Consider the following 72,089-nt stretch of genomic DNA (forward strand, 5'->3'; position numbering starts at 1 on the left):
TTAAGGGCCACAAAGTCAAGGTATTGGAGTGGCCATCACAAAGCCCTGACCTCAATCCTATAGAGAATTTGTGGGCAGAACTGAAAAAGCGTTTGCGAGCAAGGAAGCCTACAAACCTGACTCAGTTATACCAGCTCTGTCAGGAGGAATGGGCCAGAATTCACCCAATTTATTGTGGAAGGCTACCTGAAACATTTGACCCAAGTTAAAAAATGTAAAGGCAATGCTACCAAATACTAATTGAGTGTATGTAAACTTCTGACCCACTGGGAATGTGATGAAAGAAATAAAAGCTGAAATAAATAATTCTCTATACTATTATTCTGACATTTCACATTCTTAAAATAAAGTGGTGAGTCCTAACTGACCTAAAACAGGGAATTTTTACGAGGATTAAATGTCAGGAATTGTGAACAACTGAGTTTAAATGTATTTGGCTAAGGTGTATGTAAACTTCCGACTTCAACTGTATCTCCGATCCTGGCCATTGATACCTAGCCTGTGTTTGATGCTTTGCATGTCTCTCTGCTTCCCGCCCTCATCCCTCACAGTAAATGTGAATGTCAGCCAGGTACAGAGTAGGAGGCTACTACTCTGTCTCCCCACTATATGCTTGGTAATCTGTGCCAAGGATGCCTTCTCTCCCCATTGGAGAATAGAGACACTGTGAGACAATGTATTCTGCAGCTTCAGATGGTCAGTACAAACACAGCCCATATGCAGCGTCTCACTCCCCTTCCCTCAGCAGATGAATTGGATTGATACATATGCTCCAGTCGGGTGCATGTTAGTATCAATGTAATAACCAATTGATGGTTTGTTTCCTAAAATTCATAAAAGTACATAAATGAAAGCAATTTGATTAATTTGAGTGATTCAAAACATCAAATTTAATGACACTTACATACAACTAAAGCCATGAACAGTGTACACTGACACAAATGGACCCATTGGACAAAATCTATAAGCTATGTGGCAGACATTGTCTCTGATTGGGTTAATACAAAAAACATCACATTGGCCCTGCCCACCGCTCATTATTAACTACATAGTTTGGTTGCTTCGTACTCCACAGAGTTTGGTTGTCTGGCACTGAAAGCCTGTAAGGAAGCCAGTATTCTGGTCACTTCAGAGCTGGACAGTTTCAGTCTGTGACGGAGCAGACATGAGAACAGGTCCATCGGTTGAGCCCCTGGAGGAGAGAGTCGGTTGACCCTGTAGCGGATCTCCACCAGCTGCAGCAGGGCCGAGTCCTGGGATCCCTGAGTGTACGGGTAGTCCAGCTGCAAGATCAGGTCCTGGATGGTGTCCGGGTCAAAGTGCATGCTGTATCCAAACAGCTGCATGCTGTTGATTTTCATGTAGCCCATGTTCTGGGATGAAGATGCTACCACTGGGTCCACGGTGCCCTCTGGGGATTCCAGGTACACTGTACTAGCGTTCCTGTGTCCCCTAACCTCTGGCCCTGGAGCCAATCCTGGCACCGAATCCCTAATGCGGCTCCTCAGGTAGAAATGCACTGTCTCGAAAAAGCTCTTCCACCGGTTGCCCAGCGTCAAGGTCCAGTTGTAGCAGTCCAGGGGGATATCCAGCTTGGTCCGCTCCCAGTCGGGGTAGCCGTGCTGGCCGATGGGCATGGTCCAGCTCTCCGAGTGGCTGCCCCCGAATGGGTTGACAAACACGGACAGCGCAGGCTCCAGCGTGCTGTTCTTGGTCAGGCACACCTGGAGCGCCACCCCCAGGAGCATGTGCACACGGTTGGACTTGTAGCGGTTGCTCTTCAAGGTCAGCAGCATCCTCTTCCGCCACGACGGGTCAAACCAGGAGTTGAGGCGAACGTCGTTGCTGACGAAGATGCCGTGCAAGGTGATGCGCGGGTCCCGGTGCTGGAGCAGGTAGTACAGCTCCAGGTCCTGGAGGTCGCGGTCGCTCTCCAAGCCCAGGTAGGGGTCCGTGGGGTCAGGCACGGCGGGTCGGCACAGCCCCTGGCCCAGGGTAAAGCCCGGGTTGCAGCTGGAGCAGCGGGTGCGGTTCTCAGTGGAACAGGAGGTGCAGCGGGGGCCCTCTCCTACTGAGCAGGGGACGGGGCCCTGGCAGGGGGGGTGGAGGTAGGGGCAGGAGCAGCTGCGGGTCTCCACAGAGTACAGGCCGATGTGGTCATTCTCACTGCAGTACAGAAGGGACAGGATGTAGCTCAGCCAGTAGCGAAGGGGTCTGAGGACAGAGGATAGAACATACTGTAGATGAGGGTAACTTCTTAGTCACTTTACATTTTGATTGCTTAGTAAATTTATGTTTTCTTTTGTTTTGGTCACTTTTGTTAGTCCATTTTCTTGTTTTCTGTCCATGAGATCCAGTCAGGTCCAAAATGAAAATAAAGATGAGCAAAAAACCCCAGTATGAAATAAATATTTGTATGCAACAAAAGAAAAAGAGAACTTTACCCAGCACCAGGACAGAGGCTGAAACCTGGTTACAACTGGATCTTCCAGTGAAACAATAATCCCAAACACGCATCAATATCCACAAAGAAATGGTTAATTGGCCACAAAATCACAATCTCAGGACTTAAAACCTGTAGTTTGAATGGGAGGGGCAGTCCATAAGCGCAGACAAAGGATATCAAAGAACTGGAAAGATTCTGTTTGGGGGAATGGTCTAAGATCCCTCCCGATGTGTTTAGAAAAAGGCTCAGTGACATTATCCTCGCAAGGTGAGGTTTTGAAAAGTATTGAAAACAAGGGTGCCAATCATTTTAACCCTTATCGTTTTGCGGGCAAAAATATATTACTTGTTAAACTAAATCTTTCTCTGAGCAATTGGATTAGCATAAACACTTTCAAATTGGAGCATACAATATAGCTCAGTATTTATTTTATACAGTCTTATTTGCTCATCTTAATCAAGGGTGCCAATCATTTTTGACCTGATTGTATGTGAAAAACATCACCTTAGACACAGCAGGATTCATACTGCACATTAAACAGCAACAATATCGTAAATTGAGAGGGATAGGCAGATCAGAAGCCCCATTTCTGCTCTCATAGGCTCAGCTGTTGCAATGCAAGCCAAATCAGACCAAAATGAACATGCTCATCTAGTCGTGAATTCCCCCTGAGTAGGCAGGTGGGTGGCGATGGAGGGAGCCACACACACACACACACACACACACACACACACACACATTTTTGTTCAATGTATGAATACGGAATATACTAACAACTCAGTACAATTCCAGAGCTTTTAAAGAATAAAAGGTTTCATGGGAACACATGCAATAAAATGTACAAGCTTAATAATTCTGCACCTCCATCAAATCCCCCTTTTACTACCAGCGAGGTGTGATAAAGCAGTGTAATTGGATTGAGGAAGCACAGCTTGCCTATGGCAGGAGAACCGATGTAATTGTGCCGTTTAGTTCATTTCCTATACAAAGAATGGCTATCGAAACAGAGCGGTCAGGAGAGAGGAATCCATCACAGTGAAGTTACGATAAAAGGAGAGCTGCTCTGGAAAGCTGGAGTAACTAATAACGGGTGGGCCAGGTAGCAGGGCATAGGGCTGAACCAGGAAACCACAGTAGTCACAGGGCGAAAACCATTCATCGTTTACTCAGAAACAGTATTTTTAGAGGTACAGAAGCATGGTCCCAGATCTATTTTGCCAGCCCCAGTAAAGCACAAAGAGTTCTGGGACCAGGCTATCCAAATTCTAAATTGAATGTACTTCCGACTGTAGTTTTTGGCGGTTAACATCAATGAAAGAGATTAAAAGGGATTGCATGTAATTAGTTACTGTAGAAGAGGCGGGATCTCAAGCACAAACGTTTGAATGTCAAAACGTTTGTTCTTCATACTCCTTTCTGAGTGTGGACATCCCACATTATCCAAAGACTTATTGTGACCTAGTATGTAGGCCTACCACAACTCCTGAGCACTGTGGTCTAAGATACTTTGGATAAGAAAGTAGAAACGGTTCTAATTGTACTGCAATAAGCCAGGAAACCACAGTCGTCCAACTATCCTTAATTCGGGTTTTCCCAGGTGAGACTCAATTTCTACCGTCAGCACTTCTTGTCTCCTTTCAAAACCTCTCAGCTTTTGTTTCCCGAAAAGTGCATTTCTTTCTCGTACAGTGCATAAATCAGTTGCATAAATACGAGACAAGGTATTTTAGGGGGGACCTCGGGGTTAACGAGCCCCCTAAAAATACTCTGTACCTCTCCCTCTGCAGCACTATCCTGGGCCGATGGCGGCATCTCTTGCTAAGACTGAAGAGCTTGTTAGCGGCGCGACGTGCTTTGTCAAGGAGCAGGCCACTCGTGGTCTCCAGCTGCCTATAGCGTTGGAGCAGACCCCCATCCATCCTCCACAAGTGCTCCACGACAGATGTGTTCACGGCGTAATGGGTTGGCAACCTTCCAACAAAACTTTGGAACTCCTCTGGAATAAAAAAAAAACATGGATAAGTAAAGTTTTATTTTCTGGCGGGGAGGAGCATGAGCCATTGGGTAATGATAAGAATGTGGCAAAAAAGTGTCTGTTCTCACTGTCTGAGAAAAGCAAAAAAAAAACAAGTATGAATAAACAACAGGTTGTTCTTATTGTTTATGACTTGCTAGAGAACAGAACTGACATGATTTAATTGGAGCAAAAATGTATCACATTCTATTTACCACCTGTCTGTAATTTGGAGTCGTGAGGGATGGTAATCCAACCTCAGTCATTAAAGTGGTAATTTATCAGATGGTGAGTAACTTGGAGTGGGTGCAAAAATACACGTCCAGCTGTCTACGGTATCGAAGCAAGACCATTTAAATCGCCGTGTTAACCTATTATATCGAGGTTTTTGTTGAAACAAGGGTATGTCAGAGGTCTTTCAAAGGAGTGAGAAATACATACGCTTTTGTTATGTGAAGGTTTAAAACTACGATGCACCCTACTCCACCACCATATCACAATGACAAATTGGACAATGGTGATTTTTATTATCTCCATACATATGAAACCTTATTGAATGTGAGCCTGAAGACCTGACTCCCTACACTCAACACTACATTGTTGCAAGTCATCAACCAGCTGGCTAAAGCAGAAACATACTGGCACCCAGCCTACTCAATTGTCCGCTCATCACCAAGTACATTGGACTGTTGCATATTCAACTAACTCCAGTAAACACCTGATTCCACAAACTCCTGGTTGGCCAGTGTCCAAGCCTCCCTGAGGCGCAGTAGGTTGTTCTCCAGGGCATGGAGGTCCGTCTGTGGACAGTTGCACTGTGGGAAGTCCGGGCCGCACTGGCACCAGCAGTCACTGGCCCTGCAAACAAATTGGCCCTCCGAGTTACAGCCGATGTAGCTGAGGGCTGCCTGGACGAAGCGGCTCCGCAGGTAGGCTGGTAGAATTACCTGGAGTCCTGGGGAGGCAAGTGAGATGTAGGTAAGTATTTCGGGGTGTAAGAAGACACAACAATCAGGCACTGCAGCTACATTTCTTTTGAGGATGTACCAATTACAGTCATCCAGGGGTATGAATACGTTCCTTGTGGGTTAGCCTCGAGAGCCAATTCGATTGCAGAAAAGAACTACTATCCCCTGTATTTGCTGCATTGGACCTTCTTAAGAATGCACCCCATATAGAGGCAGCTGTAATAAGTTACTGTACAGTAGTCCCTTTAACTTGTTGGGTATACATGAGTAAACCATGAAAGCCACACCTGATTCATTCATGTTCTTCCAGAGTGATACACCTGTTGACATTTTGTCTGTAGACTATGCCTGCTGACATTTTATCTGTAGATCTAGTTTCAGAAGTACCTTGTAACTGGATCTTGTTTTCTGGACTGTGGACCAGTACTGAGCTGATAGAGTCAAGGTTGTCATAGTTACTGCATCCAAGCGGGCCCGTCCTGGTTTCAGTCACCTGGGGAGGAACGGTAACAAATGAACTGTCAAGGTTGAATGTTCATTAATTTACCCATGTTTTGTTTCCTGCATCAAACATCTGAACACATTCTGTGGATCTGAACGAGTTCTGAGCAATTAGTGCTTTTTGAGGTCGGTTCAATGATTAAAAAAGAATCATGGTTTTCGATATTGGTTTTGATTATTTTGTTTGAATGCTGTAACAACAATTTAATAATAATAAAAATAAAAGAATAATAATAAAAGCCCTATGATGGTAGTGGTAGTATTATTTTCATTCCAAGGCATCATATCATCTCTATAGAACTGCTGTCTGACAAAATCACTATTTTTTTAGTTCTTCAAAGTAAATAAGGCATATTTTTAGGACTTGTAGTTTATTACCGCTCCCTAGTACATCGCACAGTTTCCTGATTTATCTCTAGAGAAGCTGTGTAATGTGCGCCTTGAGCTCACAGAAAACCCCCCGAAAAAGAACTGACATTTCTGTTAATTGCTCAGCACTAATCTGAATGAATAGTATACTACATAACCAAAAGTATGTGGACACCTGCCCGTCGAACATCTCATTCTAAAATCATTGGCATTAATATGGAGTTGGTCCCCCCTTTGCTGCTATAACAGCCTTCACTCTTCTGGGAAGGCTTTCCACTAGATGTTGTAACATTGCTAAGGGGACTTGCTTCCATTCAGCCACGTGAGCAGTAGTGAGGTCGGGCCCTTGTGTTGGCCGATTAGGCCTGGCTAACAGTCAGTGTTCCAATTCATCCCAAAGGTGTTCAAAGGGGTTGAGGTCAGGGCTCTGTGCAGGCCAGTCAAGTTCTTCCACACCGATCGCGGCAAACCATTTCTGTATGGACCTTACTTTGTGCACGGTGGCATTGTCATGCTGAAACAGGAAAGGGTCTTCCCGAAACTGTTGCCACGAAGTTGGAAGCACAGAATCATCGAGAATGTCATTGTATGCTGTAGAGTAAAGCTTTTCCTTCACTGAAACTAAGGGGCTTAGCCTGAACCATGAAAAACAGCCCCAGACCATTACTCCTCCACCAAACTTTACAGTTGGCACTATGCATTGAAGCAGGTAGCTTTCTCCTGGCTTCCACCAAACCCAGATTCATCCGTCGGACTGCCAGATGGTGAAGCATGATTCATCACTTCAGAGAACGTGCTTCCACTGCTCCAGAGTCCAATGGCGGCGAGCTTAACACCACTCCAGCCGACACTTGGCATTGCGCATGATGATATTAGGCTTGTGTGTGGCTGCTTGGCCTTGGAAACCCATTTCATGAAGCTCCTGACAAACAGTTATTGTGCTGACGTTGCTTCCATAGGCAGTTTGGAACTTGGTTGTGAGTGTTGCAACTGTAGTCAGACGACTACGCACTTCAGCACTCAGTCCCGTTCTGTGAGCTTGTGTGGCCTACCACTTCGAGGCGGAGCTGTTGTTACTCCTAGACGTTTCCCCTTCACAATAACAGCACTTACAGTTAACCGGCACAGCTCTAGCAGGACAGAAATTTGACGAACTGACTTGTTGGACATGTGGCATCCTATGATGGTGTCACGTTGAAAGTCAATGAACTCTTCAGTAAGGCCATTCTACTGCCAATGTTCGTCTATGGAGATTGCATGGCTGTGTGCTCGATTTTATACACCTGTCAGTAACGAGTGTGGCTGAAATAGCCAAATCTACTAATTTGAAGAGGTGTCCACATACTTTTGTTTATATAGTGTATGTGTGTTCCAGTAGTGTACTCATTAAAGGAGAACATCAATCCTTGGCCAACCCAAAATGTTGATTTTGTGGACAATTAACCATTTCTTTATGGATTTTGTTGTGTGCTTGGAAGATCCACATGGGGCCAAGTTTTAGGCTCCTAGCAGAGGCAACCAGGTTTATGGATAAAATGTCCTGATATTGGGTAAAGTTCATGATGCCGTTGACCTTAACAAAGGCCCCAGGACCAGTACAAGCAAAACTGCCCCATAACATCAAAGCTCCACCACCATATTTTACAGTAGGGATGGGGTTCCTTTCTGCTTATACATCCTTATTTCGACGCCAAACCCACCAACGAGTGGCCAAAGAGCTTTATTTTCACGTCATCCAACAAATGTAAACGTCTGGAGTTTGCTAAACACCACTGGCACATGGATTGGAACTGGTGCTTTGGTCAGATGACATGAAAATGAAGTTATTTGGCCATGCACACCAGTGGCGGGTTTGGTGTCGAAATAAGGATGCATAAAGCAGAACAGAATATCATACCTACTGTAAAATATGGTGGTGGATATTTTATGTGATGTGGATATTTTGTTGTTATGGGTACACATTCTTTATCGACAGAATCCTGTCCATCTGTCCATCCCTTGAATATATCATTGGAACACGTGGGTACAGCCTGATGGAAATCACATGCAATTCTTATGACTTGAAACATGTTAATTCTCAGCAGTTTCATCTTGAGATAGACTATGCTGCAACTCTTACATACCAAATCCGCACAGCGGGAGTCCGACAATAAGGAAAATCAACACGCTACACTTAGACTATTTCACATAAATAAATGATCAACAATAAAATGTTGGCAGCAGCCTATCCACTTGCCCCCCCCCCCCCCAGAAACATAGAAACAAAACAAAGTCCCCACAGCAGCAGCACACGTTTAACAGTTTGACCTCCTATTCTGTATATAGTAACCTATTCTGTAGTAACCTATATTGCATATAGTAACCTATTCGCATCTAACTTCAACTCTGTATGCTCAGAGGCAGAGGGCAGTCGAGGGCCTCTTACCCTGATGGCAGTGGAGGCAATCTGGAGGTGGTGGAGCCGGCGCAGAGTGCTCTCCCTGTCGGTGAAGTAGGAGGCAGCCAGCTGGTGAAGGGCCTCCAGGGTCACCGCCCCTGCCATGGCCCCCGTACCATTGTGTCTGCTGCCCTCAGCTCCAGCCCATTGTTCCGGGTCGCGGCTTAGCTTCCTCTTATCCACAAATATCGTCAAGGACTCCTCCCCTGATTACAAAGCAACAGGAAATGAGGAAATGGGAGACTGAGCGGCTGGGCCAGAGACGTTAATCAATGGTAATTATCTCCCATCTCTCCTTCAGGGAGGTTCCAATTATTCAATGACTGTGTTGAAGAATGGTAATGGGCAGAACATGTGATCAATGTTTAATCTCATGCCAGTTCAACAACCATACTGAACTGAGCCCTCTGCTTTAGTGTATAAAGCTCTTTATGCACATAACATATATATAAATATAACATATAACATACATCACATCCAAACTGTATCATTTCCAAGTTACATTTGGAATCAACCGCTTCTGCAGAAGAATCTGTTGTAGCTAAGTTACTGAATGTATCTCAGACACTGAGAAGAGTAGGTTTTGACATGAGAGTTAACAAAAATTCTCTCGACAAAAACACACTTATTTTTAGTCTAAGATATCTCCCAGGGAACAATACTGCTGTAATGCGGGTCAAGTAGGAACCAACGTTCGGAGCCTCCCTTTACTGTACCTCCCAGCGTGGCGGACAGTAGGAGGTGAGTCCCGTACTTCTTGATGATTTTCTCAGTGATCCTGCGGAGTGTGGGCCGCCTCCCAAGCTGCCTGACCGTGTGCATGAAGTCAGGGTCGAGGGGCGGAGCCAGGCCGCCACTGTTGTCACGCCATTCCACCGCCAGGCTGTTGACCTTCCATCTGCCAAACTCCCTGTAAAACAACGTCACGATAACATGTTTCATACAATAGTTGATTTGAGTTCTTGATTTGTGGGAAGAGTTTTAAACTTTGTGAAAATATCACATTAAACTAAATAGGCTGTTGAGAACATTCAGTCGAATGTAATTGTGGAATTCATTCACAGATAAACCCCAATGCAAAACAGACACAACATTTGCAGAGAGATACATGCAGTATCTCTCTTACTCAGACTCTGCCACATTTGCTCTGACAGACTGCCACTGGCTAATAGACAGTAGGTCACTCTCAAGCCACATATGTTCACAGGTCTGTAGGGGTGTTTGTGATGGTAGGACCTTATCTTGCAATTGTGTTTGTTATTGCGCAATCGCCATATTTCTTTGTAGCTTCAAGCTAGCTGTTGCGATGGAAAGACACCTCAGTTGGGCAATGTCTTTGCTTAGGTGATCTCCACAGTACCATATTGCCACTGTACCACAAGTCCTTATGGGAGTCCAATGCAGCACTATGAATGCATAACAAGTGCTATAAATTGTCAATGTGACCATGAACTACTATATGCCAGAGGGCCCATAAACCAGTGCAGCGTCCCTATAAGCATGGGTAACCATGTACCACAGCTTATCCTGAACCAGACCTGAGTGACCGTGAAACATCTTAAGACCTTGAGCCATTTAGAACGCAATTAGAAACCTTTCAGGAAACCATAGAAATGCTTTGAGTTATGAGCACTTGGGGCATCCATAGCAAAGCAAATACAGTGCATTCAGAAAGTATTCAGACCCCTTTACTTTTTCCACCTTTTGTTACATTACATCCTTATTCTAAAATTGATTACATCGTTTCCCCCCCTCAATCTACACACAAAACCCCACAAGGATAAAGCAAAAACTGTTTTTTAGAAATGTTTGCAAACATAAAACTGAAATATCACATTTACATAAGTATTCAGACCCTTTAATCTTTGGCAGCGATTACAGCCTTGAGTCTTCTTGGGTATAACGATACAAGCTTGCCACAACTGTATTTGGAGAGTTTATCCCATTCTTCTCTGCAGATCCTCACAAGCTCTGTCAGGTTGGATGGGGAGCGTCGCTGCACAGCTATTTTCAGGTCTCTCCAGAGTTGTTCGATCAGGTTCAAGTCCGGGCTCTGGCTGGGCCACTCAAGGAAATTCAGAGACTCCTGAGTTGTCTTGGTTGTGTGCTTAGTGTCGTTGTCCTGTTGGAAGGTGAACCTTTGCCGCAGTCTGAAGTCTGAACGCTCTGGAGCAGGTTTTCCTCAAGGATCTCTCTGTACTTTGCTCCGTTCATCTTTTCCTCAATCCTGACTAGTCTCCCAGTCCCTACTGCTGAAAAGCATCCCCACAGCATGATGCTGCCACCACCATGCTTCACCGTAGGGATGGTGCCAGATTTCCTCCAGACGTGACACTTGGCATTCAGGCCAAAGAGTTCAATCTTGCTGTCATCAGAAGAGAGAATCTGGTTTCTCATGGTCGGAGAGTCTTTAGGTGCATTTTGGCAAACTCAAAGTGGGCTGTTATGTGCCTTTTACTGAGGAGGGGCTACCGCCACTCTAGCATAAAGGCCTGATTGGTGGAGTGCTGTAGAGATGGTTGTCCTTCTGGAAGGTTCTCCCATCTCCACAAAGGAACTCTGGAGCTCTGTCAGAGTGACCATCAGGTTCTTGGTCACCTCCCTGACTAAGGCCCTTCTCCCTCGATTGCTAAGTTTGGCCGGAAGGCCAGCTCTAGGAAGAGTCTTGGTGGTTCCACACCTCTTCCATTTAAGAATGATGGAGGCCACTATGTTCTTGGGGGCCTTCAATGCTGCAGAACATTTTTGGTACCCTTCCCCAGATCTGTGCCTCGACACAATCCTGTCTCGGAGCGCTACGGACAATTACTTTGGCCTCATGGCTTGGTTTTCGCTCTGACATGCAATGTCAACTGTGAGACCATACTTAGACAGGTGTTTGTCTTTCCAAATCATTTCCAAATGAATTTACCACAGGTGGACTCCAATCAAGTTGTAGAAACATCTCAAGGATGATCACTGGAAACAGGATGCACCTGAGCTCAATTTCGAGTCTCATAGCAAAGGGTCTGAATACGTATGTATATAAGGTATTCCTGTTTTTATTTTTAATACATTTGCAAATACAATTTCTAACCTGTTTTCACTTTATCATTATGGGGTATAGTATGTAGATTTAATGAGGAAAATTTTTTATTAATCAATTTTAGAATAAGAGTGTAACGCAACAAAATGTGGAAAAGGGAAAGGCTCTGAACACTTTCCGAATGCACTGCATGTTCACCATTTTATATCACAAAGCCCTTGTGATTCACCATTAGCTGTTTGTGATGACCATTACCCGCTACATACAGAGTGTACTGACACGTGTCACATCGACCTCAAGTGTTAATTACACAGTCACATCCCATTGGGGACATGCAAACTCTAGCATTCTTAAGACGCAATTCTCTCTCCAGTCGCTACAGTCAAGACTCCTACTGCTCCGTCCTCATGGGAGGCAATCAAATCACTGCCACGAGTTACGATCGGCAGAGAAATAATTGAGGAATAAGGCCAGTGTGGAGAATGTCATTACATCCAATCATCGTAACGAGAGGCAGACTGCAGTGCCTCTCCGGTTGTCACTTGATGGGCACTATAGATCGCACCCCGGCGTTAGCCTGCGGTCTTATTCACCGGTGAGCACTTATGGATTGGAAGCAGGGATACTACGGTAACGCTACACTGGTGGATAATAGTCTGACAGCTTCCTGTTCAAGACCCGGAGCCATGTGTAATCAAATGCGGAGAAACGGGAAGGCTCCCCGGGGAAAATGGAGAGCCGGTCGAGAGGAAAAACGGACACCAGCGTTCTGTCGGTTTAATCACTTGTAACTGAATTCGAAGTTAATCCACATGGTTACGTCGCTATGATTATATTCCAATCCAAACAGAGGACGTTTCAAAGCGGGTTCTTCATCTCAATTGAATGGATACCATGTTGCTTTTTCTCCGTCCTCTAGAGAGAATTAAAATCAGTAGGAGCTGTTCAGGGAGATGGGTGATGGGACTCTGTGTGCTCTCAGAGAAGACTATATCATTCTCAGAGCCAGTAGAAAGTCTCCTTTATCTAGCTTACCAAAAGATGGTGAACAAGTATTGAGCCATAGTGGACCAGCAGGGCCATATTTACAATGGACAGAAATATAAACGCAACATTCAACAATTTTACTGAGTTATCGTTCATGTAATGAAATCAGTCAATTTAAGTAAATCAATTGGGGGGGGGGGGGGGGTGGCATGTGAAATGATCATGTTGTTTAATCGGCTTCTTGATATGCCACACCTGTCCAGTGGATACAAATACTCACTAACAAGGATGTAAACAAATGTGTGCACAACACTTGAGAGAAATAAGTTTTTTGTGCATATGGAAAAGTATGGGGATTCAGCTCATGAAACATGGGACCAACACTTTACATGTTGCGTTTATATTTTTGTTAATTATAGTAATGTCATTATATTGTGAATTGCAGTGGCACAAGGCCAGCATCATCCTATACTTTCCAATGATCATATATGGTTCCTTGGAAGTGTGAGCAGTACAAACACTTCACCTTCAAAATACAAAAATGCAAAATGTAAAAGAACACCCACTTCACCTTCCATTTATTCCAGACCACTTAAGAATGTTTCAGACGATACTGCTTTTCTAAAGCAGTCTGTATCCTTTCTGATACAGAGCATGAACCAGAGTGGAGAGTGTATTCAACCAAGTACCACCAATCCAAAAGTTAATGTAATGTTAAGAGCACAGTGTAACACACGACCTCAATTTCAATTTGTACTAGTTCTACAGACACCATACCCCTCAATGCGAAGTTTGGTGGACATCCAGTGTATGTTTACTTATGTTCGTGTTGACGTCTGTGTTGACACCGCATGGATTTGAATGTCCGTGGGGAATGTATGCAGTTGAGACACTAATATACAGCGCATTCAATGTGAGGACTGAATTATAGCATACAGTTCATTCAGAAAGTATTCAGACCCCTTATATGCCATCTGAGAGTTGAGAATCACAAACTATAGGAGTGAAGGGTTGTTCAGAGAGGGAGAATAGAATAGCCTCACTTGTGTAGAGCTATGGTAGAGGGCAAAAGAGGGGTGGGGGCAGGGGGAGAGATGAAGGTGGAGGGAGAGAGAAGAGAAAGCAAAGATAGATGTGCAGAGAGAGATCACCTGTAGATCTTGTATCTGGTGGTGTAGCCTTGCTGGTGTCTCTCCACAGACTCCGTGAACTCCAGGGAATTGTGGAAGGGCCCTTTGTCCGACAGCAGCCAGCCCATGGGCCCAGCACCACCGCCATCACTGGGTCCGGCCGCGGCGGCAGCAACCCCAGCCCAAGTCCAGCAGCAGAACAGGCCCAGAGCGACCCCCTCCCATAAGAGCAGCACAGGCACCTGTCTAAGACCGATACCCTGGCAGCTCATGCTTCACCCAGCGACTCCTCATCCTCTCCGGACTTTGCCCTTGTCCTGGGGGGACAACCCATTTGGGGGAATTTGCCAATTCAGGAATGTTAGCCTACATTATTTGTGATATTTTATAAGCTTTAGTATTGTACTGTATATGATATTGCATGAAATTGTACTACACTGATATACTTGATATATTAAAGAAAGATTGAAAAGGAGAGCTGTGATAAATTCAATGTAAAAAAACGTTAAAAAAAACAAGTATATAAATCAACATTAACATTCCTATGCAATTTTCCGTGCATTTCCACGTCATACTTACAGTTGCATACAACTTGTGAATAGATAGTCCTTGTATTGTAAAATAATATGCTTCGGTCCTTACCTGATTTTTGAAAGTGTGGAGACCAATTATGTTTATTTTTAATGAATCAAAGAGATCTCGAGGTTGCACGAGCCCTGATAAAAGATATTTTCATTTTCCGTGTGGTCAAAATATGAAATAAATTCGCTCAACTGCCCGTGTAAGAATTGATGCGAGGCTGAATTACCAATCAAGGGGGAAAAACGTTTATTTTTCCTGCCTTCTGAAAATAAACCACTTTATATTCCAGAGCACATACATCCAAATATTGGAAGGCTCCTCCGTAGATTGCAGACTCCTCTGTAGATTGCAGGTGGATCTCACATTTGCCTTGCGCAACAACTTAAGCCTCAAAACAGAAGGGGAAGAACTCTGGGCGTCCGCCTCAAACAAGTGAGTAAAAAAATTGCGGTCAAAAACAATAATTCACAATCAGTGAATTGAATACGCGTTCTTTCAACTTCCTTATTTTTAATTTAACACTTACTAATTTAATTTGTAACCCCTAAAATTCCTACATCGGGTGCACAAATAGCCTGATCATTCGTTATCGGGGTTCAATTCCTAAGCTCAGGCAGTTGCTGCCTCCCTCTTGCAGTATCAGTTGTGTGAATGATGGAGGGGGGAGCAGATAGGAGAGAGCTCCGTTCTAGACAAAACGAAACATTGTTCACAATGCACATTAATGTATTTCATCTGGAATTTGGTGACTGTGAGCTCGAACTGCTTTAGCAGCCACAGCAATTTCAATGTTGATGAAGATGGCAATGATGATGATGATGATGATGATTGAAACGACAACAAGGCTACACAGCTGCTGGTACTGCATCTACTAATCACAATGATGCACAGCCTGACCTTAGGCTATAAATGTGTTATGTGCATGTTGAAAGATTGGTAATTTCTACATAGCAATGTCTTGATCTTTTTCAACAGATATTAGTGTAGTATAAATGCATATAGCTAGGTATTTATTGATATCTTACAACCGGTATGGTAGCCTACCAAAAACAAAACAACATCAAACTTGGTTGTAGGTCCTGATTGGCACCATGCTATAGTTCAAATGAGTTTTGGCTCAGAATGTATTTCCTTAAAGATGCAATCGATACGTCATTTCAGTGATGGTGGAGACAGGTGTGGAGCAGATGTATCATTTTGATATTTTCTCATCATGGCAACATCACAGCTAGCTGATACGCCGGTCGGTCGACACCTCTCACAAGATATGGACGCTGGAGTGACAGTAGTTGAAAGTGGATCCTCTGGGACTGAGGATTAAGGAGGGGTGAGTGAGTGGCAGGTGCAGGCGATGGATCGCTAATTAGACTGTTTCAACTATGAGGGAGCAAAAGAATGAAAAGCTAAATGCCTGAACATGAGCACTTTGATGTCAGGTTGGTAATCCCCCTTTTTGTCGGTTGCTGTAGGAGCCCGCCCTTTGTTCAGGAACTTGCAAGTCATCATTATGTTTTGTCATTCAAAGTGCCACGAGTGACTGGCGAGAAGTGAAACTATTAAATGGTATGGACTGACAGAGCATATTAGGGTAGTCTCTATTTCTCTATGCTTCCCGAATCCGTAGTCTGCAGCCATCGATTTCCCTGTTTTATTGTCATTTGGCAAGGGCCACGGGACTGTCAAGGGACTTCGTATTCTCGTTCAAACTCAAATTGAACGAGAACTCAATATGGAGGGGTCATGTCCATGCGCCCTAAATGACTTCAGTCAACGCCGATGCTGGACGTGAGGATCAAATCAAATGTAATGTTATCGGTCACATGCTTCGTACATAACAGGTTTAGACTAACCATGAAATGCTTACTTCCAACAATGGAGAAATAACTTTTTTGGGGAGAAATAATAGAAAAGTATTTACACGGAAGAATTTAAGTCATGTAAAAAGTAATGATAACTTGGCTGTATACACGGGGTACCATTACCGAGTTGATGTGCAGGGGTACGAGGTAATTGAGGTAGATATGTGCATATAACTAGGAATAAAGTGACTAGTCAACAGGACAGATAAACAGTAGCAGCAGTGTATGTGATGACTTGGTACATCAGTACCACTTGCCGTGCGGTAGCAGAGAGAGCAGTCTATAGGTGGCTGGAGTCTTTGATAATTTTTAGGGCCTTCCTCTGACACCGCCTGGTATAGAGGTCCTGGATGGCAGGGAACTCGGTCCCAGTGATGTACTGAGTTGCACCCATTACGTTCTGTAGCGCCTTGCGGTCGGATGCCAAGTAGTTGCCATACCAAGCGGTGATGAAGCCAGTCAAGATGTTCTCAATTGTGCAGCTGTAAAACTTTTTGAGGATCTGAGGGCCCATGCCAAATATTTTCAGCATCCTGAGGATGCCCTCTTTTGATTGAGGTTGTGGCAGAATTACTTGTAAGTGTCCGTATTAGTATCCCGCTCCTTAAAAGTGGCAGCTTTAGCCTTTAGCTCAGTGCGAATGTTGCATGTAATCCATGGCTTCTAGTTGGGATATGTACATATGGTCACTGTGGGGACAACGTCATCGATGCACTAATATTAATGAAGCCGGTGACTGATGTGGTAAGCTCCTCAATGCCATCGGATGGTCCCAGTCTACATGAAATGGCTACATTTGAGCAATAACGTATCCCACAATTAATTATGTAGTTTCTGTCTGGAGAATTTACTCCTTCAGCAACTGATGGTGATTTCCAACGATATGGAAGTCTACAATTGCTTTTGCTGCAAAAGGAATGCATTAAATATTCTGTCGGCAGAAATTAGCTTCCCCCTGGGCTGAAGACTGTTATAGTCTCCTGAAATCTGGGCCTTGGCTGTCTGGGTATACGGTTATTGAAAAGTTCCTAAACCTATCTGTTCTCTTCCTTTTTCCCCACTCTCCCCAGTTATCTGTCTCTCTTTCCTTCTTTCCTACTCTCTCTCCACCTCTTTTCTGTTTCTCTCAAGTCTATCTTCCTCGTCTTCCTCGTCTTCCTCCCTTTTTCTTGTTCCGCCTCCTCCTCTCTGTCTCCTCTTTATCTCTCTAGCTCTAGTTCTCCTGCTCTTCTTTTCCTCTCCCCTGTTAACCTTTGAGCTCCAGGATGCAGCTAGGTGATGTGGATTATTTGTGCAGTAATCATCCCCTGGCATTCAGTCTTGGCGGCAGACGGTGTGGAGAAACTCCGGAAAAAAATTGCCATCCTGCCAACGTGGTGTGAATGCGCCTGGAACCTAAATGCCCTGTTTTGCCAAAGGGGTGCCCAAGCTAATCACCAGATTTTCTTTTGCAAATAGATGCTTTCTTTTCATCCTCCAGCAAAAAATAAGGCTTGAGGTGTCGTAGTACCTCGAATGTCATCGTAATCTGTTTGTAGCGGAGCGCATTGACAATGATGTGAAGACTGTGGCAGCGGAGAATAGGTCATGCAACTTCGTGTTTGGGAAAATGTAGAGTGCTTCGTGTTGTCACCATCAAGATGCTGTTCAGAATCTCTCAAGAGAGTTCGCTCAGGAGTTCAAGGATGGTCCCAAAGAGTTGTGCATCGCACCTCTCCTGGATCTGAGTGAGAACATGCGCAGCTCAATTTTCAATGTTCAATGACTTGACAATTGACAACGTTCAATGACTTCAATGTTGTTTCTTAGCGATTACTGTTCAATGTCCTGATTGTCTACAAATGTAGAATCTTCATTTGAGCTAGTTTGCTACAGCAGGAAAATAATCCTGCAGCAACAGGAAATGCAAATTATAATTAATGGACATTTTTTGTAGGGGTTGCTACATTTTTCGTCAGGGCAAATCAAGTCTGACATTTTAAAGTGTAAATTACAAACTTTAGAAGCCTTTTGAAACGGTCACGGTCTTCCTCCTCTTCATCTGAAGAGGAGAGGCGAGAAGGATCAGAGGACCAAAATGTGGCGTGGTATGTGTTCATGTTGAATGTTTACTTAAAGAAAGAACTGAACACTGGATACAAAAAACAATAAACAAATGACGACCGTGAAGCTATCATAAGGACTGTGCCGACACAAGCAACTAACATAGACAATCACCCACAAACAAACAGTGCAACCCAGGCTACCTAAGTATGATTCTCAATCAGAGACAACTAATGACACCTGCCTCTGATTGAGAACCATACTAGGCCGAAACATAGAAATCCCCAAATCATAGAAAATCAAACATAGACTGCCCACCCAACTCACGCCCTGACCATCCTAACTAAATACAAAACAAAGGAAATAAAGGTCAGATCGTGACATAAACCTTGAAAACACTACAAGTTTGCATTTCATGCTGTGCAGGCAAATTCTCAGCAATAAAAAAGTTAAATAAATGAATACCCTACATCTGTATGATATGAAATGGAGTTGATGCAGCAATGCAGCCAAATGCAGACCATGGCCAAAACCTGAGCTACTCAGGTACCCTTTGGATTGTTCTGCCACCGAAAGGGTATTTAATGTAACTTGGCAAATGTGGACCTGAAAGTGATGTTAACAGGGAGTTGATTATCAGGTCTTGGCTGTGTGCTAACTCCATTTGGCCCTGATACGCACAGACAAAAGCCCGTGCCAAAACCTCTCCAGCGCAAGTAATTGTCAAGGCTCTGCGGTTGGATGTTCTGAAATGAAATGGAAAATGTCTCATGTTTTCAATTAGATTTACTTTCAAGGGTTTTTGGTAGAGGCAAAATGTGACATATTTTTGGTAAATGCAAAATGTGACATCTTCCCATCTTGTAAGAGGTTTGAAGCAGACGTGGTTTGCTACTGCATTTTGCCACTGTAAGTTTATGGCTGTTGTTAGTTCATGGCTGTGGCATTCTGTATTCAGAAAATAAGTCATTCCATAGGTCTTGTGTTCATTGGGACATTGCCATTCTTTTGGACAAAGTAAATATTACACATTTCTACCTGCATAATTCAGTTCAGAGAGCTGAAATGTCCTGGGCTTTGTCAAAGCTTTGACTTCTTAGCCCAGCTTGCTGCATCCCTGTATATGTAACTTTTGGATGTTTAGTTTATCCACCTTTGTTGTATCAGGTTGAACTTTACGGATTGTCTCTTATCCGCTCGTCGTCCCCTTATGCCATAGTTTGTACATATCAATTGTCAGTAAAAAAACATATTTGTTCAATTATGCAAGTCAGCCATATCAGCCATATTTTTTTTTAAAGGCAGTAAATGAGACTGAATGAACTGTTTCACTGCCAGACAAGGCTCCGCTGATAGCCAGGTGTAGCAGTGGTAAGGATTCACTCCATGGTGCTGAAAAGAAAGCTCTGCTGTTGGGACAGCTTTATGTAGGTCCTAACAGTTTGCGGGCACCGTTTGTCACTGTTATAGTGCAATTCATTTGTGTTGTGTAGTGGCTTCGCTGGCATGCATCAAAACATTTTTGCCCACCAAGATTTGCATGCTAAAATCGCCACTGATGTAGTGGAGTTAATGATCTTGATACTGTACTTTAATATTCCTTGTGACATTCAAATTAGTTGTTGATGATATCAGTGAAGAGATCTTTAGTGAATCTCCAGTAATTAACACTGTGCCACAGTTACTGTCGAAGTGTCACACTAACCATTATTTGCGTTGTTTGTTTCTATGTTTTGTTTGGTCAGGGTGTGATATGAGTGGACATTCTATGTTGAATGTCTAGTTAGTCTGTTTCTATGTGTTTAGGCCTGATATGGTTCTCAATCAGAGGCAGGTGTTTGTCGTTGTCTCTGATTGGGAACCATATTTAGGTAGCCTGATTTGTATTGTTTATGTGTAGTTGCCTGTGGCGGCACTCGTTGTCATAGCGGTTTGTTGTTTTTGTTTAAGTGTTCCTTGTGTTTTTTCGTCATTTAATAAAATAATGGATTCACACCACGCTGCGCTTTGGTCTATTCCATACGACGATTGTGACACGAAGTAATGGTTCAGTTTATATTTTGGCTTGTGATAAGATTGACGAGTCCACGAGTCCTGCCCCATGAAAATAACAATGCTTTTTATATTCAAAATGATTTATTCATTTTACATCTCCTTCTTTTGCACAAAGCAACATCAAATTTACCCTTGCCAGTGCCTGTCCTAGCAGGGTCATTACTCCAGTTAGCTCATCTTTTTGTTTATGACACCCAAGACCATAAAATGCATTTTTCATTTGTTTTTATAACTAACAACTTCCCAAAACTTGTCTCCTTTTTTAAAAACTCCTTATCGGCCTACACAACCATAAGAGACATGAGCCATTGGAAGACATAGAACCACTTCAATTAAAGTATAAAACAATAGTATCCCATTTGACATATTTTGAAATAGTTTGAAATCAATTAAACTTGTCAAGGGGGGCCTAATGTCGGTTAACCCAAAACAAATCTCACGTAATTTGGGCCCCTGCTCGATTAGGTCCTGGGGGGGAAGCCTGCTAGAATTTGAGATTTCCAGTTTGCGGAGTCTCCCCCCTTGCAAAAGGAAACTCTTAGCCAAATCTCTTCCCATTATCCTTTTCTCCTAGCTGCAACTCCAACAGTAATGAATCATCGGCAACCGTGCTGGCTTGACCATTGAACTGCTTATTCAACCTCCGTTTTGAGGATGTGAGCACACAGGGTGGTCAGGGATGGGAGAGAGGCTGGCATTGGAGAGAAGGATAGTGCATACAGGTCACCTTGAGGAATTACAAGGGCAGAAATTATGCAGTAAATATATTTTTACTGAATAGTATGTGTTCGGTTCAGGTTTGTGGTACTAATTAATTGCAAAGTAAGCATAGCTGTGCATGTGTCATAATAGCCCAATTTGACATATTTGCAAGCTTTGAAGATGATTCCATTTACTGCGGACATTGCAATGCTGGAAAGGAAAACATGAGTATGGTCTACAATTGCGAAGTTGCGTATTGGAACCTACATTCAATTTACATTGGAACTCTGAAATGATGAAGCTAATGTATACTGCTATTATCTTAACACCACTGCCTTGATGCATTTCAAAACATTGTATTACCTTAAGAACATCCAGTATCTCTGAGAACAGTTTGGCCCACGATAAATACATCCATGTCATCCTGGAATTAGCAATATTTTCATGTCATGTGCTGGTTAGTTAAATGGCTAACTGGTCTTCATGCCACATGTACGGGAGTTAGCTAATCAGCTAACTAACATCCCATGCCATGTGCTGGTTAGCTAAATGGCTAACTGGTCTTCATGCCACATGTACTGGAGTTAGCTAATCAGCTAACTAACATCCCATGTCATGTGCTCTGAACTTTATGCCACATATTGGAGCTAGCTGGCCTCCATGTTACATATGCTGAAATTAGCTCGACAGCTAACCGACCTTGCTTCACATGGGCCATGTCATATGTAGAGTTAGTTTAACAGTAAATTTACATTCAAGTTCAACAACCAGTGATTAATTGAAAAGTCTGCTCCGTAGCCCTCGGGTTCTCCAGCACTTCTTCAGTAAACACGACAGACTTAGAGAACTCCTGTCTTTGCTCCGAGGGATGTAAACATTGCCACAGGCTCATTACGCTCAAATGAGCCCCAGTCTGAAATGATGTAAACACTGGAGAGCTTAATCAGGTCATTAGTAGGAACTCCTATGCAAGCTCTGAATGCCGCTGTATGTAGGGTTACCACATGTCCCGGACTGTACGGGACAGTCCAGAACTGCCAGCTTGAATTTGAGGGTATGTTCATGTATATCGGGCGAACCGTTTAGAAATGACAGAACTTTATGTACATAATATACATAGTACCACCATTTTAGGGGACCAAAAGTATTGGGACAAATGTGACCGACCAGCTCGATTCGGTCTTACGTAGCAACATTTGAAATTGTGTTTTTTTTACATTGGATAACAGATGAGGAACAATGGGAAAGTAATTCTGCTTTGAAATTTCATAAACTTGTAACCTCACTTTTGAGAAAATGGCCCTTGAATGTTTTGTGACCTACTGGAAGAGCTCTTCTTTGCCTACACCCATTCAGAATCATTCACACACTCTTAAGCTTTAGTCCCATCCGTCTTTTTAAGGATTCACATGTAAGGCCATGTACTAAACAACCAGAGATTTCAGAACTAAAGGCTGGTTTATACTATGGGTGTGTTTGTACATTTAATCTGGAGTGCCAGAGTGTAACCTGAATGTTCATAAACTCAGAGCGTTGTCAGATTGTCATTTCACTGGATGCTCTGGCCAAGGAGTAGGGTTTATCCGATTGTTCCGCCTAACAACAGCAGTCAAGCACCCAAGCTAACTGGATAAGGTTGGCAAGCTTGCTAGCTACTTCCAGACACAAATGAGAGAACAGCTCAATCTGACCATTTTATTCGCCCTAGCAGAGCTGGTTAGGCTGTTTTTATCCACAGCATTGGTGACTCCCAACTGTGCTGCTGGTAACAATATAATTGCTCTAAAATCGGAGTAGATAGCCACGTCTATCGACAGTTGTCGCAGTGACATCATAAACATTCTATTGAAATAGTTACTTGCATAGTGGAGTCTTTTGTTTTCCCATGTAGCTAGCTAGCTAAACAATGAACCATAATCCCAACTCATAACAGATAGCTAACCAACCAGGTTCAATGTTAGCTAGCTAACATTAGGCTATAACTAGCAATGCAAATGGCTCTGAGATACGAATAATATTACTACATACAGTTGAAGTCGGAAGTCCAAGCATAACGATGGTCATTATGGCCAAACAGTCCTATTTTTGTTTCATCAGAGGACATTTCTCCAAAAAGTATGATCTATGTCTCCATGTGCAGTTGCAAACCATAGTGTGGCTTTTTTTATGGCAGTTTTAGAGCAGTGGCTTCTTCCTTGCTGAGCGGCCTTTCAGGCTATGTCAATATAGGACTCATATTACTGTGGATATAGATACTTTTGTACCTGTTTCCTCCAGCATCTTCACAGGGTCCTTTGCTGTTGTTCTGGGATTGATTTGCACTTTTCGCACCAAAGTACGTTCATCTCTAGGAGACAGAACACGCCTCCTTTCTGAGCGGTATGGCGACTGTGTGGTCCCATGGTGTTTATACTTGTGTACTATTGTTTGTACAGATGAACGTGGTACCTTCAGGAATTTGGAAATTGCTCCCAAAGATTAACCAGACTTGTGGAGGTCAAACATTTTTTTCTGAGGTCTTGGCTGATTTCTTCTGATTTCCCCATGATGTCAAGCAAAGAGGCACTGAGTTTGAAGGTAAGGCCTTGAAATACATCTACAGGTACACCTCCAGTTGACTAGAATTATGTCAATTAGCCTATCAGAAGCCTCTAAAGACATGACATAATTTTCTGGATTATTCCAAGCTGTTTAAGGTCACAGTCAACTTAGTGTATGTAAATTCTGACCCACTGGAATTGTGATACAGTGAATTATAAGTGAAATAATCTGTATGTTAACAATTGTTGGAAAAAGTACTTGTCATGCACAAAGTAGATGTCCTAACCGAATTGCCAAATCTATAGTTTGTTAATAAGACATTTGTGGAGTGGTCGAAAAACGAGTTTTAATGTCTCCAACCTAAATATATGTAAACTTCTTACTTCAACTGTAGATCATTCACGTATTGTTAGCTAGCAAGCCAGCTAACATTACCTATCTAACAGTACTTCTTACGGCTAGACGTCCCACTAGCGGGACAACTTCCTGTGAAACTGGAGGGCGTGCAATTCAAATTTGTAATCATAAAAATGATGGATATTAAACATGTAGATACATACAAGTGTCTTATATCAGTTGATAGCTTAAATTCTTGTGAAACTAAATGCCAATCATCAATCTCAGCCAATCATGGCTAATGGGAAGGTTGCAGACTTTTTCCATGGCTAAACCAGCTAGGTTCATAATTTAACAATTGTATTTGTATTTACTGATTGCATACAAGTTTGTTATTAAGGCACATGAAAGTTCACATGTTCCAGAAGACATTTCTTCCAAAAAAAACGCATTTTGATAAAAACATTATGTTTATGTTCAAATGGCTCTCCTGTGAAGTAGTGACGTGTGATATACATGTACTTTTGCAGTCACTTTTATTGTAAATAAGAATAGAATATGTTTCTAAACACTTGTACATTAATGTGGATGCTACCATGATTATGGATAGTCCTGAATTAATTGTGAATAATGATGAGTGAGAAAGTTAGATGCACAAATATTATACCCCCTAGGCCAAAATGCTAACCTCCCCTGTTATTGGTGGAGAAAAAGGGGCCAAGAGTGGTGGCTGCCTTCTGAGAATTTGTAGGCTATCGAAACAACCCTTACTTTCTTCCATTCTGCTTGCAAACGTGAAATCTTTGAAGAAAAAAATTGATGACCTACGCAGAAGATTAAACTATCAACGGGACATTCAAATCTGTAATATCTTATACTTCACAGAGTTGTGGCTGAACGATGACACTATCAACATACAGCTGGCTGGTTGTATGCTGTAACTGCAGGATAGAACAGCGGTGTCTGGTAAGACAAGGGGTCACGGACTATGTAGTTTTGTAAATAACAGCGGGTGCACGATATCTAAGGGAGTCTCGAGCTATTGCTTGCCTGAGGCAGAGTATCGCATGATAAGCTGTAGACCACACTATCTAACCTAGAGAGTTTTCATCTGTATTTTTCGTAGCTGTTTACATACCACCACAGACTGAGGCTGGCACTAAGACAGCATTGAATGAGCTGTATTCCGCCATAATCAAACAAGAAAACACTCACCCAGAGGTGGCGCGGCTAGTAGCCTGGGACTTTAATGCAGGGAAACTTAAATCGGTTTTACCTCATTTCTATCAACATGTTAAATGTGCAACTAGAGGGGAAAAAAACTCTGGACCACCTTTACTCCACACACAGAGACGCATACAAAGATCTCCCTCACTCTCCATTTGGCAAATCTGACCATAATTCTATCCTCCTGATTCCTGCTTACAAGAAAAAATTAAAGCAGGAAGCACCAGTGACTAGATCAATAAAAAAGAGGTCAGATGAAACAGATGCTAAGCCACACACACACACACACACACACACACACACACACACACACACACACACACACACACACACACACACACACACACATCTAGAGCAAGCAGAGATACAGTGTGTGTGTGGTTACAGTAGGCTAACAGTATGTCAATGGTTTTAGGAACAGCAGTAACATCAGGCAGGATTTAGGCTACCAACTGCCTAGTTGTAGCTTAATCTTGGGTGCAATGATCACGCTCCCGCACTGACTGACTGTGTGGAGGCTCATTGATTTAACGTTACATTAGTCAAAATGCTACTAGCAAAGTTATAAATTGTACAGTTGTCGGCTGTATTAGCCACGACTTACCTTTCTTTGTGCAGCTTCAATGTCGAACAAAGTTGTAAATTGTTGCACCTCCGTCTGTCATTTTCTTCCTGCATGTTTTGCAAGTTGCAACCCGTTTTTTTTGTTGATAACAGCGTCGTCTTTATATCTGAAAAGAATCATTTGGGGTATCATCTTTCCAAGGGCTCCATCTGAATTCACCCGCCGACGTTCCTCTGCACTGCCACGCACAACGTTTTCTCAGCTGACACAATTTGATTGGCTGCTGTCTGAATCAAACTGTAATCCGTTAAATAAAGAGTTGATGCGCTGCGCACTTTTTTAATAGTATCATTTTTAATATCTGGGCTTTGGGAGGGTATCAAGTCAGGTCGAGTCAAAAGGCTCAAGTCCAAGTTAAGTCACGAGTCATTAGTGTTAAAGTCAAAGTCAAGTTGCAAGTCATCATATTTGTGACTCAAGTCTGACTCGAGTCCAAGTCATGTGACTCGAGTCCACACCTCTTCTATATACAGGGAGTACCAGTACTGAGTCGATGTGCAGGGGTACGAGGTAATTGAGGTAGCTATGTACATATAGAAGGGGTAAAGTGACTAGACAACAGAATAGATAGACAGTAGCAGAAGCGTACTGTATGTGGTGATTGAAAAAGTGTGTGTATAAGTGTGTGTGTGGTGTCAGTATGCATATGTGTGCATATTATGTGTGTGTGGACGTGTGTATGTGTGTGTTTGGGTGTCAGTGTAAGTATGTTTGAGTGTGGGTAGAGTCCAGCGTGTGTGCATAGAGAAAGTGCAAGAGAGTTAATGCAAAAATGGGTCAATGCTGGTATTTCAGTGTAGCCATTTGATTAGCTATTTAGCAGTCTTGGTTAGCAGTCTTATGGCTTTTTGGGTAGAAGCTGTTCAGGGTCCTGTTGGTTCCATACTTGGTGCATTGGCACTGCTTGCCATGCAGTAGAAGAGAAAACAGTCTATTACCTGAGTGGCTGGACACCGCCTGGTATAGAGGTCCTGGGTGGCAGGGACTTTGGCCCCAGTGATGTGCTGTGCCACACTCACAACCCTCTGTAGCGCCTTACGGTTGGGTGCCTTGCAGTTGCCGTACCCAGAGGTGATGCAGCCAGTCAATATGCTTTTAATGGCGCAGCTGTAGAACTTTTGAGGATCTGAGGTCCCATACATGCCAAATCCTTTCAGCATCTTGAGGGGGAAGAGACATTGTCGTCCCCTCTTCACAACTGTGTGGGTGTGTGTGGACCATGTTAATTCCTTAGTGATGTGGACACCAAGGAACTTGAAGCGTTCAACAAGCTCCACTACAGCCCTATCAATGTGGATGGGGGCGTGCTCACCCCTCCGTTACTGTAGTCCACGATTAGCTCCTTTGTCTTGCTGACGTTGAGGCAGAGGTTGTTGGGTCTCTGACCTCCTCGCTATAGGCTACCTCACTGTCGTCAGTGATCAGTCCTACCACCGTCGTATCATTCAACATATTTGCTGCTACTTCTGTGACGTGGTGAGGTTGGACCCAGGTGCAGAGAAGAGACCAGACGAGGATTTCAATGGTCACTCTGACAGAGCTCCAGAGTTCCTTTGTGGATATGGAAGAACCTTCTCTGCAGCACTCCACTAATCAGGCCTTTATGGTAGAGTGGCCAGACGGAAGCCACTCCTCACTAAAAGGCACATGACAGCCGGCTTGGAGATTGCCAAAAGACACCTAAAGACTCAGACCATGAAAAACAAAATTATCTGGTCTGATGAAACCAAGATTGAACTATTTGGCCTGAATGCCAAGCGTCATGCCTGCAGGAAACCTGGCAACATCCCTACTGTGAAGCATGGTGGTGGCAGCATTATGCTGTTGGAATTGTATTCAGCGGCAGTTACTGGGAGACTAGCAAAGATCGAGGGAAAGATGAACGGAGCAAAGTACAGAGAGATCTTTGATGAAAACCTGCTCCAAAGCACTCAGGACTTCAGACTGGGGGAAAGTTTCACCTTCCAATAGTACAACAACCCTAAGCACACAGCCAGTTTTGAATTGTTCTATACATTTGAAAAAAGTTCTTAAAATGTTTTTGCTTTTTCATTATGAGGTATTGTGGGTAGATTGATGTGGGGGGGAATGATTTAAAGCTGTAACATAACATAAGCATGTGGGAAAAAATCAAGGGGTCTGAATACTTCCCGAATACACTGTATTGATGTTAGTTCATGCACACACTGATAGATTGACATAAAGTCCCATAAAATATATATACAGTTCGTACAGTTAAACAGTACGACAGTGGGATACCACTGTATGTCTGCGTGGGCATTGTATAATGTGGAAAATAATAGAAAACTGAAGGACCCATTTTTTTTAAACATTGTGGTCGGGTATAATAGAATGTGATAAGGAATGTGTGTTCATGTGTTACTTTTCATCTATGGGCTATGTCACGGTCTTATGCGGAGCTGATGTGTGGGATTGTTGCATGTTGTATTCCCATAGTTGGCATTCTGTCTGGCTGTCATGATCATCATTCTCTACTTTCAGTTTTAATAAAGAACAGATACTTTCTAACTTACTGACAACTATGCTCCTACAGTTTTAGCTTGAATTTTCAGCAAAGTCATGCCTCCTTTTTTCAGTTTGCCTCACTACAAGGCAAAATCCTTTCTGTCAGGCTTAAACCTTTTCCTTTTTTGGGCAGCAAAAACCCACTGAACGATTGAAAACATTGACATTTCAATTTGGCCTCAAGTGGCTTGTTAAATTTATGCAAGCATCTGTGCGCTTTGTGAATCAGAATCCAACTGAGAGCATGACGTTTTTCCACTTATGGTCATTAGGTTCTGCGCTGCTCATTAGATTGACAGACCTCTTTGCCTGACACTGGGACCTGTGTTGGGGCCCGTGGTCCTCATTAACCTCTTGCACTGGTATGGTTTCTTGTCAACACCCAGCATCGGCGTCCATTTTAAATGGATGTCTGTCCCGGGTAAGATAGGCGTTGGTGATTGTGCTGTGTAGCGGATGCACCTGCTGCATTCATTCATTCTTCAGACACTTGTGTGTTGACTTGACGTCTACTGGCCCCCGAGCAGATAAACGTCTCTCACTCGGTTCAGGATAATGAGTCATGATGGGGCAAGAGGAGGCTGGAGCGGTAACAGCCTCCCCAGCCAGATGTAACACCATGCACACTGTAAACTGCACGCATGTGTCAAAAAAAAAAAAAAAATCAAAATGTATTGAAGTTTTATTGACAGATATAGATTAGAATATGAGATGGGGAGATACAGTGAGCTACAGAAGTATTGGCACAGTGACACATTTGTTGTTGTTTTGGCTCTGTACTCCAGCACTTTGGATTTGAAATGATACAATGAGTATGAGGTTCAAGTGCGTACTGTCAGCTTTAATTTCATATTTGACGCATTTGATATATTTTCATCCATATCGGGGTGAACCGCTTAGAAATTACAGCACTTTTTGTACACAGTCGCCCCATTTTAGGGGATCAAAAGTATTGGGACAAATTCACTTACAGTATAAGGAAGGGCAAAAAGATAATCAAAGACAACAACCACCTGAGCCGTGGCCTGTTCACCCCGCTATCATCCAGAAGGCGAGGTCAGTACAGGTGCATCAAAGCTGGGACCCAAGAGACTGAAAAACAACTTCTATCTCAATGCCAACAGACAGTTAAATAGCCATCACTAGCACATTAGAGGCCAGTGCCTATATACATAGACTTGAAATCATTGGCCACTTTAATAAATGGAACACTAGTCACTTCAATAATGTTTACATATTGCATATGTATATACTGTATTCTATTCTATCCAACTGTATCTTGGTCTATGCCGCTCTGACATTGCTCGTCCATTTATTTATATATTCTTAAATCCATTCATTTACTTAGATTTGTGTGTATTGGGTATGTTGTGAAATTACTAGATATTACTTGTTAGATATTACTGCACTGTTGGAGCATGAAACAAAAGCATTTCACTATGCCCGTAATAACATCTGCAAAACACGTGTATGTGACCAATAAAATTGGAGTTTAGTAGTATGTAAGTTTAGTTTCCCATATTCCTGGCACACAATGATTACGTCAAGTTTGTGACTCGACAAACTTGCTGGATGCATTTTCTGTTTGTTTTGGTTGTGTTTCAGATTATTCTGTGCCTCCAAGGATTGCTAATCTCTCAACATTACAATAACAGGGGAGGTTAAAATGATATTAATAACATGATGATATTTGTGCATCTATAACTTTCTCACTCATCATTATTCAAGATGAATTCAGGACGATCCGTAATCCTGGTAGCATCCACATTAATGTAGAAGTGTTTAGAAACATATTATATTCTTATTTACAATGAAAGTAACTCCAAAATTCCACATGACATTATTTACTATTCATTTCTACCGGGCATAAAATAATCAGAAACGCAACCAAAACAAACAGCAAATGCATCCAACCAGGTCGTAGAGTCACAAGCTTGATGTAATCATTGCGTGCCAGTTGTATGGGACCAAATACTAAACCTTTGCCTACTTAAATACACACATAGGTGAATTTGTTCCAATAGTTTTGGTTGCCTAAAATAGGAGGGACTATGTACATAAAGTGCTGCAATGAAAATAACCTCAAGTTAAAGCTGTCCGTTTGCACTTTAGCCTCATAGTTATTGTACCAAAGTGCTGAAGTACAGAGCCCAAAACAACAGAAAATATGTCACTGTCCCAATACTTTTGGAGCTCCCTGTAGATTAGAGGGAAACAGAAAGTGTGTGTCGGAAAGGGGGACCGAATCGCTGCCTCCAAGGGGCTCATAGGGCCCAGGGGTGGCAGCACTACCACTAGACTAGCCTGCATGCCTTTGTTTTATACCGATGTCAAGCAACTCTTGTCACATTTAGTTTACCAAATCCTGCATGCATGTTTTGGTAACGCGATGTTAGTTATTACCACATAGTTCTACTTTTTGGATTTCATCATAACCTTTTGATACCCACTATATTTCAGCTAAGAAATGGTGTAATGGGAAGTTGCTTCGGGACACTAATTGGGGCTGACTTACTCCAATTGATTTAAAACGGATGGCTTTATCATGAGAGCTTCAAACACTCGTCCAGGTACCACCGCGAGTCCATGCTGCTCTTTCTTTCCAACCTCTGCAAAAAGCAGCGACCTTGTAAGTACATTATGGATGTCAAGCATCCACCCACTCATGGCACAGAGAAAGAAAGCATTTGATGTATTTATCTTTTGAAAATTACAGTTTCCGGGCTTAATGTCAGCCACCCCACTAGGCTCATTGGGTATTGGCTCGTCGTGCGAATTATCATAACTAATGTATTTTTAATACTGACCAGATTTAGAGTCCCGCAGAGAGGACTGGCTACATTGGACACAGTTCTTGTGGAAATGTAACGGGGAATCACCATCCTCTACTGACAGGGGTTAGGACACTCATTTAAAAACCCTGGCTGAAATATTAAAAGAGTGATATTTATTCTCTTTAGCCACCCGAAGTGTCAGTTGGGTTGCCAGTTAGTGAATCTGGGTTTGGAAGTGGCTCCAACATTTCATTAGAATTAGATGTGCTCTACAGAACTATGATCAGTTCTATCTCAGGTTAGACCATGATGAGACATTGTGGTTTTGAAGGGATGTAGTCAGATACTGCCTGATTACAAATGAACTGTTCAAGGGTGTTATTTATTTCATAATCAAATCATGTTGTTGCCAAAATGACTACAAATGAAGATATACAAGAGGAAGGACAGACAGGGTCAACTTCAAAGGTACACCTACAGCTTTTTTTAATCAACTTATCAATTTATTTCATACAGACTTGAAGGAAAAACTCATACAAGTCAGATATTGTACAGATATAAAATATTAATTTGAGCCAGTTTGCTACAGCAGGTAAATAATCCTGTAGGAATTGTTCATTATTATGTGGATTATATTTAATGTCATTTTTTTGGGGGGGGGGATCAGGTCTGAAATTTCCAAGTGAAAATTACAAACTTCAGAAGCCTTTTTAAACCTCAAATACACAGCAAGTGGATACTTTCCTGCATTGCACAAACGTTATCCTAAAACATGGTGATCAAATTAAGATTGTACATCTGTAAGTCAAATAGTGCTTTGAAGTAACACTGGCCCTGAGTTTCTTTCCGTAATGTTCTGTAATGGGGTGGCTAGATCCCATCATGCCTGAAATATCTTGAATCCAAAAATATGAAAGAATGTTTGAAGGACTTGAAGGACATTGCGGTTAATGCAGATGGTCATTCTCGGCTAGCGTATCCCATTTCATAGTGAGTTTGTGGTTTTAATTCTACTCGGAGGAGGGCCTGACGGGAGAACAGGGAGAAGCTCTGAGGACAGGTCAGCCAGTGTGTGTGTGTGATCATTGATCCCACTCAGCAGGATTTAGACTCTGGAAAGAGAGACATCTGAGAGGTGAGAAGGTTTAAGAACTGACGCTGTGCAGGGAACACTTGGGCCAAGGTAGGATGGCCCCCCCAGCTCACCTGGTGTGATAGATAGAGAGCCTCTAAATAGAAGGTGGGGAGTGGGGGATCCTCTCAATATTAGTAATATCCAGCAGCCAGTCTTATTTTCACCTTTCAGACCAAAAGTACAAAATCAAGGGAGACAAACAAACATTCCTTATGAAATATTTCACAAATGCAAAGGTGTTCTATATTTATACGTACTGTACAGTATGTGTAGCTAAATCAGGAAATTCCAGTCTTCTATGTCTCTCGGCAGTCTGCACATCATCCCAAAATAATAGATAACCATTCACCCAATCTCCTTACCACAAAACCAAAGAGTCACGATGTCCGTCCTGAAACCTCATCTGCATTCCAAATGTGCCGTACAAATGAGATCATGTGATGAACACCAGAGGAAGGCGCAAGCTTCCGCGCTTCACTAAGCCAAATTAAAGACGTGTGTTTGTACACACTAAAATGGGGAGCCATTAAATAAGTTCTTAATAGCCACTCAACAGCAGCCTGAATCACAATCAATAAAAATCCGGCAAGCCATTTAAAAACGCCAGATAACAATAAGAGCCTGGAGGAGATGACAGCTGGATTTCTGCAGTGGCGTCCGTAGTTTCCGAAGAGGTCAGAGCCCTAGTCCGATCTGAAGATTGATCGACCCAAGATGTGATCGTTAGGTTTCCCGTGCATCTTAGAGCTCTTTCAATTGATACATTATTCAGGAAATTGGGTAAAAGTTGCAGGGTAGTAATAGATTTATTTCCATCAATTAGGTTCATTTGCATCTTGTCCACCATTGGAAATGTAACGGTGCTAACCTGATCAAGAGTTGTGCCATACTCTCAGGACTTATTTTCAATACCACAAAAGCTTCTAGTATGAGGCATTCCACATTGCCTATAAAAAGTGTTAACCGTGGGCTGCATGTAAACACAACAAATACATTTTTCAAAACTTTATTATCACAAATTCTTTATGTGATCTGAACATGATTCCGCGGGCCGTATTGAATAAGGTCACGGCATCATATGGCCCCGGGGCCAGCCATTGTCCAGGCCTGCACTATATATACAAGAGTATGTGGACACCCCCTCAAAGGAGTGGATTTGGCTATTTCAGACATACTTATTGCTGACATGTGTATAAAATTGAGCACACAGCCATGCAATTGCCATAGACAAACATTGGTGGTAGCATGACCTTACTGAAGAGCTCATTAACATTCAACGTGGCACCATCATAGGATGCCACCTTTCCAACAAGTCAGTTCGCCAAATTTCTGCCCTGCTAGAGCTGCCCCGACCAACTGTAAGTGCTGTTATTGTGAAGTGTAAACATGTAGGAGCAACAACAGCTCAGTCGCTAAGTGGTAGGCCACACAAGCTCGCAGAACAGGACGGCCGAGTGCTGAAGCGCTGAGCGAGTAAAAAAGGAGCAGTGTAAGCTCGTTCTCTGGGGTGATGAATTAAGTTTCACCATCTGGCAGGCCGACGGACATACCTTGGTTTGGCGGATGCCAGGAGAATGCTACCTGCCCAAATGCACAGTGCTAACTGTAATGTTTGGTGGAGGAGGAATAATAGTCTGGGTCATTTTTTCATGGTTTGGTCTAGGCCCTTTAGTTCCAGTGAAGGGAAATCTTAACGCTACAACTTTGTGGCAACAGTATGGGGAAGGTCCCTTTCCTATGTCAACATAACAATGCCGTTGTGCAAAAAGCAAGGGCCATACAGAAATGGTTTGTTGAGATCGGTGTGGAAGAACTTGACTAGCCCGCAGAGACCTCAACCCCATCGAACACCTTTGGGATGAATTGGAACGCCGACTGTGAGCCTGGCCTAATCGCCCAACATCAGTGCCCAACCTCACTATTGCTCTTGTGGCTGAATGGAAGCCAGTCGCCGCAGCAATGTTCCATCATATAGTGGAAGGCCTTCCCAGAAGAGTGGAGGCTGGTATAGCAACAAAGGGGGGGATCAACTCCATATGAATGCCCATAATTTTGGAATGAGATGTTTGATGAGCAGGTGACCACATACTTTTGGTCATGTAGTGTAAGTATATATATTGGAGTCATTAAAACTTGTTTTTGAACCACTACACAAATGTCTTGTTAACAAACTATAGTTTTGGCAAGTCGGTTAGGACATCTACTTTGTGCATGACAAAAGTAATTTTTCCAACAATTGTTTACAGACAGATCATTTCAGTTATAATTCACTGTATCACAATTCCAGTGGGTCAGAAGTTTAAATACACTAAGTTGATTGTGCCTTTAAACAGCTTGGAAAATTCCAGAAAATGTCATGGCTTTAGAAGCTTCTGATAGGCTAATTGACATAATTTGAGTCAATAGGAGGTGTCCCTGTGGATGTATTTCAACCTGTGGATGTATTGTCAGTGCCTCTTTGCTTGACATCATGGGAAAATCAAAATAAATCAGCCAATACCTTTGTAGACCTCCACAAGTCTGGTTCATCATTGGGAGCAATTTTCAAACGCCTGAAGGTACCACGTTAATTTGTACAAACAATAGTATGCAAGTATAAACACAATGGGACCACGCAGCCGTCATACTGCTCAGGAAGGAGACATGTTCTGTCTCCTAGAGATGAACGTACTTTGGTGTGAAAGGTGCAAATCAATCCCAGAACAACAGCAAAGGACCTTGTGAAGATGCTGGAGGAAACAGGTAAAATACAAAAGTATCTATATCCACACTAAAACAGGTCCTATATCGACATTACCTGAAAGGCAACTCAGCAAGGAAGAAGCCACTGCTCCAAAACCGCTATAAAAAAAGCCAGACTACGGTTTTTGGAGAAATGTCCTTTGGTCTGATGAAACAAAAATAGAACTGTTTGTCCGTAATGACCATCGTTATGTTTGAAGGAAAAAGGGGGAGGCTTGCAAGCCAAAGAACACCATCCCAACCGTGAAGCATGGGGGTGGCAGCATCATGTTGTGGGGGTGCTTTGCTGCAGGAGGGACTGGTGCACTTCACAAAATAGATGGCATAATGACTAAGGAAAATTATGTGGATATATTGAAGCAACATCTCAAGACATATGTCAGGAAGTTAAAGCTTGTTCGCAAATGGGTCTTCCAAATGGACAATGACCGCAAGCATACTTCCAAATGGCTTAAGGACAACAAAGTCAAGGTATTGGAGTGGCCATCACAAAGCCCTGACCTCAATCCCATAGAAAATGGGCAGAACTGAAAAAACATGTGCGAGCAAGGAGGCCTACAAGCCTGACTCAGTTACACCAGCTCTGTCAGGAGGAATGGGCCATAATTCACCCAGCTTATTGTGGGAAGCTATCCTAAATGTTTGACCCAAGTTAAACATTTTAAAAGCAATTCTACCAAATACTAATGGGGTGTATGTAAACTTCTGACCCTGTCACGGCTGTTGAAGGAGGAGGACCAAGGTGCAGCGTGGTGAGCTTTATTTAAGATGACACCGACAGAAACAATAAGCACTATAAACAAACCGTGAAGCTAAAGGCTATGTGCCCTAAACAAAGTCAACTTCCCACAAAGAAAGGAGGGAAAAAGGGCTACCTAAGTATGGTTCTCAATCAGAGACAACGATAGACAGCTTTCCCTGATTGAGAACCATACCCGGCCAAAACATAGAAATACAAAATCATAGATAACAAAACATAGAATGCCCACCCCAAATCACACCCTGACCAAACCAAATAGAGACATTAAAAGGCTCTCTAAGGTCAGGGCGTGACAGACCCAGTGAGAATGTGATGAAAGCTGAAAGAAATAATTCTCTCTACTATTATTCTGACATTTCACATTCTTAAAATAAAGTGGTGATCCTAACTGACCTAAGACAGGGAATTTTTACTAGGATTAAATGTCAGGAATTGTGAAAACTGAGTTTAAATGTATTTGGCTGAGGTGTATGTAAACTTCCGACTTCAACTGTATATACACAGGATACATACTCATACTCATTCATTGTCCTGTTTTTCAACAGGACAATGACCCAACACACCTCCATTCTTTGACCAAGAAGGAGAGTGATGGAGTGCTTCATCAGATGACCTGGTCTCCACAATCATCCAACCTCAACCCAATTGAGATGGTTTGGAATGACTTGGACCACAGAGTGAAGGAAAAGCAGCCAACAAGTGTTCAGCATTTGTGGGAACTCCTTCAAGACTGTTGGAAAAGCATTCCAGGTGATGCTGGTTGAGAGAATGCCAAGAGTGTGCCAAGCTGTCATCAAGGCAAAGGGTGGCTATGTGAAGAATCTCAAATATAAAATATATTTTGATTTGTTTAACACCTATTTGGTTACTACATGATTCCATATGTGTTATTTCATTGTTTGGATGTCTTCACTATTATTCTACAATGTAGAGAATAGGAAAAATAACTACAAATCTTGGAATAAGTAGGTGCTCTACAGTATATATAAATCTCCCCTTGAGCTAGGGTTGGCAACAGCTTTTATTCTCTATTTGGCTCTGAGATGTGATTGAACTTTTTTTGACATGCAAATAGATTCATGTAGTAATTATTGGAGCTTTATTGTGCAGCCAGCTATAGCCTGGGAAGATTACATAAAAATCTGCACTGCATTCATTGACAGTAAAATCCCATCTCTGATCTGGCTTACTGCCAACCATAAACATGGCAGAGATAACGCGGGAGGAATACACGTGTAATGAAAGAGTAACAAAGAGCTCTGAAGTCGTAATGAAAGTAAGGAGAAACAGACAGATGGCGATGCACATAATGCCCTCAATATTGCTATCGAAGGAACTAAGGCACCCCTATTTGAAAATCAAATTCACCTAGTTCGGATCCTTTTCATCCAATGTGTGCCTCACTGTTTTCCTGATGCATAGCACAATATATCAAAAGAGTTTTGAGATCAAAATGTTAGATGACGAGGAATCCGTACACAATGTATCACAGGATGGACTGTGCGTGGATGATTTGTATTGAGCGTGTTGCTCCTGTATGATAACCAGTGATAAGACAACTGTGTTATGCTTGCATGTGACTGGGATTATATGGGTTGGAGAAATTGCACAGTTATTGTGATTGATGTCAAAGTGTCATCCTTAATGTGTGTTTGGTTTTACGGCTTTAACTGGGTGCTTGCCAACACTGGGTGCTTTGTTACACCCTATGTTCAGTTTTGAGATCTCATGATTGCTTTATAATTTTGAGTGTGCAATAACCTATAATGACAAATCATCATGCTGTTATTGGTGAGCATTGCCTCAAACAGCTCCTTTTTTATTGTCAAAATGGCCATTCATGATCAGCAGGCTTACATTGTGTATTGGTGTTGCACGGTAATACACAAGTGCCTCCTGGGCATTTGCAATTTGACATTTGATCTCCACACAATTAACTTTTTTCATGCATGAACCCTGTTCAAAACATTATTTCTAGATTACACAAAATGTTGTTATTCAACAGGAAAAAGAGACGGGCCAAAGTTTCTGGAATTGCAGTGCTTTGCTTGAATAATTAACTATAATGTGACACCAGGCCACAACACCATTATATGACACCAGGCATAAAAGCTTTCAGACGCACATTAGAGAATTTGGGGTTTATGGCTCTGGGAAGGCTGTGGAAAGGCAAAGCGCTGTCCATTCAGAACTAACAAAAGTTAACCTTTCAGGACCACGGACAGAGACTCATTGGTTCATATCAGGGCCAAGGACAGCACCAACCAAAACCAACTGAACAACCTCACAGTCTGAAAAGCTTGTGGCACGAAAATACTAGTGCATATTAGTTCATACAAGGAAACATTCTAGTGGAATTATGTGTCTGACATTCATCTTGAACTGAGCATAATGCCCTTCCAGCTCTTTCATTACGTCCTGTTCTTCATCGACTGAAAATATTGCATTAAATAGCCTCGTTTTTTTTTTGTTGAGTGTGCATTGGTTTCGAGGTCTCATTTAGATATAATGAATCTTACCATCTGAGGCTGTTTTTTTCTCTGCAAGACGGATTTCAGGTTAACTCCTTGGCAACGCTGGGCAATATCGTCCCTATTGAACATCTTTGTGGACTCAGCATAGGAATATAAAGACACCATGGGGGTTGGCTAATTACTAGCCATGTATTAAATGCAGACATCTTCATCAGCTTTTCTCATCGTTTTTTTGGTGCTCATAGCCATAATTTTTTTTTATATTACTAATCTTTAAAGTGACTAAGCAGCCTACATACTTGTTCTTTTTGTGTTGACGCTGCGAGGGCAGCTATAGAGCACAAAGCCACTTTACAATGGCTGATATGCCTAGTCACTTTAATGCACTGTGTTTTGCAACACGTTTCAATGATTTCCTTTGTTTAGTTTGTATAATTGTTTACATTCATAAACACTTTGCTCACCGTCGTCATCACGGTTTCTGAAATGTCAAAATCTGGAAGGTACACTGTGTCGTTCAATGATGGCAATGCAAATAAATAGCAATGGCAAAACCTTCAAAATACACAGTCAGATCTAAAGCTCCTGAATGAATTGTGTTTTACCTGTTCAATACTTATTTGTAATGCAAAAATACTAACTCATTTGAACATAAACAGAAACTGTGTGTGCTCTACGGATGAACAGTACCAGCTAGCACTGTGCCCACCTAGGCACACAAGAACACACTCTGCCTCGGTGATAACTACATGCTCTGCATACTCGTGCAGAATCACACAGTAGTTCTGACAGCACACACGCACACATGAGAGACCGCCACACAGACCTGTGTTTTTTACGACCATCTGTTCCGCCATTTCACAAAGACATAAAAAGCTGCCACCTCCCTTCATACATATAAACATGTCCTTATGAGTTATTTCCCCACAATTGAAGATTATATGTTAACTATGTAGAGCCTGAGGTAACGTATCTCCCTGTTGGCAATTCTGCTTGTTCGTCGACTAAATGTTTTAGCAAAGCTTCAGTTTACATTCCTCCATGGTTAAATGCCTTGCCCGAAACCAGAATCCACCATCCACCATCATGCATCAAACACAATGTCACAAAGTTCTCCTTTGACCCACTTTCGATAAAGTTCTGTGATGTCTTTTGAATAATGACATTCCAGTGATTGATGCAGCCATCAGTTACACTAACATTCAAGGCCATTGCGCACATATGCCCTTCATTAGTCAATTGCTCTGTGTCACCGTCTTCAGTTAAGCAGAGCGTCGATACAACCCCAGTTATACATTCCACCAAGGACTTTATTTAAACAAAGAATCTACATTTTCATCTTAGGTATGTGATTGAAAATGCTGTTTCAAATGACACCTGCAAAACTGAAAGCCAAGCATTTTATGTGGGCGTCATCGTTGACATGATTTTTAATGAATGATTGATTGATAATGAAGGAGAGCAAGCCTCGTATTCTCAATGACACCTCAGAATATACACCACCGTTCAAAAGTTTGGCGTCACTTATAAATTTATTTTTTAATTTTTAATTTGTAATTATTTTTTTTAGGCCATTAAAATAACATAAAATTGGTAAGAAATACAGTGTAGACATAATTGTAACAACAATAATGTTGTAAATAATACCGTCTGCCCAGATGTTTGTCCGGCTCTGTCGTCGTACCTGGAGGAGAGCCCGGTCGGCCCTCCTTAAGACCACCTCCAGGTATTGATCAAGCGGATCGCCATCGGACCCCGGCTCCACGGTATAGGCTAGGGCAGAAGGTATGGCTCTCCACCTGGGAGTTGCCCCTCCCACTAAACACCAGTCTCAATGTCAACAGTGAAGAGGCAAATCCAGGATGCTGGCCTTCTAGGCAGAGTTCCTCTGTCCAGTGTTTGTGTTCTTTTGCCTATCTCAATCATTTCTTTTGATTCGCCAGTCTGAGATATGGCTTTTTCTTTGCAACTCTGTCTAGAAGGCCAGCATCCCGGAGTCGCCTCTTCACTGTTGACGTTGAGACTGGTGTTTTGCAGGTGCTATTTAATGAAGCTGCCATGAGGACTTGTGAGGCTTTTGTTTTTCAAACTAGACACTAGTGTACTTGTCCTCTTGCTCAGTTGTGCACCGGGGCCTCCCACTCCTCTTTCTATTATGTTAGAGACAGTTTGCGCTGTTCTGTGAAGGGAGTCGTACACAGCGTTGATCTTCAGTTTCTTGGCAATTTCTCGCATGGAATAGCCTTAATTAAAAAAAAAAAAGAATAGACTGACGAGTTTCAGAAGAAAGGTCTTTGTTTCTGGCCATTTTGAGCCTGTAATCGAACCCACAAACGCTGATGCTCCAGATACTCAACTAGTCTAAAGAAGGCCTGTTTTATTGCTTCTTTAGCTTCTTATGGCTGCAAGGGCAGTATTGAGTAGCTTGGATGAAAGGTGCCCAGAGTAAACGGCCTGCTACTCTGTCCCAGTTGCTAATATATGCATATTATTATTAGTTTGGGATAGAAAACACTCTGAAGTTTCTAAAACTGTTTGAATGATGTCTGTGGGTATAACAGAACTCATATGGCAGGCAAAAACCTGAGAAGAAATCCAAACAGGAAGTGGGAAATCTGAGGTTGGTCGATTTTCAACCCAGCCCCTATTGAATACACAGTGGGTAATGGTTATGTTGCACTTCCTAAGGCTTCCACTAGATGTCAACCGTCTTTAGAAACTTGAATGAGGCTTCCACTGTGATGTGGGGCCAGATGAGAGCTCTTTGTCAGTGGTCTGGCAGAGAGCCAGGTCCTGGTCATGCGCATTTCACATGATAGCGACCTGCATTCCATGGCTTTTCTACAGACAATGGAATTCTCCGGTTGGAACGTTATTGAAGATTTATGATAAAAACATCCTAAAGATTGATTCTATACTTAGTTTGAAATGTTTCTATGACCTGTAATATAACTTTTTGAAGTTTTTGTCCGACGTTCGGCTGGACCTGCACGAGCGTTTGGATTTGTGTACTAAATGCCCTAACAAAAGTAGCTACTTGGACATAAATAATGGACATTATAGAACAAATCAAACATTTACTGTGGAACTAGGATTTCTGGGAGTGCATTCTGATGAAGATCAAAGGTAAGGGAATATTTTTAATGTTATTTCTGATTTCTGTTGAATCCAACACGGCGGATAAAAAAAAACGAATTCTTAGCGCCGTTCTCAGACTATTGCATGGTTTTCTTTTTCCGTAAAGTTTTTTTAAAATCTGACACAGCGGTTGCATTAAGGAGAGGTATATCTATATTTCCATGTCTATCAATTGTATTTTCATCAACATTTATAATGAGTATTTCTGTAAAATGATGTGGCTCTCTGCAATATCACCGGATGTTTTAGGAACTAGTGAACGTAACGCGCCAAAGTATACTGAGATTTTTTTAATATAAATATGAACTTTATCAAACAGAACATACATGTATTGTGCAACATGAAGTCCTATGAGTGTCATCTGATGAAGATCATCAAAGGTTAGTGATTCATTTTATGTGACTCCTCTCGTTGTCTGGAAAAATGGCAATATTTTTCTGTGAGTTGGTGGGGACCTAACATAATCGTTTGTGGTGCTTTCGCTGTAAAGCCTATTTGAAATCGGACACTGTGGTGGGGTTAAGGATCATTTTATCTTTAAAATGGTGCCTAATATTTGTATGTTTGAGAAATTTGATTTATGAGATTTCTGTTGATTTGTATTTGGTGCCCTGCAATTTCATTGGCTGTTGGCGAGAGGTTCTGCTAGTGGAACAGGTTAAGTCATTGAGTAATCGATGCACGGGCAGGGTCTTGTCCTTCTTCTCGACAAAGAAGAATCCTGTGCCGGCTGGAGAGGACAAAGGACTGATGAAGCCCGCAGCTAGGGAGTCCCCAATGTACAGTAGGTCTCCATCACCTTGGTCTCTGGTCCCGACAGAGTGTACAGTCGTCCCCGGAGCGGAGTAGTGCCAGAAAGATGGTCAATCCTGTAGTCATATGGTCAGTGCGGCGAACGCAAAGTGGCCCGGGCCTTACTGAACTCCTTCCGGATGTCCTGGTTCTCCGCAGGAATGGAGGACAGGGCCGGGGCAACTTCCGAGCCCCCCGGGGCAGGTTGTGCTGACTTCAGGCAATGGGCGTGGCAGAACAGGCTCAGACTATAATGGCACCAGTAGACCAGTTAATGAGGGGATCATGTCGCTGGAGCCAGGAGAATCCCAATACCACGGGAACCTGAGGAGACTTAATGAGCAGGAACTGGATGGCCTCGCTGTGGTTACATGACACACATGGGTTGATGGTAGTGGTAGTGTGGGTGACCCGGCCTATAGAATGCCTGTCCAGTGCTCTGACGTCCATGGGAATGGAGAGGGGCTGAATGGGGATATCCAGCTCAGAAGCCAGGGTAGCGTCCAAAAGCTCTCATCTGCCCCAGAGTCAATGAGGACCCGGAGAGATCTCGACTGGTTTCCCCACAGTAGAATGGCATGATACGGGGTGCGAGTAGGAGGTGCAGAAAAGTTCTCCATATGGCCTATCAGAGTACTCGCTCCTACCGGTGAGCCAGGTCTTTCGCCATTCCGCTGGCGACACCCCAGCTCTGCCTAGTTGCATAGGCTTGGGAAACGGTGACTCGAACGTCTTTGGTGACTCTCGGGGAACCTCGGGTAGCCTCGGATTCTTTCGGCAACGGGTCCATCGGGGGCTTCCAGGATGCCTCGGAGGCGAGGTGGAATCCTTGGACAGGCGAGCGAAATCTAATCTCTTCTCCCTTCATTGTTCCCGTAGTCGCCCATCTATCCTGATAGTCAAGGAAATGAGGGAATCGAGATCCATGGGTAATCCCCTGGCTGCAAGCTCGACCTTGACCTCCCCCGAGACTGAGTAGGAACATGTCGAACAGCGCTTTCTGGTCCAGGCACTGTCCACTGCCAATGTGCGGAAATCAACCGCATAGTCTGCCACACTGTGGGAGTCCTGCCGCAGCTGGAGTAGCTTCCTGGCAGCCTCTCCCGGAGACTGAAGCATCAAACACCTTCTTTACCTCACCTACAAATTCCTCCAGCCTGCCGCATGTGGCCGGCAGTTGCTCCCATACCGCTGTAGCCCAGGCGAGTGCCCTCCCGTACATCAGCGTGATAAGGCACATTAGTTTAGAGCGGTCCGAGGAGAAGGAGGAAGGTTGAAGCTCGAAAATGAGGGCACACTGGGCTAGAAACGCCCGACAGGTGCCCGGCTCTCCATTGAAACGTTCCAGGGGAGGTAAGCGGGGTTCTGGAGTGACCAGTGAGGCGGCGCTTCTAACTGCCTTGTTACAGAGGAGTAGGCTGTAGTAGGCTGCCTCCCAGCCAATTCCTCGTGCCTAACAATGGTGGCTCCTTAGGAGGAGAAGGCGTTGCGCAGCTGGTCCGAGTCTGCTGGGTCAGTCATGGCCAGTTCGTACTGTCAGGTTTTAAGGTAAAACCCAGATGCAGATGAAGTCGGAGTAACAACAGTTTATTAATCCGACAGGGGCAGGCAAAAGACGGGTGAAGGGCAGGAAGGTCTCAGGAATCCAGGTAGGTGGGGCAAACTACAGGACGGTAGACAGGCTCAGGGTCAGGGCATGCAGAATGGGCAATGAAACAGGAAAACAAGAAAACAAGCAAACAGGAACAATCAAGAGACAGGAGCAGAGGGGAAAACGCTGGTAGGCTTGACGAAAACAAAACAAACTGTCAACAGACGAACAGAGAACACAGGTATAAATACACAGGGAATAATGGGGAAGATGAGCGACACCTGGAGGGGGGGTGGAGACAATCACAAAGACAGGTGAAACAGATCAGGGTGGGCCATTTCTAATGATCAATTAGCCTTTTAAAATGGTAAACTTGTATTAGCTAACACAACATGCCATTAGAACACAGGTGTGATGGTTGCTGATAATGGTCCTCTGTACGCCTACGTAGATATTCCATAAAAAATCAGCCGTTTCCAGCTACAATAGTCATTTACAACATTAACAATGTCTACACTGTTTCTTTTATCATTTTATTTTAATGGACAAAAAAATTGATTTTCTTTCAAAAACAAGGACATTTATAAGTGACCCCAAACTTTTTAACGATAGTGTAAATTATGAAAGTATTGACACGATGACAGGTGGTTAGAGCATTGGGCCAGTAACCGAAAGGTTGCTGGATCGAATCCCCACAGCTGACAATGTAAAAATATGTAATTCTGCCCCTGAGCAAGACTGTTCCCCGGGAGCCGTGGATGTCGATTATGGCAGCTGACTCAGAGTGGTTGGGTTAAATGTGGAAAACACATTTCAGTTGAATGCATTCACTTGTACAACTGACTAGGTTTCCCCCTTTCCTTTTAATGACAAGCCTAATGTGAAGTTCAAGGTTAAAACTATCATAATTCCATTATAAGCATTGCAATGTGAGACAACCTCTTTCATGCCAATATCATACACAACATGTAAAACTACTAATGATGTGCAACTACTAATGATGTACAACTACTAAATATGTACAACTACGAAAGATCCCGGGTAGAAAACCATGTTCTGTCCTTGGCCACAGTGCACACTTTATTCTCCTTAAAGTTGGGGTGCTGTCTAGTGCCCAAGCTTATGGGCCTGTTAAAAAGGCTATCTGTCACCGAGCGGAGTCAACTCATGGCATGGAGAGATCTGCCAGTGCCTCAGCTTGGCAGTCCCCCTCACTAAGGTCACTGAAATGTCTGTTTGGCAGCCCCCCATTTCAGGTCACTGAAATGTCTGCCCTGGACCCCACTGCATAGAAATGCTGCCAACTCTGAGAGACAGTGATCTGTTAACACTACTTGAAAAGGCTCATGGTACATAGCCCTGTCATAATAATGATATGAGCTGTCATAGATGGTTGTGACAGCTAATGTCAGCTACGGTCGGTCACAGATTTTCTTCCGGATATCACCATGCAGCCACTTTTTAACGAGAGCCACAAGCGACACAGGATGTTATTGAGAGAATAATTGGGGCAGTTTGCCAGCATGGAACTGCTGTAGGTTGTTGTGTACATTGTGTCAGTGTGAGGATGACTGTCTGGGACAATTTGACAAATGGAAAGCGTTTCTACCGGGAATGCGATCTCCACATTTGTTTTCAATTATTTCAATTATTTCCGGTCAGAAGACTTTTCAAATAATCTAAACCACAATTATGTACCTCTGAGTGTATCTCAAGTCTCTCCTTATTTGTGTTTTCTTTGTTGTGTATTCAAAAGTGTGGCATGTGTAAAGCTACCCTAACAAATTGACAAGTGTGGCATTAACCATCAATTCTTAAAAAGATGAGACTGTGGGGCTGTCTGTGCTGACAGATTTCCCTTCCTAAAAATCAATGATGAAAGCTGAGAAGACACACTGTATCTCTGCTTGCTCTAGTGTGTGTGTGTGTGTGTGTGTGTGTGTGTGTGTGTGTGTGTGTGTGTGTGTGTGTGTGTGTGTGTGTGTGTGTGTGTGTGTGTGTGTGTGTGTGTGTGTGTGTTGATGGCTGATTTCCCAACTCCTGTCAGTCAAAGTGTGCATGTGGGCAGCTCACCTTGGTGCCTGTCTGTGGCTTGATCTGCCTGGGGGCATGTCCATATGAGCTATCCTGTCATCTGACACAGGTCACACCAAGGTCATTCCTGTCTGTCATCTCCATCCCAGACCCACCAGCACCAGATGGTACCCTCCTCATTACAAAAAAACAGATGTATCGTCATTCTGTCATTCAGGAGTTTCTCTCCTTGGTGGTATGAATAATGTTGTACTGTGGAAACGTGTCGAACTTACTGTATGAGTCACTAATACTGAATAAATCCATTGTTTTGTGTACAATGCAGCCACTTTTAATGTAGGCTTTCATGCCATATGTAGTGGCCATGATATTTACCATGTATGATATTATAAATACCTCACATGCGACTCGTAATAAGACTAAACAATTAGCCTATTAAATGAATTATCTTTATCTGACTCCATAGGATAAACAGAAATATGCAAGAGACTATGGCTGAGTTAAGAGGCAATGAAGACATGTTTGATACTAGAATTCTAAATACAAGTGTATTTAATTACTTTGTTAAAATGGATTCACATAAAGCATCAACTTAAGTTACAAAGCATTAACACGAATTACAAGTCACTATTTTAAGGAGAGAGAGAGAGAGAGAGAGAGTATCTCACCACATCAGGTCAGAACAAATAATGAATCATAGACCCTTTTATAAGCACCTGAGTTGTTTAGAGTTGTTGACCAATAGTACTCCTGTAAAGTTAACCTCCAATCAGATATCAGACCTACATGATGTTACTGCTGCTTCTCAGAGGTGTGACAGGGGTGGTTGGCAAGACCAACACAGAAAATGCTGAATACATAAGACAACACATAGCAAATGCTTGCCTACAGTTGGTAAGAAGAGTCACTAAGCTCCCCTACATCATTCTCTCTTGGACACATCTGATTCTGGATCAGAAGTGGTCAAAACTGGACAGCCTGCAATGTAGTCAATGTAGACAATCTTCAGACCATCAGTTCAGTTCATGGTCCTCGCAGCATCACTTCAGGAGTGTGCTTTTGGCGCTTAGCATTGTCTTCTTCTTTAGACATGCAAATGTCCTTAGGTAACACCTTCCTGCAAGTAAGCTAGAAAGGAAAGCTCCATTCTTCTTTGTAAAAGCAAACGGTACATCATAGATCAATTGACATTTCAATGTACATGTTTACAAAGTCAAAGTATTGGAGTGTCCATCACAAAGCCCTGACCTCAATCCTACAGTAAATTTGTGGGCAGAACTGAAAAAGCGTGTGCGAGCAAGGAGGCCTACAAACCTGACTCAGTTACACCAGCTCTGTCAGGAGGAACGGGCCAACATTCACCCAACTTATTATGGGAAGCTTGTCGAAGGCTACCTGAAACGTTTGACCCAATTTAAACAATTTAAAGGCAATGCTACCAAATACTAATGGAGTGTATGTAAACTTCTGACCCACTGGGAATGTGGTGAAATAAATAAAAGCTGAAATAAATCTTTCTCCCTACTATTATTCTGACATTTCACAGTCTTAAAATAAAGTGGTGAGTCCTAACTGACCTAAGACAGGGAATTATTACTAGGATTAAATGTCAGGAATTGTGAAAAATTGAGTTTGAATGTATTTGGCTAAGGTGTACGTCAACTTCCGACTTCAACTGTATGTGCATTTCCCCGTCAGTGTTGCATTTTCATCAAATGTACTTTTTGTGGAAAAAGTGTGTGTGTAAGTAAATATGTAGCGCACATCAAAAACACTTGCGTGTTTAGATTCCCATGTACTGAATGAAGAATGCAAGTTAAATCGGGTTTTCATCACATTTTCAACTCTTGCACTACTGATGGTTTTGTCACCAAAAGTATTGTGTTGATAAAGCGAATGTGCCTGCTCTGGTATCGTCGCATGCGCTCTTGCCAACAGCTCGCAGATACAGTGCGGGTATAGCCTACATGATATGCAAGATTATAAATGCAAGATAATTTTTATTTGTCAAATGGCAGCCAATCATCGATCATCATGTCAACAGAATAAGACCCTCAATATTTATTGAAAGGACCATCAAACTCATTACCATGTGCTTTCACCACCCTGTGAAGTTAATCCTAACTTATTTCATGATGTCCTGACATTTTCTTATCTAACATGTACTTTAATCGCGTAAAATTTTTTGATGGGAATCTGTTAAGGATTGGCCCCTTTTTTAAAATTAATTAATTTACAATATTTGCCTAAAATGACATACCCAAATCTAACTGCCTGTAGCTCAGGCCCTGAGGCAAGGATATGCATATTCTTGGTACCATTTGAAAGGAAACATTTTCAAGTTTGTGGACATGTGAAAGTAATGTAGGAAAATATCAAAGAGATCTGATAAAAGATAATACAAAGAAAAAACAACCCGAATTATTTCATGTTTGAAATGCAAGAGAAAGGCCATAATTCTGATAATGGCCACTAGATGGCAGCAGTGTATGTGCAAAGTGTTAGACTGATCCAAGGAAGCATTGCATTTATGTTCAAAATGACGTATCAAGACTGCCCAAATGTGCCTAATTTGTGTATTTATAGCTTCTCATGTTCAAAACTGTGAACTTTCCTCAAACAATTGCATGGTATTATTTCACTGTAATATGTCCTGTAAATTGAACAGTGCAGCTATATTAACAAGAATTTAAGCTTTCTGCCAATATAAGATATGTCTATGTCCTGGGAAATGTTGTTGTTACTTACAACCTCATGCTAATTGCATTAGCCAACTTTAGCTCAACCGTTCCGCAGGGGACCCACCAATCCTGAAGAAGTTTTAATGTCAAACCATTTTGAGGACGTTGGAATTAGCCTAATCAGATTAAAGCATTGTGAATTGTTGTGTTTATGCCACATATAAAATGTAAAATATTTTAAAAGTTAAATGACAAATATTTAGGCTTTATTGGGGCGTTAGGTTGTAGGTGCGTGAGGAATTTTGAATTGTCGCTATCTGTAATTCGATGATGCACTGTTTTTGGCATCGACTTTGTGCCTTGAGTGTAAACATTGTTGCTGTGTCAGTTCCTGCAGTTGTTTTGGTTCCCTTTGCTAGCTTCCCTGTTTCTATATTGTCTACTTATACTTTTAACAGATGTCATCCCTCTAAGACCTCTAACCACTTCGAACTAGAAAAAGCATACACCGCAAATTCATGTTCTGTCAACTCCAATCTGTACTAGCAGTTGCCAAGGCCAGTAAATGCTTTTTGAGAGAAGTTAATATGTATTTAATACGTATTGTTAAATGCGATGCGTCTCTATTGTCGAAGTAAGAAGTCTATTTGAGGAAATATCGGCCTTATTTTGACAGGATGTTCTCGAGCAATCTGGCGCCACTGACAGGAAGCATAAAGTCATCGTTCTCACTAGGGGACCCATGGAGAATGTGGTCATATGGCCCTGTCCCCTTGTCTTTCGCCATCTGGAGACTTGTCACATCAGACTGTCAAAATGTAGTAATATAGTCACGATACAAAGATGAGAAGAAGAGGGAAAAAAACGCACTACCCTCCCCTGTGCCCAATAAAAAAACTACACAACCCTCCCCATAGCAAAAAGTGCTGGGGAGGACTTGATGTTGTAATGTTAGCACAGCTGGTATGCTTTTATGTAGAAGAGGACCCTCAACCTTAGTTGTCAATCTCACTGTCTCTGTGTGCACCATTTATCACCTTTTGCTCCTCTGCGTGTCCTGGGTACGGGCTACAGGGAGCGTGCTTAAGACGTGTGCAAAAGTACACAAGTTTCTGCCCCGGGCACCTCACCTCTAAAAAGGTGTTGGATTCCCGGATTCTTCTAATTGCATGTGTATATATATATATATATATTGCACATTTCAATGGCTCAAATTACACATCATCCGACACAGGAGGTTGGTGGCACCTTAATTGGGGAGGATGGGCTTGTGGTAATGGCTGGAGTTGAATAAGTGGAATGGTATCAAACACATGGTTTATATGTGTGTGATGCAATTCCCTTCACTCTGTTCCAGCCATTATCTTGCCAAATATCTGAAGAGGTCAAAGAGAACTCAAATAGATCCAACAGAATATACAGTGCATTTTGAAAGTATTCAGACCCCTTGACTTTATCCACATTTTGTTACATTACAGCTTTATTTTAAAATGGATTAAATCATTTTCCCCCCTCATCAATCTACACACAATACCTCATAATGACAAAGCAAAAACTGTTTTCTAGAGTTTTTGCAAATGTATTAAAAATAAATAATAGGAATATCACATTTACATAAGTATTCAGACCCTTTACTCAAGTACTTTGTTGAAGCACCTTTGGCAGCAATTACAGCCCTGAGTTTTCTTGGGTGTGACGCTGCAAGCTTGGCACACTAGCACTTGTGGGAGTTTCTCCCATTCTTCTCTGCAGATCCTGTCAAGCTCTGACAGGTTGGATGGGGAGCGTCGCTGCACAGCTATTTTCAGTTCTCTCCAGAGACATTCAATCGGGTTCAAGCCCGGGCTCTGGCTGGGCCACAATAGGACATTCAGAGACTTGTCCCGAAACCACTCCTGCTTTGTCTTGGCTGTGTTCTTAGGGTCATTGTCCTGTTGGAAGGATGAACTTTGGATCTCAAATCAATTCAAGGATCAGGGAATTGGGCAACGCCTTAAGAAGAAAAATACTGACAGAGGATCTTCACCACCATTCAAACCCCCATGGGGCTTACGTAACCTCAGGTAAGATGAGGTGAGGGTAAGGTACTGTAAGAGAGCTGCGGAAAAGGATGAAGTGAGTGGAAAATGTGTGTAGCATGATGCCCGGTGTCTTCAGGAACGAGGGCATAGTGCTAATGAGAACCAGAGAGAAAATAGAGAGTGGGAAAGTAAAAGAAAGAAAGTGTGATAGAAAGACATGGTCAATATGGACAAGAGTCATCAATGGAAAAGGTGAGGTGTTGTGTTTTATCAAGTCACAGGTGGTTATTTGGATTCAAAGGTTAGTGGGACCTTTGGGACCTCATTCACACATTCTAAATACTAATCCCGCCAGGAGACGAGTGCAGTTTCTTAATGTGCATAATTACTCTTTGAGGGCTTGAAATCCTTCGTTCGTTATCTCACATCATTACAACAGCTAAGTGAGTCATCTTTTATTTTGTTTAGCTAGCGAGACGGAATGTGGATGTCTATTTCAAGTCTGCAAGTCTGAAATCCAGAAAGATATTTACCTTCAAAGGGGAAACATCTCACATCATTAAGAACATGATACTGGCAGACAAACCCACACTATTTCCCAAGGTAGCATGCTTGAGCTCAGTTTGCCAGAACATAAAATGTCAAATTGCAAATAAAACGACCTGCTCCATGCATAAACAATACAACTGTAAATGTGTTCCAATTCCCTCTCGATCAGACTAACATCGGAGTGCATTTCTCCAACCACTGCTTTTTCTGTGAGTAAGCAACATAAGTGCTGCTGAGATTGGCACGGTAATATAGGAACTTTTAATGGCAAAAGCCTGACAGCTCTGTGAGGAACAGGTAGAAACGCAGGAGGCTTCAAATTACTTTTAGCTCCATCTGTAAGAAAGAGGCCTTTCAGAGTCAGAATATCAGTGCCGATAACATCACAAGTCACAACCACATATAAGAATATCTATATTCTTTTGTGTTTCATTTTCTTTCTTTAAATGCATTTAAATGCAAAAATAAATAATAATAATTGCCTTAAAATGATTTTTTGGACTATTTCAATCCACTAATAATCTGGAAGTGAAAACAGAACAAATCAATGTCAACCGCCATCAACGAAGGTGACGCACCGACCCAAGAGGCTCAACACCCTGCTCAGAATGCACCGCATGTCCCGAAGCATCCCCAACCAGATGGGGTATTTGTTCTTATAAACCCACAGGGAACCGCCGCTGCTTGGCACAGCAACGAGTGGGGAAAATAATGACATGACATCTGATAATAGCTGCGTTCCTGATGAATTGGCTCTTTTAATGGATTTATAATTAATGCCTGTGTGTTGCCGTTGCTGCCGATGCCACTGATGGCTGTGGAAGGGAAGGGGTTAACCTTCTGGATCAGCGGAGGCCAAAGACTCATTGATGAGAGGTGCGTTTGTATTCCATCAGGGGTGCGGTGACTACATTACTTACCACCAATCTAATTTTTTTCAGCACTGAGCCAATTTCTGGTCTGTTGAGCGCAAACTTGAACACTGTGAACATTCTGTGCAACATCCAGCATGTGTTTACTGTGAACACTGAGGTTGTACCCGCTTTAAGAGACAGTTTCAGACAGTGGTCAAATGGGTATTTGAGCATAATGTACGCCTACCAGAGTGACCTCCCATCAAAAACAAAGGATAAAATACATCCCATAACATTTTAACATGGACATGGCTGTTCTCTCATTCAGTCTACAGTAGCAGTAGTTCAATGGAAGCCTACATTCCATGAAACATTCCATGCAGGGCTTGACAGGAACCTGTCAATCCACCGGTCCTTCAGACAAGGTGGTGATTGAAAATGTTGCTGTGGTGTTTGAGGAAGACCCCTTTACAAAATAAAAGGCATTATTATGACCATACCATTATTACAGAGAATCAGACCAATTATGCCACCCTCTGCCTATTGGCTACGTATCTTATTCAAGACCTTCTCAAAAAAACAACACTGCCCCTTTAAGACAAATAAAAAGGTCTTTACCCAACTCGCTTTTCAAAGATTTCCAGAAATGTAATGTTTTGTGCTCTTGTAGAAAGCAACCACTCCCCCATTGCTGACTACAAATGACCTGTGACTGGTCTAATAACTCACCAACTGGAAAAGGATATGAACAAAATGTGCACACGTGGCTACATGCAAATCATGTGTTTGGGGCGCTGCGCAGTGGTGCCCTGCTGCGTTTGTTTGTTTCTTGTTGGTTGTTTAAATTTCTTTCAACTCCTCCATTAAGCTACGGTAGAGCGACATGAAGTGCGTGCAGTGGATAGTTCTCCTATTGGGATTCCTTTTGCTATTACCTGAAACAGCACGCGAACTTCTGAGAAAGTCGACGGCGCCACACATCCGCTACGGCAGAAACTGTCTTTCACAGTGTCATTAAACTCACGTTGGGGAGAAGGGATCAAAGGGGACATACCTGCGGAGATCGTGAGACAAAACAACCCGGGTTGAAGGACTACTAAGACGGAAGAGGAAAAGGGGCAGGGAAGGCGATGTGCGGCAGAGGTCGAAAAGGAACAAAACAAAGATCCGCTTCCAGCTACCCTGCTCTCCCAATGTCCAATCGCTTCAGGGGGAAATGGACGAATTGAGGGTAAACTCCCGGTATCGATATGAATGCAGGGAGGCCTGTGTGATGGTCTTCTCTGAAACTTGGCCCAACTCTGAAGGCACCCCTGACGGATTCACTATCACTCGTACGGACAGAGACAGTGAAGCTACTGGTGAAGGAGCACGGAGGCGGAGTCTGTGGTCTGATAAATGATAGATGGTGTAAAACTACGATTGTCAGGAATAAAATATGCATTCCTGATATAGAGCTACTGTCAGTGTCGCTGCGCCCCTTCTACCTCCCCCGTGAATTCCCCCCAGCTTTTTTTTGACAGTTGTTTATATCCATCCAAGAGCAAACAGTGTCAATGCAGCTGACATCATTTTTTAACCTCACTCAAGAGCTTGATGCAATTTCCCCCAATGTGCCCAAATTCATCCAGGGGGATTTCAATAGCTGTACTCTTATGCACAATTTGAGTACTTACACCCAGTATGTGACTTGTCTAACAAGGAAAAATAAGATAAATGACTTATGTTACGGCTCGATCCCCAAAGCGTATTCATCCTTGGCCAGACCTCCACTGGCTGGATCAGATCATAACACTGTTTTTCTACAACCAACTCATAGACAGTTACTCAAAAGGGAGAAGTTGGTGGAAAAACAAATACAGGTGTGGGACAATGACAGTATTGATCAGTTGCAGGGATGCTTTGATTGTACCTCCTGGAGCGTATTTGAAGAATCATCAGCTGGCCTGAATGAGTTCACTAACGTAATATCTGGCTATATTGAATTCTGTGTTGATTGGGTGATCCCCAAAAAACATGTAAGATATTTCCGAACCACAAACCATGGGTGACCAAATAGCTGAAAGGGGTGCTTAATAAGAAGAAACAAGTGTTTGCCTCCGGGAATCCACTCGAAAGAAAAGAGGTACAGAGAGAGGTGAACAAAAAGATTAAAAAGGCGAGATGCTAAGGATAAGGTGCAACAGATAATGTTACAGGGAGACTGTCTGCCTGGTTGGGCATTATGAACATGGCCAACGCCCCCTTCAAAGGTAAGCAACATATCGATCCCTGCCTGGACAAGAGGGTGTGCCTCTCTACAGCCAAATGAACAAAACAAGTTCTTCGACCGCTTTAAACAGGGGTCGCCCCCGCTCCCCTGGTCTGTCTGGAGGAGAATGTCATTGCAACCAAGAGCGCGCTTGTCAGCGATGAGGAAGTCTTACAACGAGTGTTCAAAAGCGCTGGAGCACAAAAGAGCCCGGGGCCTGATAACATACAGTTGGAGTCGGACGTTTGCATACACTGTAGCCAAATACATTTAAACTCCGTTTTTCACAGTTCCTGACATTTAATCCTCGTAAAAATTCCCTGTTTTAGGTCCGTTAGGATCACCTCTTTATTTCAAGAATGTGAAATGTCAGAATAATAGTAGAGAGGATGATTTATTTCAGCTTTTATTTCTTTCATCACATCCAAAGTGGGTCAGAAGTTTACATACACTCTAGTATTTGGTAGCATTGCCTTGAATTGTTTAACCTGGGTCAAACATTTCGGGTTGCCTTCCACAAGCTTCCCACAATAAATTGGGTGAATTATGGCCCATTCCTCCTGACAGAGCTGGTGTAACTGAGTCAGGTTTGTATGCCACCTTGCAAGCACACACTTTTTCAGTTCTGCCCACAAATTGTATATAGGATTGAGGTCAGGGCTTTGTAATGGCCACTCCAATACCTTGACTTTGTTGTCCTTAAGCCATTTTGCCACAACTTTGGAAGTATGCTTGGTGTCATTGTCCATTTGGAAGACCCATTTGCGACCAAGCTTGAACTTCCTGACTGATGTCTTGAGATGTTGCTTCAATATATCCACACAATTTTCCAACCTCATGATGCCATCTATTTTGTGAAGTGCACCAGGCCCTCCTGCAGCAAAGCATCCCTACAACATGATGCTGCCACCCCCGTGCTTCACAGTTGGGATGGTGTTCGTCGGCTTGCAAGCCTCCTCCTTTTTCCTCCAAACATAATGATGGTCATTATGGCCAAGCAGTTCTATTTTTGTTTCATCAGACCAGAGGACATTTCTCCAAAAAGTACGATCTTTGTCCCCATGTGCAGTTGCAAACCGTAGTCTGGCTTTTTTAATGGTGGTTTTCGAGCAGTGGCTTCTTCCTTGCTGAGTAGCCTTTCAGGTTATGTCAATATAGGACTTGTTTAACTGTGGATAGAGACACTTTTGTACCTGTTTCCTCCAGCATCTTCACAAGGTCCTTTGCTGTTGTTGTGGGATTGATTTGCACTTTTTGCACCAAAGTACGTTCATCTCTAGGAGACAGAACGCGTCTCCTTCCTGAGACGTATGACGGCTGCGTGGTCCAATGTTGTTTATACTTGCGTACTGTCGTTTGTACAGATGAACGGGGTTCCTTCAGGCGTTTCAAAATTGCTCCCAAGGATGAACCAGACTTGTGGAGGTCTAAAAAAATTTTTGGAGGGCATTACAACCCATGTGCGTATCATGTTTGCAGATTTCTCCTCTGCATTTAACACAATCAATCCGTTGGTCCTCGCGGACAGACTGAGAGGAGACTTTGGACTTGATGCTATGCTTGCCACATGGATCACCAACTTCCTTACCGATAGGTCTCAGCAGGTACGACCTAGCAACACACTCTCTGAGGTGCACATCACTTCAGTTGGAACCCCACAGGGCAGTGTTCTTTCACCAGTACTATGCATACTGTATACAGACAGCTGCCGGAGCCGGTTCCCAGGGCGCCACCTGATCAAATATGCTGACGATACTGCTTTGGCCAGTCTTCTCAAAGGGGAAGAGACAGAGCACGGACAGGCTCTGAATGATTTTACTGTCTGGTGAGTCATCCCATCTAATATTAAATACATCAAAGACAAAGGACATGGTGATTGACTTTCGAAGGAACACTACCATGCACACACCATCACTGATAAAAAGGTATGTGAGCCAATTGAAATAGTGGAGTAAGTACAAATACCTTGGGCTAGTCATTGACAACAAGCTGTCCTGGGATCAGTGTACTGACAGGCCAACAGAGACTGTATTTCCTTTGGAAACTGCACTTTTTTAATGTTGATCTATCCATCATGGTTCTCTTTTATGAATCATTAATTGGGGGCATTCTGTCCTACTGCTTGACCTGCTGGTTTGGGAATATCAAGGTTGCACAGAAAAATAGGTTGGGCAAGATGGTCAGGACTTGGGGAAAAATCATGGGGCAGCAACAGCAAGAGCTATCATCTCTCTACCTGGGCAGAGCCCTACATAAGGCAAATAAAATAGTGGTTGACTCTTCCCATCCACTCCACCCTGAATTCCATCTCCTTCCCTCTGGATGCAGGTACAGACTACCTAAGGTAAAATTCTGCAACTTAACAAATGTTGGACTAGTTGCACTTATCACTTGCACTATGAAATTGCACTTACCCTGCCTATTTTGTTTGTAAATAGCCTTTGCTATTTATTTGACATTTCTAAATGTTATATGTTTTATGACTGCTGCAAGATGAATTGCCTCTTTGAGGACATTGAAGTTTTTCTGAATCTGAACTTTCACTTTGATCTCAAAACAAACGCACAGCCGCTCAGGCTGTAAACACAGTCCAGTTCAAAGTGAATGGCACAGATCCATAAATGGCAATGGTCTATTCGCGTATAGCCCTACTGCAGCTCTGATTGGTTATGCCGCACCTCTGTGTAGAGTACGGGCTGAGTCGTGGGTGTCAATGCAATAGAATCCTTCTCTGATGCCTTCTTGCCTACAATAAAATATCTTGCATAGTTACTTTTGCATACTACGTCTTGCATAGTTTGTTTTATTTTGGTATGTGGCATTGAAAATTGCTAATATTGCATTGATTCGATCACAATTCCCAGAGTAAAGGGAAACGTTGATCATGCTTCTCTGTGATATCTCTTCTATGTGGCGGCCCCAAGGGAGCTGCGGCCCCAAGGGAGCTGCGCACCCAGTCACTCTCACAGCTTTAGTGGGAACATTGCTTTACCACTCATTCTCCTCTCGGTCTGACTTACACACACTGGTGTAGTCATGCTTTGTGTCAGAGGCGCTTAACTCTTGAGGCTGTTCGATTCCTATCACTTTAAGAACATGCTGCCCTTGGTGCCCAACACAGCGTGGCATGATTTGACTCTTGAGGGTGTCCGACACTTATCACGGTAAGAGCTAGAGCGATGCCATATCGCCATTGATGCCCATACACTGCGGCCTGATTTGACTCTTGAGACTGTTTATTGGTTCTCACCATAAGAGCACGAACAATGCCATATTGCCTTTGATGCCCACACAGTGTGGCCTGGCTTGACTTGCTGACACTTTTTTTTGTCCAATCTGTTGGCCGCATATATTTTCTATTGATTAGTTAGGCTTGAATCACTCTACTCTTGCTATCATTACGGAGACACTTAATTTGCCCAACCGTTCGGGCGAATATGCCCGACCAGTCAGATGAAACCATAACCTCCGAGGCCCTACCGAGTGACATGATTGAGTTTGTGTATTCCATTCCTCGCTCCTGTGTTCTTCAGCTTTCTGCACCACCTTGAAAAGGTGAGAAAGCAAAAAAAATGCAGTTTTTAATGAGAGAGAGAGAGAGAGAGAGAGAGAGAGAGAGAGAGAGAGAAAAGGAAAGGGGAAACCAAATAGAGGCTTTCATGGACATCTGGTGTTTCTTTGTGATGGTGTATGCTACTAGACTCCAGAGGGTGCATCCTTTGATATTGTTGTGTTCTCTTTTTTTCAACTTCTGCATGGAAACCTGTAACCAAAGGTGATTTCATTTGAGGAAAATGACAGCGAACTCGAAATAGGGCTTTGAAATGACGCACTATATTCTGTTCTTTGCCCATATCACAGTGTACCTGCCACAATGGGTTCTCGTCGTGACAGACTTTTGAGTGTCAAATCACTCCAAGTCAATCACTCTTATTTGGAAAAGGCTGTCATTGGAAAAACCATGCTGTGTTAAAAGTCATCCATCATTATGAACCTCCTCCCCTTTACAGATGGGGTCACTGCTCCTCAATTGGTGAATAACCGGGGCGATTATGTTTCTGTTCAACGCTTGTAATTAGAGTTTTACATGCACACATTTTTCAATTGTAGATACAGGTCTGACAGTAGAGTGACTCCATTACAGACGTTCGATTTAACAAATGCTCGCTATAACAGAGCGCTTGTTTGAGCAATGGCCTTAGGCTTGATCCTTCATTTAGGGCATCGATTCTCAACTGAGGTTTTGAAAGGGTCGCGAGTGTCTAGCTTTTTTATTATTATTTTTAAATAAAAAAATACTCTGGTCTGAACTTAAATGACTTATACCAGGTAGAAAGTGAGTAGAAATGATGATGAACCTACAGTGCCTTGCGAAAGTATTCGGCCCCCTTGAACTTTGCGACCTTTTGCCACATTTCAGGCTTCAAACATAAAGATATAAAACTGTATTTTTTTGTGAAGAATCACCAACAAGTGGGACACAATCATGAAGTGGAACGACATTTATTGGATATTTCAAACTTTTTTAACAAATCAAAAACTGAAAAATTGGGCGTGCAAAATTATTCAGCCCCTTTACTTTCAGTGCAGCAAACTCTCTCCAGAAGTTCAGTGAGGATCTCTGAATGATCCAATGTTGACCTAAATGACTACTGATGATAAATACAATCCACCTGTGTGTAATCAAGTCTTCGTATAAATACACCTGCACTGGGATAGTCTCAGAGGTCCGTTAAAAGCGCAGAGAGCATCATGAAGAACAAGGAACACACCAGGCAGGTCCGAGATACTGTTGTGAAGAAGTTTAAAGCCGGATTTGGATACAAAAAGATTTCCCAAGCTTTAAACATCCCAAGGAGCACTGTGCAAGCGATAATATTGAAATGGAAGGAGTATCAGACCACTGCAAATCTACCAAGACCTGGCCGTCCCTCTAAACTTTCAGCTCATACAAGGAGAAGACTGATCAGAGATGCAGCCAAGAGACCCATGATCACTCTGGATGAACTGTAGAGATCTACAGCTGAGGTGGGAGACTCTGTCCATAGGACAACAATCAGTCGTATATTGCACAAATCTGGCCTTTATGGAAGAGTGGCAAGAAGAAAGCCATTTCTTAAAGATATTCATAAAAAGTGTCGTTTAAAGTTTGCCACAAGCCACCTGGGAGACACACCAAACATGTGGAAGAAGGTGCTCTGGTCAGATAAAACCAAAATTGAACTTTTTGGCAACAATGCAAAACGTTATGTTTGGCGTAAAAGCAACACAGCTCATCACCGTGAACACACCATCCCCACTGTCAAACATGGTGGTGGCAGCATCATGGTTTGGGCCTGCTTTTCTTTAGCAGGGACAGGGAAGATGGTTAAAATTGATGGGAAGATGGATGGAGCCAAATACAGGACCATTCTGGAAGAAAACCTGATGGAGTCTGCAAAAGACCTGAGACTGGGACGGAGATTTGTCTTCCAACAAGACAATGATCCAAAACATAAAGCAAAATCTACAATGGAATGGCTCAAAAATAAACATATCCAGGTGTTAGAATGGCCAAGTCAAAGTCCAGACCTGAATCCAATTGAGAATCTGTGGAAAGAACTGAGGACTGTGGTACACCATCCAACCTCACTGAGCTGTATTGCAAGGAGGAATGGGAAAAAATGTCAGTCTCTCGATGTGCAAAACTGATAGAGACATACCCCAAGCGACTTACAGCTGTAATCGCAGCAAAAGGTGGCGCTACAAAGTATTAACTTAAGGGGGCTGAATAATTTTGCACACCCAATTTTTCAGTTTTTGATTTGTTAAAAAAGTTTGAAATATCCAATAAATGTCGTTCCACTTCATGATTGTGTGCCCCTTGTTGTTGATTCTTCACAAAAAAATACAGTTTTATATCTTTATGTTTGAAGCCTGAAATGTGGCAAAAGGTCGCAAAGTTCAAGGGGGCCGAATACTTTCGCAAGGCACTGTATAAGGGAAACTTCACCACTGGACACTATTTGGGGTGTTTGTTCCAGTCTCCCTACAAAATAATGAATTATGAAAGGGTGTTTCAGACAGAATTATGCACTATAGCTGTATTTGGGGGGGGGGGGGGGGGGGGGGGGTGACGTCATTGGTTGATTGAGCCTGCAGTCTGATCTAAAAATGAACGGAGTCATGTTTTGTAGCAGTCATTGTGGCCTTTGTGTTTTGCTGATTGCAAGATATCGTGTCCTTTTTCAATAAAGCCATTGGACTTGTCTCAACGATGTTCGTATCTGACAGGACTGTGCAGTACAGTGGAAGTAGAAAGTCTACATACACCTTAGCCAAATACATTAAACTCAGTAATTCACAATTCCTGACATTTAATCAGAGTAAAAATTCCCTGTCTTAGGTCAGTTTGGATCACCACTTTATTTCAAGAACTTGAAATGTCAGAATAATAGTAGAGAGAATGATTTATTTCAGCTTTTATTTATTTCATCACATGCCCAGTGGGTCAGAAGTTTACATACTCAATTAATATTTGGTAGCATTGCCTTAAATTGCTTAACTTGGGTCAAACGTTTCAGGTAGACTTCCACAAGTTTCCCACAATAAATTGGGTGAATTATGGCCCATTCCTCCTGACAGAGCTGGTGTAACTGAGTCAGGCTTGTAGGCCTCCTTGCTCGCACATGCTTTTTCAGTTCTGCCCACAAATGTTCTATGGGATTGAGGTCAGGGCTTTGTGATGGCCACTCCAATACCTTGACTTTGTTGTCCTTAAGCCATTTTGCCACAACTTTTGAAGTATGCTCAGGGTCATTGTCCATTTGGAAGACCCATTTGCGACCAAGCTTTAACTTCCTGACTGACTTGAGATGTTGCTTCAATATATCCACATAATTTTCCAACCTCATGATGCCATCTATTTTGTGAAGTGCACCAGGCCCTCCTGCAGCAAAACACCCCCACAACATGATGCTGTCACCCCCGTGCTTCACAGTTGGGATGGTGTTCTTCGGCTTGCAAGCGTCCCCATTTTTCCTCCAAACATAATGATGGTCATTATGGCCAAACAGTTCTATTTTTGTTTCATCAGACCAGAGGACATTTCTCCAAAGATGTGGCGGTTTTGGAGCGGAGCGGCCTTTCAGGTTATGTCAATATAGGACTTGTTTTACTGTGGATATATTTACTTTTGTACCTGTTTCCTCCAGCATCTTCACAGGGTCCTTTGCTGTTGTTCTGGGATTGATTTGCACTTTTTGCACCAAAGTACGTTCATCTCTAGGAGACAGAAAGCGTCTCCTTCCTGAGCGGTATGACGGCTGTTTGGTCCCATGTTGTATATACTTGTGTCCTATTGTTTGTACAGATGAACGTGGTACCTTCAGGCGTTTGGAAATTTCTCCCAAGAATGAACCCGACTTGTGGAGGTCTAAAATAAAATTTCTGAGGTCTTGGCTGATTTCTTTAAATTTTCCCATGATGTCAAGCATAGGCACTGAGTTTGAAGGTAGGCCTTAAAATACATCCAAGAGTCAACCTCCAATTGACTCAAATGATGTCAATTAGCCTATGAGAAGCTTCTAAAGCCATGACATCATTTTCTGGACTTTTCCAAGCTGTTTAAAGGCACAGTCAACTTAGTGGATGTAAACTTCTGACCCACTGGAATTGTGATACGGTGAATTATAAGTGAAATAATCTGTCTGTAAACAATTGTTGGAAAAATTACTTGTGTCATGCACAAATTAGATATCCTAACCGACTTGCCAAAACTGTAGTTTGTTAACCAGAAATTTGTGGAGTGGTTGAAAAACATGTTTAAATGACTCCAACCTAAGTGTATGTAAACTTCCGACTTCAACTGTTTATTTTAAGTAGACTAATTTTACCTAGCTTTGTTAAGAATACTGCCTGACGGGAGCCCTACTTCCTTGTCCCCCCACCCCCCTTTAAGGCAGGCTTTTCAAAACGGAGGTCGGTACTAGTTTACAGGTTCACAGGCTTTTCAAAATGGGTGTAGTACTAGTTTACAGGCTTACAGGAGCTACAGTATGTTACCATGCGCTGTCTATCCGAGATTGCTAAGTAATTACAATGGCTGCTCCTGATGATTCCTCTCTCCAAGAAGAGCTGGATGACAAAACATTTTCTGCTGTTCTTTTACATAGGAACATACAGACCTGTTTGTTTGAGCCAGAATACGCTGAAGAGGAGTTGAGATGGCGAGAAAAAATAATTGCGAGACCAGCAAGCAGGGGTGGCAGCCTAGACCAGCTGGACCAGGACTCAGGAGGGCAAATGACAAATTAGTAAATGTTTTGCTGTCAGTAGCTAACTAAGCAATATAAGCTATCTTTTTCAGAAGGCTTTGTTGTTCAATACAAGTTGGTGATCGATTCGGCCATAACGGGGCAAGATTGCTACAGGGCATACATTTAAAAAATTACCGTAGTCTAACATTAAAGCTAACTAGCCTAGCTATCCTTAATGCTTTTTTTGACATTGACATTTTTGAGAAATGTTTGGATGATGATGGCGGAGAGTAAAGGAATGACTTTGGCTTTATGACTCATATTAGTCTTGGAGTAACTATACCGTGTGTTGTAGCTAGCTAGCTAGCGTGTATCTGTGATATGTCTCGTAACCTACTAGCTGCTAACTCTAGGAATACAGACAGTACACAATGATTACCCATGAATGTGTAGTAGCGTATTTGGCTTTCTCTCACAGACAGTACCGCTTGGATACAAAGGAGTTGATGAAGACGAGATGTGAAAGGACCAATAGCAACATTCTTCCCTTATATCACGGTGACTAGGAACACCTCACTGCACCACCCAAACACAACATATGCAACTTTTCCCGTTGTAGAACTGTAGAATTTATTATAGCGTTAGTAGTATATTAGTAGTTTATTATTTTACTGTATATACAGAAAGTATTCACACACCTTGACCTTTTTCTAAATAAATTGTGTTACAGCCTGAATTTAAAATGGATTAAATTGTGATTTCATGTCACTGATCTACACACAATACCCCAAAATGTCAAAGTGGAATCAAGTTTTTACAAATGTTTACAAATTATTTCAACAATGGAAAGCGATCATGTCTTGAGTCAAGAAGTATTCAACCCTTTTGTTAATGCAAGCTTAAATAAGTCCAGGAATAAAAATGTACATAACAAGTCACATAATAAGTTGTATAGACTCACTCTGTGTGCAATAAGTGTTTAACATGTTTTTTGAATGACTACCTCATCTCTGTACCCCACACATACAATTATCTCTAAGGTCCCTCAATCGAGCAGTGAATTTCAAACACAGATTCAACCACAAAGACCAGGGAGGGTTTCCAATGCCTCACGAAGAAGGGTACCTATTAGTAGATGGGTAAAAAAACAGACATGGAATATCCCTTTGAGCATGGTAAAGGTATTAATGACACCCAGTCACCACAAAGACACAGGCGTCCTTCCTAACTCAGTTGCTGGAGAGGAAGGAAACCGCTCAGGGATTTCCCCATGAGGCCTGTGCCTGTGATAGGAGATTTTGTTTTTAGGATGAATCAACAACATTGTAGTTACTTCACAATACCAACCCAAATGACAGAGTAAAAAGAAGGAAGCCTGTACAGAATATAAATATTCAAAAAGAATGCAATAAGGCAGTGAAGTAAAACTGCAAAGAATGTGGCAAATTAAATTAACTTTATGCCCTGAATACAAAGTGTTATGTTGGGGCATCACTGAGTACCACTCTTCATATTTTCAAACATGGTGATGGCTCCATCATGTTATGGGTGTGCTTGTCATCTGCAAAGACTAGGGTGTATTTTTAGGATAAAAAAATTGACAAAATAGAGCTAAGCACAGGCAAAATCCTAGAGGAAAACCTGTTTCAGTTTACTTTCCAACAGACATTGGGAGACAAATTCACCTTTCAGCAGGACAATAACCTAAAACACATGACCAAATATACACTGGAGTTGCTTACCAAGACAACATTGAATGTTCTTGAGTGGCCTAGTTAGAGTTTGACTTAAATCGGCTTGAAAATCAATTGCAAGACTTGAAAATGGGTGTCTAGCAATGATCAACAATCAACTTGACAGAGCTTGAAGAATCTTTTTTTTTTTAAATGCAAATATTGTACAATCCAGGTGTGCAAAGCTCTTAGAGACTTACCCAGAAAGACTCACAGCTTTAATTGCTGCCAATGGTGATTCTAACATGTATTGACTCTGGGGGTTGAATAGTTATGTAAATTAGATATTTATGTATTTCATTTTCCATACACCTGCAAAAAATTCAAAAAAAATGTTTTCACTTTGTCATTATGGGGTATTGTGTGTAGATGGATGAGATATATATTTAATACTTTTTGAATTCAAGCTGTAACATAACAAAATGTGGAATAAGTCAAGGGGTATGAATACTTTCTGAAGGCAGTGAGTATACAAAACATTAAGAACACCTGCTCTTTCAATGACACACTGACCAGTTGAATCCAGGTGAAAATGATGATCCCTTATTGATGTCACTTGTTGTTAAATACACTTCAGTCGGTGTAGATGAAGGGGAGGAGACAGGTTAAGGAAGGATTTTTACGCCTTGAGACAATTGAGACACGGATTGTGTATGTGTGCCATTCAGAGAGGGTGTGCCATTCAGAGATGGAAATATTTAAGTGCCTTTGAGCAGGGTATGGTAGTAGGTGCCAGGCGCACCGGTTTGTGTAAAGAACTGCAACGCTGCTGTTTTTTTTCAATGTTTGGTATACTCAGTGTATGTCATACATTGCCATAACTCTCCCTGCGTACTGCTGTGTAAACTCGCCTTGATCTTCAGAGCAAATAAAATATGTCTTGAATACAAGCCATGTCTAGTTATTTGCTATATTGACAGAACAATATACTGTTTACTTGCCAACAAATCAAAGTTTAAATGATACACCAACTCCCTGTGTCATGTGTTTTACCAGTAAGACTGAAGCTAGTTTATCCAAATGCAATGAATTAATATCACAATGAATTGATCCAGAAATTGAAGTCAACACTTTATTGATTCTGATGCAGCTGAAATCATTTTGTCACTTGTTGGTACACTTGTAAAAAACAATATGACATAAAACACCTTTTATATACATATGTACAACAGCTAGCAATATCTATTAAAAAAAACACATGATTTCACATATGGAAAATCACACAATTTCACATGTGACAAATCATGTGATACAATATGCTTTTGGAACAGTTCATGTGATGATGTGGATTTTTGTAGTATAAATCATGTGGAATCATATTAAACCATGTGCTTTTGGAACACTTCACGTGATGATATTTCACATGAACTTTCACATGTGGATTTTCACTTGATCGCATAACCTTTCACATGTGGATAGTGAGAGAAAAATTACGTATTTACCTGATTTGTTTGATATTAATAGTTAACCATTAATACTTAACAAATAGTAAGACATTGCTGTTCTACTAATGCTGTGTTTCTGTTAAGGGATGGTTTCCACTCTAGCTTCCTGCAGTTAGTCTAGGCGTATGGTCAAGGAAAATGGGTTTTGCCAGAAATAGCTTGAGCTCACAATGACTGGGTGATAAAAACCTACAGCTGGCATTCCAAATACAAGATGTGGTGTTTGTGACTCGAGATAGAGATAGCCTGGAAGAGTTTAGAACAATCCCTCATTGTCTCAAAATCATCCAGGCATCTGGTAAACTAAGCCAGGTTGGGGGTAAACAACATCTGTGCAGATAACCAGGAGATGAACCCAGGATGGCTTGTGATGCCCCCCGATCAGCATGGGAGGGGTAGAACCAACCCTGACTAAGCATTTTTAGGTCTCTGTTTTTTAATTGTCAGTTAAGCTCTCGGCAACACACTCAAGAGTGTGGGGTCAACGGTTTCGTTATTGCAATAATGAATCAATATTAAATAAAGATGATTGTTTGAAGAAATTACAAAGTCTCTCTCAGTATGAATTTCCACAACATTTTTGGCGACAAGGGGGTGATCTGCAATTTCACCTGTTGACCCATCTGGGTAAACTGTGCACAGGGGATCTGAAATTGGGATCCCAGGGGAAACCACACTCATGATAGAGCAGCTGGATCTGAGAGGAAGTGTGCACGGGTGGATGCAAGATCCCGAACATAGTACTGAGAGAGGTAGGCTTGGACAATCTATCAATAAGTGATGAAAATATAAGAAAAAATTAACCAAATAAAACAATTATAAGCCCCTGCTGAGGGTACGCTCAGAGTGAGGTCTTTCTTAAGAGGGCCGCAGCTGTGGTGACTAGCAGGACTGAGTTGAGTTGATAAGAGTGTTCTTAAGTGAGGTATCCTTGGGCAGAATTGTTAATTAGCCAGTTGCAGACAACCAAAAGTCCAGATCCGTGGTACTGAGTTGATCACAGTAGAACTGGGGAAGGTAATGTGGAGTGAAGGACTAGAGCGCGGGTAATCTTGCGAGAGAACTCGGCTTGGTGAAGCTCATTGAACGAGGGGCAAGAGTGCAGGTGACGCGTTGAGAGGGCATCTGGCTTGGTGAAGTTCAAATTATAACGTGTAATGTTTAGATAGTTTTTTTGGGGGATAAATTAGGTAAACAGGTATGCCCTTATTGTGAGTGTTTTGTCATTCCTGGCACTTCACCGGAGGTGGATTTAAGAAAATATGAGTTAAGATTGGACTTTTGGGACCGTGTTACTCAATTAGATAGGAGACAAGGGTACTCGGGTAATCTATGCCACAGAAATGGCAGTAGGTGATTTTGGGACAACTAATTAGGCAATATTTTGATAATGGTATGGGTTTCCCGGTTCATATAGACAGGGTTTGAAATCTAAACACAGCGCTAACCGTTTTGTTCTCCTTGTCCGACTCATTCCCCTGTGTGTTTTTGTTTTTGTTTTCTGTGAATGTGATATGAGAGTGTGTGAGGGGAGAAATAAGTGTTTGTCTTAAGTTGGGATAGTAAGATATAGAAATTTGCTAAATAAGTTGATTGAAATTGGGATAATAAGTTTTGATATGTAGCGTCATCTCGGGGTTCCATAGCAACAAGTCTATAGTTTCTGGAAGGCTAGACTTTGCCGTGGTTTCTGGGAGGTTAGAGGACCGTTAAGGATCTTATGATCCGCCGGGCAGCGTCTGGTAAACTTGAGTTTTTTTGAGAGGGTTCCGCTGGGAGTAGGGTGATGGAGAGTTGTTGGAAATGCACATGGAGTGGAATGGTTGAGTTCTAACGTTATACATGGAGTCTTTGGAGATATGGATTTTTTTGTTGTTGACATTGTACGTTCGTATAATCGATAACTTGAGATATGATAAAGTAATACGCAGTAATATGCCATTTAAACAACCCATACGTAGATGGACGTAGGATGAACGTGGTCTCTTTATGGATAATTTGATAGAGATAAGGTTAGAGCGTTATATAAACGCTTCTGGGATTTTCTCTGCCCGGATAATACATTTAAAGGAAACTGCCCATAAGGCCTGAAAAAGTATTGTCCTATTGAAAAACAAATGATAGTCCCACTAAGCGCAAACGACATGGGATGGCGTATCGCTGCAGAATGCTGTGGTAGCCATGCTGGTTAAGTGTGCTTTGAATTCTAAATAAATCCCTGACAATGTCACCAGCAAAGCACCCCCACATCATCACACCTCCTCCTCCATGCTTCACGGTGGGAAACACACATGCGGAGATCATCCGTTCACCTACCTTGCGTCTCACAAAGACATGGCGGTTGGAATCAAAAGTATCAAACTTGGACTCATCAGACCAAAGGACAGCTTTCCACCGGTCTAATGTCCATTGCTCGTGTTTCTTGGCCCAAGCAAGTCTCTTCTTGTTATTGATGTCATTTAGTAGTGGCTTCTTTGCAGCATATCGACCATGAAGGTCTGATTCACGCAGTCTCCTCTGAACAGTTGATGTTGAGATGTGTCTGTTACTTGAACTCTGTGAAGCATTTATTTGGGCTGCGATTTCTGAGGTGCAGTTGACTCTAATGAACTTATCCTCTACAGCAGAGGTAACTCTGGGTCTTCCTTTCCTGTGGTGGTCCTCATGAGAGCCAGTTTTTGTGACTTCTCCTAATGAAACTTTCAAAGTTTTTTACATTTTCCCGATTGACTGACTTAAAGTAATGATGGACTGTTGTTTCTATTTGCTTATTTGAGCTGTTCCTGCCATAATATAGACTTGGTATTTTACCAAAAAATGCTATCTTCTGTATACCAACCCTACCTTGTTACAACACAATCGATTTGCTGAAAGAAAGAAATAAATAAATTCCACAAATTAACTTTTAACAAGACACACCTGTTAATTGCAATGCATTTCTACCTCATGAATGCCAAGAGTGTGCAAAGCTGTCATCAAGGCAGGGTGGCTACATTGAATAATCTCAAATATAAAATATATTTTGATTTGTTTAACACTTCTTTGGTTACTACACGATTCTACATGTGTTATTTCATAGTTTTGATGTCTTCACTATTATTCAGTCAAATTAAATAGTCAAAATAAAGAAAAACCCTTGAATGAGTAGGTGTGTCCAAACATTTGACTGGTACTCTATGGTCTATGTGCCGGGAGGCTAGGGTCAGTCTGCCCTATCTGGTGAAGTTCTCCTGTCTTATCTATTGTTCTCTCTCTCTCTCTCTCTCTCTCTCTCTCTCTCTCTCTCTCTCTCTCTCTCTTCTCTCTCTCTCGGAGCACCTGAGGAGCAGGACCATGCCTCAGGACTACCTGACCTCCTGGCTGTCCCCAGTCCACCTGGTCTTGCTGCTGCTCCACTTTCAACTGTTCTGACTGCGGCTATGGAACCCTGACCTGATCACCGGACCTGCTACCTTGTCCCGGAATTGCTATTTTCGACACTCTCTCTCTACCACAACTGCTGTCTCAACCTCTGACCTCTAAGTGCTTGGCTATGAAAAGCCAACTGACATTTACTCCTGAGGTACTGACCTGTTGCACCCTCTACAACCACTGTGATTGTTATTTAACCCTGCTGGTCATCTGTGAACATTTAAACATCTGGAGGAACCATCTGGCCTTAATGGCCATGTAATCTTATAATCTCCACCCAGCACAGCCAGAAGAGGACTGGCCACCTCTCAGAGCCTGGTTCCTCTCCAGGTTTCTTCCTAGGTTCCTCCCTTTTTAGGCAGTTTTTCCTAGCCACCGTGCTTCTACATCTGCATGGTTGCTTTTGGGGGTTTTAGGCTGGGTTTCTGCATAAGCACTTTGTGACATCTGCTGATGTAAAAAGGGCTTTAATAAATACATTTGATTTTATTTGAGTATCATTATTTTGTTTGAGTGGTTGAACCGACAATTTTTCCACATCATACAGCAATCTGTTGACAAGTTGGCAGTAAGTTGTCAGTTTTAAGACAGTTGGCAGGTGTCAGACACATGAAACACAGATTTTTGACAGAAGGCCCAAATATTCGGTCACAGACAAGGGATAGCACTCATTTCAAGCCTGGCTTTTGTATGAACTTGACTGTTAAAGTATAGCTTCAATCCATAGACCCGAGAAGTATTCTTCCTCTGTTTTTTTGTTGTTGTCTTAGGACCCAGAAAAGGTCACACAAATCAATGTCCTATATTGTCCTTTCAGACAATACCTGAATGACTCATAAAAGCAGGACTCGGTCCATCTGAGAAAAGAGAAAACTGAGCCGGACTCCGGGAAGGGAAATAAAGGCTGCATTCTGCGGTGTGAAATATCGATTGACAGGCTTTGCCAAAAACTGTTGGACACAACTTGACCTTTTAGGATGAGTGCCCTTGCAAATCAAGCCTTTGATTGGAAGGGAGATGAAGGCTTGACGCTGAAAGAAAAAACAAAGTATTTTCTCTCCCGTTAATTACATGCCACAGTGAAAATTGGGAAGAGGCAGTTTATTTGCTATCACACCGAGACCTAAACCCAAATCCATTAGGAGGGAGAGCTACCTTGACAGACTCCTCAATGGCTCACATGAATACTAAAAATAGTTCCTTTTTGAAGCAGAAGTATGCTTCCATTTTCAAATTTTCCCCCTTTTTCAAACACGTTTCAAAGGAAGTTTTGACCCAAAATATGGTCCAAATATCAGTCACTGACCCATAAAGTGAAATATCCACTTCTGTTACGCTTTTTTTCTCAAGAGACTCTAATATAGAGCAGTGGCAGTAGGATTTCAGCACTATTACAGTAGAGTAACTCTACATGCCATCGCCTGTAGAACAGTTTGCACTTCTCTTTCATCCATGTTCATTACCCTCTGCATTGGTATTGTTGGTAAGCCACCCAGAAAGTTTATTTTTACCCTTGAAGTAAACCAGAGACGACTATGTCCCAGAGATAAATGAGGATGTCCCAGAGATAAATGAGGATGACTTCTGGCAGAGAATGAAAGGTATCGTTTAATCTCATCCCGCGATTCAATCTAATTGGGTTAATTAGGGCGAAGCGCCACTTCTCGCACCCAAGGGAAGATGGTAGTTTTGTACATCAACAGTGCAGCTTGGAATTGCCTGGGTTTTTGAGGGGGTGACTGGCAGAGGCACTTTAGAGTTCTAGATTGAGTTGTTTAGAAGAATCTGGGCAAAGAGTTCACCACCTCGTTCTAGCTTGTTTTTCAAATGCTACTCCAGATGACAACTGAAAACACCTGAAGGTCCAAATCTGTTTTGAGTGGTGGTTCACAAGGTATAACACACACATTCACAGAGTGTCAAAAATCATGATCGGTTTAATGTTTTTTAAAGCTTTGTTCTGACTTCAATTGCTATTGACTGCATAAATGTGGTATTTTTGCTGATTTCAGTTGTTAAACAAAGATACAGTACATAACTGAGAAGAGGTTAAAAGCAACAGATTCACCACATTTTCACAACAGATTCACAGTTAGATTCACAGATGTATTTTCTCATAATCAGATGTTATGAAATGCAGTAAATGGTTAATTGCAATAGGTTGAACCACACATTAACCTTTGACCTTGCAAGTTAAGTAGATACTGTACATACATGCATGGTAATTGACTCAATAAAACAATGTTTCCTGTGTGTAAGAGACCATATTGAATATTATTACAAACATGCTCTCGCAACAATGGAGTAATGTATCTTAAATGCTTTTGTAAAAACCTTTTGTTTGCTTTGACCTGAGAATGACCTAGAATTTACTTGGACTGCATTCTCTTTTTAAAGCTCTTTTACTTGGCCAGAAATGTGATGCAGTTATTAGCTCTTTCTAGTGTCATCTAACTTTAGCCCATATTAACATGTTAAATGAAATCACAGCTGATAATGTGTGGTCAGTGACAGCCTAATTATGCTAATTGGATTTGTGTACATAATGAATTAATTGTTAATGAGCTGCTGACAGGCACACAATGGCTTGATGAGTAATTGTCTACTTAGTACAGTGGTTGTGACACATCTCCTTTGTAAAAGTGAAAGCAAAAGTGACATGTAAGTGTTGAAGTCGAATAACAGCTCATTATACATCATTTATAATGAGGTACAACTTCATTTTTGGCCTTAATGACCAAAAATGAATCTTTAACAGATGATTGGATCGAATTATAGAGGCACACCTGGGCACATCCATAATCAAAACAACAAAGCTACTGTGAATTACAATGGTCCAGCCACTCATTGTAGGGCCCTCTTATGGCTCAATGTATAAATTGAGTACACTGTACTCAATTGAGTACACCAACTCAGTGGCCTTGTTGTTAGAGTGACTGGCCAGAGACTGGAAGGTTGGGAATTTGATCCCCCAGCCGTGTCATTCTAAAGGCTCTCTGCTTGGCATTACGGAAATAGACTTGGGGTAAAGCCCTGGGATAGACTAGTGTCCTGTCCAGAGGGTGTACTTGTGTACATCAAGCTGCCTCACTAA

At 42.3% G+C, this 72,089-nt stretch overlaps 1 protein-coding gene across 1 annotated transcript; it reads right to left on the reverse strand.

The window, feature by feature from the left end:
* Nucleotides 1–866: 866 nt before the first annotated feature.
* LOC110530036 (BMP/retinoic acid-inducible neural-specific protein 3) lies at nt 867–15,132 on the reverse strand. The gene is made up of 8 exons (XM_021612804.2): nt 14,520–15,132; nt 13,899–14,194; nt 9,452–9,645; nt 8,724–8,941; nt 5,816–5,921; nt 5,179–5,415; nt 4,220–4,442; nt 867–2,214 (listed from the first exon to the last, which is right to left on the reverse strand). Exons 2-8 carry the CDS (start codon nt 14,147–14,149, stop codon nt 1,041–1,043), a joined length of 2,403 nt encoding a protein of 800 aa, XP_021468479.1. The 5' UTR covers nt 14,150–14,194; nt 14,520–15,132; the 3' UTR covers nt 867–1,040.
* Nucleotides 15,133–72,089: the final 56,957 nt, after the last annotated feature.

Source organism: Oncorhynchus mykiss, chromosome 8 (assembly GCF_013265735.2).
Source record: "Oncorhynchus mykiss isolate Arlee chromosome 8, USDA_OmykA_1.1, whole genome shotgun sequence".
Taxonomy (NCBI): domain Eukaryota; kingdom Metazoa; phylum Chordata; class Actinopteri; order Salmoniformes; family Salmonidae; genus Oncorhynchus; species Oncorhynchus mykiss.

Bases quoted from the DNA above. Each gene is read 5' to 3' on its own strand.
- LOC110530036 (XM_021612804.2), bottom strand. From the start codon at position 14,149: ATGAGCTGCCAGGGTATCGGTCTTAGACAGGTGCCTGTGCTGCTCTTA. The intron at 9,646-13,898 runs GTGATCTCTCTC...GTTGTTTTACAG, and splicing joins ACCAGATACAAGATCTACAG to GGAGTTTGGCAGATGGAAGG. The intron at 5,922-8,723 runs GTAAGAGGCCCT...GTTCCTCCCCAG, and splicing joins TTGCCTCCACTGCCATCAGG to GTGACTGAAACCAGGACGGG.